The 72,089-nt window shown below is 33.2% G+C and overlaps 1 pseudogene; it reads right to left on the bottom strand.

Moving 5' to 3' along the window:
* Positions 1 to 41,205: 41,205 nt before the first annotated feature.
* On the bottom strand, positions 41,206 to 65,045 carry LOC149564044 (hyperosmolality-gated Ca2+ permeable channel 4.1-like; annotated as a pseudogene).
* Between the last annotated feature and the right edge of the window lie 7,044 nt (positions 65,046 to 72,089).

Raw genomic sequence — 72,089 nt, 5'->3', positions numbered from 1 at the left:
GCACTAAAGAGAAAAATGTAGATATATTCACTAAGCCTCTTCCCAAAGAGACTTTTGATTATTTGTGAGGTATGTTTGGGGTTATGTCCCTTCCTACATTAGAATAAGATGTAAGAATGCACCAGTCTAGGGTAACATAGCACCGTTGTTTTTTTGGATAGCATGTTGATGCTTCCTAAATGGGGGAGTATTTGTGATGGATAGAGTCATCTAGGAAACTTGTTGATGTTGTTTTGAATGGTGTCTTTTGATACTCGAGCTAGTAAGTATTAGTTTTTGTAGAGTTTGATATAATAGAGTTTTTTACCTTTGGCATTGATGTCAATGGGGGAGAACATTGACATGAAAAACATTATGCTAAGGGGAAAAGTTTGGCATAAGCACAGTATGCAGAATGATAGTTTGGTATAGAGTAGATTGAGGTATATCGATGAGGGAGAATGATTGATGAAGATGATTTAAAGATGAAAAGTCTTTTGTTGGTATTCTTGGAACTAGATGTTTTTCATCTATGTTGGAATCAATGCCAAAGGGGAAGATTATTGGAAGATTTGGAAGAATGTTGGAAGATTGGTTGGAAGCATGAATGTTGATTATATTCCTCTATGGGAGTAATACTATGATGATATGTTACATTCATTATTGAGTTTATCATTGATGTCAACATAGAAAGTTTAATGTCAACATAGCAATTTTTCTATTGTATCTAATAGAAGAACATTAGAAAGATCAAGTTGGTACATATGACTAGTTGAGAATCATAACCACTTGAGTTTATGGGAGATACTTATGAGTATCTAGTATATGTAGATAATGTTAGAAGAAGGAAAGATAATATAGAAGAAGTTATGTTAGTTTTGGTGATGTTTATTTTGAGATAGAGTTTATAAAGGCATGTTCTAGTAAACTTGTTATATCTCTTAGTAGAGTTGATATCTTAAGGATCGAGGCTAAGGACATGGAGAAAACATGCTGGTGATGATGCTGCTAAGCTCGCTCATCATAATATTATATGTAAGGAAATCTATTCAAGTTGCAAGGTAGAAGATTAATGGTACCACTAAGTGTAACATGTTCTTAATGTGGTCCTATAATAATTCATTGAGAAGGTCTAAAAGCTAACTTTGGGAATTGTTTTATGGACTCAGTGTAAAGGAAGGACATTTTTATTTATCATGGAATGGGATAATATGACTTTATGATCAATGATAACCAACAAAGAGTGCATAATGTGAAGTTGAGTAGAACAATGCAGAAGTGAAAGAAACTTCATTGCCAAGGTTTTGCTAAGTGATTCAAGGTTTGGTATTTGGATCTAAGGTTTGTGACCTAGTCTACAAGCTCTGAAAATGATTGGTCCAGTTGATAGGATAGAGGAAAGAAAAAAGGAAAGAAGAAGATAATAATAAATTACTTGTTTGAGTAGTGAGCTCTTCTTGTAGTTGAAATTGCATGTTTGGGTAGTGGGTTCTTCTTGCATACATTATACCACAACTCCTAATAGGGTTGGCACAACTACTAATAGGGTTGGAATTTCCTAACAAGGATTCAAAGTCTCCTAATAGGAACTCATTGTACTGAATATTGTTATAGACTCCTAATAGAGTCCATCCTCTAACAAGGAATATTTATATTAGTCAACATATCTGGTGTAATTGTCTATGTGCATCTTATTATGGTTGATGTTTACTTTGGTTGAATAGTTAAGTTTGTTTAATGAAGATAAATGCTTTAATTGTTAGATAACTAATTTACCCCCCCTCTCAGTTATCATGGTGGGATATTATTTCTAACATGTTATTGATAAGGAAAATGCCAATCATGACATACTTAGATCCCAAAGCCTTCTTACCATCATTCTATCATAAGGTGTATGGTAATAGTATACAATTCACACTCTAAACACAAGTGACAAAAACATGGCATCTCATCTCCTTACTCTTTTTAGTTCTAATCATATTTGCATTAATAAGATTTATAATAGGGTAGTAGGGAAGGGGCCTTACATTTGAGTTAAAGACTCTATCGAGTTCAAAGTTCTTACTGAGTTGAAGGTATCTTTTGAGCATTAAAGACTTTGCCAAGTGGAGGACAACTTGTCCCCAAGAGAACTACTTCATGATGCATTTATCATGACTTGAAGATATAAGTTTGTGAAAAGGAGAAACCAAAGGTTATTGTTTCACCATGACTTTCAGAGCAAAGAGAGTGAAGAATATTCTATTGGAATTCTTTAAAATAACTAAGAGGGTGGGGGGGGGGGGAGGGGGGGTGAATTAATTATCCAAGGTCTAGATGTAAAATGAAAAATTTCTATGCTTAATATACCCATGTCCATAAAACCTTATTATGCATGCATACATTAGATCATATAATACTTAAATTTTGTAGGTTACTATCTTAAGTCAAAATAACTTTGAAAAAATCTAAACATGAAACATAATAGATTCAATTACACATTTGACACAAGGATTTTATATGGAAACCCAATTTGGGAAAAACCACCAGTAACATGCTACTAATTCTCATTCTTTTGAAGTGATTCGATGTGAAAGGCCAACCCTATTAAATGTTACAATACACACTATTAAATGTGACCCAATTAAAGGATTTCAATCACCCTATTAGGAGTGAGCTTTGTTAGAGGAATTTAGAGCATTCCATTAGAATGTGACTTGGTTAAATGATTTACAACTGACTCTTAGGTCAACCTTAATCCAAAAGATTTACCCTAGATTGATACAATGATTAGAAAGTAATAGTAAGGCTTGATTTGATAACAAATTACAACTCACTTGTAGATTACAATGTTGGATACAATTGATCAATTATGTGTTGTCTTTGATGTCACACAAATGTCATATCAATCATCAGATAAAGTCTACTAAGCTCAAAAGGTTAGCAAGGCAAAGGATAGTGTCTATCGAGCTTAGAAGGTCAACAAAGAAAAAGATAGTGTATACCAAGCTCAGAAGTTCAGCAAGGCAAAGGATAGAGTCTACCGAGCTTAGATGGTTAGCAAGGCAGAAGGATAGAATCTATCAAGCTCAAGAGGTTAGTAAAGAAAACTTGCAGTATCTACCAAGTAAACAGTTCTTACTGAGATAACTCGGTCATCAAAGGAAATGTGGCAGAAATAGTTCTTACCGAGATCACTGGGTCATCAAAGGAAATGTGGCAGAAATAGTTCTTATCGAGATCACTCAATCATCAAAGGAAATGTGGCAAAAGAAATTCTTACAGAGCTCTCATGAAGGAATTTAGTTCTTATCGAGTAAATTTGGTAGCCAAAGGATTTTATGGATATTGCAATGTTAACCAAGCCAAGAAGGTTAACTTAGAAAATTTTTGGAAGTAGTATTTACCGTGCAGGGTTGGCTAGTAAAGGATTTCATTATTTTATGAAATAACATTAATTTGTTTAGAGTAATATTTGTAGCCAACTGATGTATGGTTTATTGGTAAATGTAACATGTGAATGAGCTGACTTGACAATCTTAATGGTATAATTAAGAGGTCAAGTTGCGAATTCTAAGTGTGAAGTGGAAGTGTGTGTGGAATTAATGTGATATGAAGACTTATTATTTTGGAAGAAAATTTGAAGGATGATCAGAGATCATTGAGGAGTAGCAAAGCTATACTTGATCAAGGAGGATCCAATGATGCTGAAAAGAGACCTATTGTCAGCAAATTCAATTGCATCTTGTTCAGGTCAATTCATTGTTGCTTTCTAACCATTGTAGCAATGATTACAAATCTCTTAACAGAGTTGGTTTAACAACCATTTTGTAAATCCTCTAACAAGGTGATAGTTCTATTGAAATGTTCTAAAGACTTCAAGAAAGGTCACTCCTAATAGGGTCACACCTAACAGTGTGTATTGTAACCTTTAACAGGGTTGGCTCCTAACAGGGTTCATTTCAAAAGAGTGAAAAATTGGTGACTAGTTTCTTGGTGGTTTTTCCCATATTGGGTTTCCATGTTAAATCTAGTGTCTCTTGTGTTTATTTTGTTTTCAATTGCATGCATGTTTTCTTGAAGATAAGTAACAATTTAATTTATCGAGTATCAGTAGTAACTAGATCTTTAAGACATCTAAGGGATCCATGGATTAATTTTCGTAAGTAATCGATTCATGCCCCCTCTCAGTTACTCTACCTTTAATTCCAACAATTGGTATCAGAGCTTTTGGTGCTTATAGGAAAAGATTTCAAGGATCTAAGCTAAAGATCAAGATGTCTTACAAAAGAGAAATTTCAAGACTTAACAGGGACAACTTCTCAGCATGGCAAGGATTGATGAGGCTTTATCTGGCATATATTGGTGATACAGGGCTAAAGTACCTCAATGAAAAATATGAAGAACCTTCTGGTACATTATCTGTCAATGATATTTCTAAAAAGAAGACTCACAACAACATGATGATACATATAGCATCTACTCTAAGTTATGAAGAATTTGATGACATCAAGGATTGAAAAATTTCCTTTGAAATGTGGAACAAGCTAAAAGAGATCTATGGAGGAGATGATAATGTGAGAAGAGCCAAAGAAAAGAGTTTGAGAGGAAAATTTGATCAAATGATCATGAGAGAGGATGAAAACATTGCAAAGTATGTTGAAAGAGTTAAAGCATGTGTTAGTGCAATCAAAGCATCTGGAGGAGATATCAATGATGAGATAGTTATAAGTAAAGTTCTTAGAACTCTACTTCCCATTTATGTAATTAGAATCTTTGCAATTCAAGAAAGAAGATGCGAAGCAAATCATAAAATAAATTTAGAGGCCATAGTTGGAAGATTGACCGCATTTGAGCTAGGCAAATATGACAATTATGTTCCAGCTGTCAAGAGCATTGAATTAACATTTGAAGCCAAGATTTCACTCAAAGAAAAAGGGAAAAAGATGAAGGATCCAAAATCAGATAGTGATGAAGAATCAAAAAAAAGTTTGGATAGTGATCTTGCGGTGGTTGAAGCTCTAATAGCAAGAAAATATTCAAGAGGCAAAGGGAAATACAAAGGTAAGGTTCCTCTAATCTACTTTTCTTGTGAAGAAATTGGACATATTGTAGCTAGGTGCCCAAATAAGTAGAACAAAGATGAGAAGAAAGGTCATAAGTACAATGGCAAGAAAGACTTCAAATTATTCAAGGATAAAGGTAAGAAAACATGTTTCATGGCTAAAGATTCTAATGATTCTGATGACGAAGAAGATGATGAAATTGTCTACAATGTTGTGAAAAATGAATCTAATCATGATGAAGAAATGGTACTCATTTCTCATATGAGAAGAAATGATACATGTATCATAGATAATGGTTGTTCTCATCACATGGTTGGTGATAAAACTAAGTTTGAATACTTTGAAGACTATGTTGGTGGCAAAGTAAGATTTCATAACAATGAACCTTTTTGTATAAGAGGAAAATGAAGAATCTCACTAATCAAGGAACTTGTATGTGATAATGCATATTGGGTAGAAGGACTAAATCATAATCTATTGAGTGTGGCACAACTACTCAATAATGGATTCAAATTAGAATTTATGCATGGAAAAGAATGATTGTTGGATGGAAAAGGAAAGCTGATTGGATTAGGCACTCAAACAAAAGGTAACTTATTTTATCTTGAACTTGGTGAATGTTCATATTTTATTGCTCAAATTGAAGAAAGCTGGTTATGGCATAAAAGGTTATGTCATTTAAACTTTGACAACTTGATAAAGATTATTAAATTAAAGAAAGTAAGAGGTATTCCTAACATAAAGAAACCTGAGGTTGATCTATGCAAGAATTGTCAAATTGGTAAAATGGGAAAGACCAATTTTAAATGACTTGCATTGTTATCCTTCTGTATCTCAACTTGGTTTGAACTATTTGTGACTCGGTTAATGAAAACTCTAGAGTTGAGAATCAAAATCAGAAGTTGAGATACAGAAGGATAACAATGCAAGTCATTTAAAAGGAGCCTGTGTTAGCCAAGTATGTCAGAAAGTATCATGCACCAGATTAGATCATTGGAGATAAATTAGGAAAGAACAATGACAAGAAGTAAGTTGAAAGGCACTTGTTTACTTGTTGATTTTGAACCTAGAAATGTCAAAAACACTCTAGAAAATGAAAGTTGGATTGAAGCTATGAAGAGGTAGAATAGATAGAGAAAAATAAAACATGGACTCTTGTACCTAGACCCAAAGACAAAAATGTGATTGGAACAAAGTGGGTATTTAGAAACAAACTAAATGAAGATGGTAAGGTATCAAGGAAAAAAGCTAGATTGGTATGCAAAGGATACTCTCAAGAAGAAGGTCTAGACTATGGATAAAATTTTTCTCCTGTTACAAGATTGGAAGGTGTTAGAACCTTACTTGCATATGCTACATTCAAAGGATTCAAAGTTTATCAAATGGATGTCAAGTCATCATTTCCCAAAATCATATTGGATGAAGAGGTTTACATTGAATAGCCTGAAGGTTTTGTCGATCCAAAAAAGAAGGACACGGTCTATAAATTACATAAAGCATTATATGGTCTAAAACAAGCCCCTAGAGCATGGTATGAAAGATTGCATAACTATCTTATTCAGATTAGTTTTCAAATAACTAATGAAAACAATAGTTTATACATAAAGGAAGGATAAGATAATAAGATTTTTTTGGCAAAAATATTTTTAGATGATACTTTGTTCACAAGAAATGATGATCTTTGCAAATAATTTTTAGAACAAATGAACAAGGAATTTGAAATGTCAATGTTTGGTGAAATCAAATTCTTTGTTGGTTTTCAAATTCAACAGAATAAGAATGGCATCTACAACACTCAATCTAAATATATCAAGGAGATACTAAAAAAGTTTGGTATGGAAGACTGTAAACTAGTTGGGACTCCTATGTGTACTAGATTAAAACTTACCAAAGATGATGAATCAAAGAAAGTGGATTAGACATTGTATAGATCTATGATTGGAAAGTTGCAATGTGTAGTGCACACAAGACTAGACATTGCCCTTGCAATAGGAATTGTAGCAAGATTCTCAGCAAAACCAAAAGAAAATCACATGATGGAAATCAAAAGGATCATGTGATACTTAAAAGGAACTAAAGAATATGGATTATGGTATAAACTTGGATGAAATTTGGATTTAAAGGTGTTCACTAATGCAGATTGGGTAGGAAATATTGATGATAGAAAGAGCACAAGTGGAGGAGTTTTCTTTCTTGAAAAAAGGTTGGTTTCTTGGACAAGAAAAAAGTAGAATTGTACATCTCAATCCACAAAAAAGGCTAAATATGTTGTAGTAGTAGTAAATTGCTCAAATGTTATGTGGTTTAAACAATTATTGGAAGGTATGAACCAAGAAATCAAAGATTTGGTTGTTATGTTTTTTGATAACACAAGTGCAATTAAAATCTCCAAGAATCTAGTGATGCATTCAAAAACCAAGCATATTGCCATAAAGTATCACTTTGTTAGAGAATTGGTGCAAGAAAAGAAAATAAGATTGGAATATGTCCATACAAAGGAACAAATTGCTGACATATTCACAAAGCCTTTGCCCAAGGATGCATTCTTATATCTAAGAGGTAAGTTAAGGGTCATTCCCCTATCTAAAGCTCACTAAAATATAGTTCTAGTGATGCATCAATAGAAACAAAATTGAAGATCTATTATTTGATGTAGCAAACCAATGAAGACATTACATATGAATCAATACATCAGGTACAATACTATTCACCTATTTTGAGTTGTCTTTGGTATGTGTTCTGAAAGAGGGAGAGCATACTGTCATATCTTTCTGAAATTTGCAAAATAATAAGAGTTTGTGTAAGAGGGAGAGATTATTATAAAAGAGGGAGTTTGCTATAGAAAGTGAATTATTATGTCAGTAAAAGACTTGTTTTCAAATTTCATTCTGCTATGACATGTTGTGTTGCCATCAATGCCAAAGAGGGAAATTGTTGGATACAATTGTTCAATTATGTGTTGTCTTTGATGTCACACAAATGTCATATTAGTCATTAGATAAAGTCTACCAAGCTCAGAAGGTCAGCAAGGAAAAGGATAGTGTCTACCAAGCTTAGAAGGTTAGCAAGGCAAAAGACAATGTCTATCAAGCTCAAAAGATCAGCAAGGTAAAGGATAGAGTCTACCATGCTCAGATGGTCAGTGAGGCAAAAGGACAAAATCTATCAAGCCCAGGAGGTTAGTAAAGAAAACTTGTAGTATCTACCCAGTAAATAGTTCTTACCAAGATAACTTGGTCATCAAAAGAAATAGATCTTATTGAGATAACTCAAGTATATAAGAAACTAGCTCACTCAGTTATTGTAGTGATTCTATCCTACTCGGCATCATCTATGACTTGGCACCTAAATATTACTTGACACTTGTATCATGCTCGGCACTTGATATTCACTTCACACTTAAAGATTTCTTAGCACCTGAAGATCATTCAACACCTGTTGGAATTCTGACTCGGCATACATAGTGTTCTTAGCTTCAATGTAGAAAGTGGTTAAATATGTTGGCACTCAAATGTCAAAACCATTCTGAGACTAACAATCTCCCCCTTTGACATGAGTGTCAAAAACACCTAACTAAGCATTATTTTTCTGACCTTATAGATACATAATTCATTCTGTTTAGCATATGCACAAAATCTCAAAAACTTGTTCAAAAGTTTTGCAAGGAATAATATACCTTAAAATTCTTATAACTCCCCCTAAGCTTATTGTGCCAAAATTCTAATAAATTTGATACTCTTTAGCTATTTCAGTACTCTATACCTTTGTTATATAGTATATCTCCCCCTTTGTTATATCTCCCTCTTTTTGTTTATCTCCCCCTTTTTTGACACAAATGTCAAAGGGCACTAAGTTTTACATTAGTTTTAAATTCCCCTGGAATTTCCTTTCTGACCATTCCATAAATTTTACATTAGTTTCTTGGTCTTCATTTGTCACCTGTCAACAATATCTGATCATTATTCCATTATATGCTTTGTCTCATCTGGTGACTGCAAACTGAAGGCATCCATAAAGATATCCTTAATCTTATGTAATGTTTGCTTTTGTTTATACTCCTTCCTGAGTATCTCCTACCTCTTTCTTCTATTCAATGCTTCCTGTACCTTAGTCATTTGATCAATGCTTATTGTTTTTGAGTCATAACTAGGTATGACTATTTGCTTATCTAATTTAGGGTCTCCATAGTGAAGCACCCTTGCAACTTTTGTAGTACTTGATCTTGGTGCTAACATTTGTAGTGGCATTGCATCATTGCTTGGTTGTTTCAAAGGAGTTACCGAGGTAGGAAAATTTATCAATGTTTGTATTGCCTCTTGATCTTTAGGGGTTTTCTCTTCTTCCTTCTCCTTCTATCTACTACCTTGATCAATTATAGAAATGTGAGGAAGTGCACCTTGTGTTTGTGTTGTAGGATCAGAAGTAACAGTCTGTCCTATTTGTTCTATTTCTTTGTCTCCTATTGCACTCGACTTCTATACTATGGTGTGAAATATTCCTAATGAAACAACTATTTGCATTTGAATTTGACCACTAGTAGCTATAGAGATGATGGAAAGTGGTTCTTGTGGATTCACATTATCTCTAATTGTGTCTTCTACTAACTTTTGTAATTCATCCACACTGACCAATACTGGATCTGTACATAATTTTGCTTGTCGTGTGGATTGGTCAAGGATTCTTTTGAGATCCTTTGTAGTTAAAAGATTGATGTTTTGAGCAGAAGTGTTAGGAAAATCCTTTATAGTTATAGTGTCTGTAGGTTTGATGGGTACATGAGGAGGGCTAGAAGGTGGTAATTGTGTGTCTTGCACAGTCTGGTCTTGTTGTTGCTCTTTCTTAGCTATTGCCATTTCATCTTATTTTTGTGTCTCCTCCTCCTCACCTTTTTCGTTCTCCTCTCCATCTCTCTTTTCTTCTTCCTTATTCTCTTCTTCTCCTTTTTCTGCATTCTTTACTTCTTTCTCCTCTTTCTCACTAGGCTCTTCATGTTTTGTGTTTTGTCCCTCAAGGGGATATTCTTCTCCATCCTTGATAGTAGTCAAACCATATATCAACTTCCATATTTTTTTTGACTTACTGACAACATCTTCAATCTTGTTTTGTAAGATACCAAAGGCTCTATACTTTGGTGTGAAATTACCACTATATTTCTTATTAGCCTTTGTTATTTGACCTCTTGTTAGGTCAGGCATCACCTGTGCTAAGGTAGATTCTCTTATCTCCTTTTCAATTTTTAGACAATAATGCCATTTGTTTTCAATTATCTCATACAATTCTCTAAGCATGGTATTGTCTAGCTCTAGAGGTGTATACTTGAATTCAGCCATCATGGCATATACTAATTCCTCTATTTTGTTTTGCTCTTCTTTACTTAGCTTGTTGAAATAATGCTTTTCAAATCAATAAAATCTACATTCTTAATATTTTCACAAATTTTATCTAAGGCTGATTTGGAGGATGACTTACCACTCTGAATTGGCTGATATCTTCTAACTTTGTTCTCTCCTCATCAGAATCTGGTTGTGCTACATATTTTCTTCTTTTTCTTGGCACTTCACTAGTATATTCAATAGCCTTCTTCTTCTCTTTGATTTGTTTCTTGGCCTCTTGTAAAGATTCCCTTGTGGTAGCCCTTGTGACTGGTATCTATGGCTTGGCTTAAGTTGGCTTAGCACCCTTCTTTGTTTTGGGCTGGGCTGGAGGCTATACTATTGCCTTTCTTTTCTTTGGCTTGGCTTGGCTTGGTGCTTCCTTTGCTTCTTCTTCCTCAACACCTTCCTCCTTATCTTCACCTAGGCCTTTAGTCAATTCCATTTGGCCTTGCCCTTGTTCATCCTCATCATCATCATCATCTTCTTCTTCTTCTTCTTCTACTTCAGCCTCAATTCCTTCACCAAATTTCTTCTGTATTTTCTTCACCAATTTATCTTTCTTCTTCATTATGGAGGTAGTCTTTAACTCTATTACAACTTTAGATTTAACAAAATCATATGTTCCAAAAGGCTTGGTAGACTTGTCTACTTTGTTAGGATAAACCACGAACAGAAATAAAAACTACATGCAAATATAACCAATAACAAAAATAATAGAACACACAGAAATGAACATAAGGCACCAAGATTTAACGTGGTTCACCCAATCCCTGGGCTACGTCCACCAAACAGCAAGTCCGATCTTATTACAATCCATTGATTACAACCTGATTACAATCTGTAATCCCTTACAGCTCAATACCGCCGCAAGAACCAATTTCATATCACCACACACATAAAATACCCAACCCTAAGCCCTTTTTATACAAGTATTAAACTGCTTTAGGGTTATAACATGTCGGCCATATGTCGGCCATAATATGTTGGCTACCATGTCGGCTACCATGTACTAAGAATACAGTACTTTCCTGATCAGTCACCACAATCTAACATACTTCTTCTGCAAGAAATGTAGTGATTGTTGCTGATGCTTCATCCACATCTAGTTCATAACCAAATGGCCTTAGCCATCTCATCCTTGGAATTGCTGCTTGGATATAGGTAAAATCAATATCAACTAAGAATAGTATATCATTGATATGTCTTTCCACTAAGGAAACTGGTATTCTTACCCTTTGCTTCATGGATTTCTTGAAATCCTCAAAATAGCTTGTCATATGGGCTTCAAAATTGTCACCCATCTGATCAATAAACACATTAATTTGTGTAATTATAGTTTTGTTAGGATTCCAATTTACCTTTCCTATAGAAGGAAACTCTTCCATTATATAGAAGAATATACACATAAGAACTGAACTGAATTTGCATTGAGCAACTTTTGTTCTCCTTATTGCTCCTAGGTTTTCATTTATCTATTGCAGCAAAAGTTTTGATAGATCATATCTATGATCTCTCTTTACCAATTTGTAGGCCACATCAATAGCTATGCATGGCTTGCTATTCAATTTGCTCAATTGATAGAATTTTTGGTATATTATTCTTATAACAAAATGTAGAAGAGGATCAGTGATAGTATAAATAGTCATACCCCTCTTATTCCATTTTGCTCCTATATTCTTTTCAATAATCTCTTTACAATCACTACGTAGGGTTTTAGTTTGATCTAGGGTTGGAAAACCTGTAACCCTATATACTATCCTTTTTGTAATCTTTACTAGACCTTTTTCTAGCCACAAGCATCCATCATGAATTCTGCTTAAAACAATTTGTATCCATTCAATTTTGAATCCTATAGGGTAAACTAGGGCATTGGTCAAACCCTTTCTCTCAACTATCTAGAATTCATCCTTCACAATCTTGTTCTCACGTAGTTTGTCATAGGCTTGGAATATTCCAAGATCACCTATGGTGCCAATTTTGCATTTATAACACTTTCGTACATCTTGCACCATGACTACTTTGGATGGAACAATGGATAATGTGCCAGTAGGGTCATTTCTGTAGGCGGCTTCTAGAATTAGCCTAAATTCAAGTTGTTTAACCTCATTACTAACCATCTAAACCTCATGACCTTCTTTTCGCTTGGGGTTCTTAGAACTAGAAGCCATTATTCTGATCTAGGGTTTTAAAGATTAAAAAAGTTTTAACACTACATAGCTCAGCACTCGATAAATACCTTTGATTGACAAATTTTATGTTGAATCACTATTGAAATCCATGCAAATGGCTTTGATGTAGTTCTTTGATCTCTCCTGTGCTCTTCTCATCTTTTCTTTACACTTGAATGGTGAGAAATGATCAAAATTTGACCTTATACCCTTCAAAACATAACATTAAAGGTTTCAACATGACTCGACATCAATTGACATTTCTCAACTTGACATCAACCATCAACTCGATCACTATTAGCAACTCGACATGCTTTGGGGCTTTACTCAGCATCTAAGGATGACTCAATAGTATTTGTATGAACTTCAAATTTTGACTTGGCATCTTTGCTTATGTTGATTTCTTCTTTGCAATTCTTCTTTGTCTTAGGACTGATGTATGATATAACTTTGTATATCAATCCCATACACCTTTCTCATGCTTAGTTTGATGAAGTGTGTTCACTTGACCCATTGGGTGAAGTGATCCCTTCACTTGATGTGCTACACTCATTTTTCTTCTTTAATGTCTTATTCATCTCTTCTCTTATGTGTTCAATTCCTACCTTTTCCTTCCCTTTGTTGAACTCAAAATTTGGTGCCTTGGACCTTGTTGGGAAATTCCTACTAATATGACCAGTCTTCAAGCAACTGTAATATGTGGTTTGACTCAACCATCTACTATAGTTTCCTCTAAAATGTGTCCTTATGCAACTTTTAGGAACATGTCCATATTCTTGACAGTAATGATAGCTATACCTAGTGTTGTAATCCCAATAGTAGTGATTTCCATTGCCTTTTGTATTTGCTGGCTAATTTAATGTCCACATGGGATTTGCTCTACATTCAAAGGCTCTATGTCCATACTTCTTGAAATTGTAGTAGTGACTTTCAAATATTGGTGCCTTGATAATCCTAGTTCTACATTTATGCACTTGATGTCCTTGCTTCTTGCACTTATGATAATAGCTTGCACTCTTAGGGTTATCAAGCTGATGGGCATTATTATTCTTACACACATTAGAAGTGTGTCCTTTCTTACCAAAAAAATGACAACTAGGTTTGGTGTTCTTATCTTTGTTGTTCCTTTCTTCTATAGTCTTGGATGACTCTCGTTCTTCAATGCTGGTATATCCTAATCCTTGAGTGTCATTGCTAGGCCTTGGGGATTTTAGTAACTACTCAAAGTACTTGATGGATTCATTAGTTTTGTTGAAGCTCTCTAAAATTTCCTTTTTTTTTTCTTAAATTATTTTGCAATTGTTCATTGTGCATCTTCAGTGTAGAGATCTCAATGTCTTTCATATTCAGCTCATGATGTGCATTCATCATCTGGCTTAAGGTTTCTAGCTACATGTTTGGGATTCTTTCAAACTCAACTGTCTTCTCCTCTAATCTGTTTGTAAGATTTCTCTTGTCATCTTCTATCATGTTTTTTTGTTCAGTAGCCCTTTTCTTTTGTTCAGTCATTTCACAAAGCATTATGGCTTGTGATTCTTGTTCAATCTTCAAGATTCTAATTTCTTCTACTTGAGATTTATTCATTTCCATTAGTTCTGCTATTGCCACATCAAACTCTTTAGTATCACCATTGGAAAATACTTTTGTGGTATCAATCACCTTGTAGTTTATATCATTTTCATCTATGGCTATATCCTTCCTTCTTTTCAAAGATTTTTGTAATTCTTCTATGGCTTCCTCCAATTTGTGTAGAGCGAGTTGAACATCAATCACTTGATTTTCTATTATCTTCCCAAGTTTGAATACCTCCATCTTTTGACCTTTTTCTCCTAGCTATTAGGCTTTTCCTTGTGACAACTTTAGCTCTGATACCAATTGTTAGAATATTCAAATGGGAAGAATTCTTCTGAGAGTTGGGGGGGGGGGGGGGGGGTGGGGGGGTTGAATTAGAAGTATTACACTTTTTCTATTAAAACTTTTAACTGAAAGTATATTACATTCATGTAAACATATGAAATAAACACATGCATCAACAACACATAACACTAAATTTTGGTAACCCAGAAACCCTCCAGGAATAAGAAGGTAAAACTGGGGTGGGGATGATACCCACAAAATTACTATAGCAATAATTGTTTGGACCACTTTTGATGGTCTGCCCTATGAAAGGCCTGCCACTATCAAGGTGATTCTCTTACCCCCACCACCCTAACCTCAGCCTCTAGCCTTGTTAAAGGCTTTACACCGTATCAATAGTGACTTGGTTAAAGGATTTACAAACACTTTTCATTAAGTGTCACCCTGTTAAAGGATTTAATCACCTCTTCAAAGGATCTACAACCTAGCTATTAAGCTAACCTATCAACATAGGATTTCCTTTATAATACAATTGCTAGATAATATTGGGTATAATAAACCTGATAGCTTACAATCCTTGATTTCTGAATTCAGGCACTTGATCTGCTTTCTCTCATCTTGATTCTCTGAAATTTGATATATGTTCATATTCCTTGCTTTGTTCTGATCAACTGAATATCTAATTGCTTCTCTTTTCCTCTAAGTCTTTTCACTCTTCACTTTGAATTTCACTATAGCTTTCCATATGTTTCTTTCTTCATTACTTACAATGAGATTTTGTCTTCCTTATAAAGACTTTCAAAGACTTAGGGTTAGGTATGGATCTACAATCCATATTAAATCTTTATTTCCCGCTCATTCCTTGCACTTTTATTATTGGTTGCATTCTTTCTTCATTTTTCTTATTGGCTGCATGTAGATTGCATAAGAAATACAAAAGATTCAATCTTATCACTTAGATCCTTTGAGATTCATCATATGTCAGCCATAAAAATGGTTTACATCTGAGTTTGTGCCTTTTCAAACTCATATATGCATTCCATGTTACTCGGCATTTACTAATTCCTAATGCTTAAAAAATATAAGAAACTAGCTCACTCAGCTGCTATAGTGATTCTATTTTGCTCAGCATCATCTATGACTCGACACCTAAATATTACTCGACACTTGTATCATGCTCGACACTTGATCTTCACTCAGAACTTAAAGATTGCTCGAAACCTTTTGGAATTCTGACTCGGCATACATAGTGTACTCAACTTCAATGTAGAAAGTGGTTAAGTGTGTTGGCACTCAAATGTCAAAACCATTTTGAGACTAATAAAGTGACCAAACCATAATTCATAAGGTCTCTTTTTTGTGTCCTTCTTGAATTTCTCTCTATTCATAGTGTAGACTACTATATTCATAGCTTCTATCCAAAATTTCTTCAATACATCATTTTCTATTAACATAATTCTTGCAACTTCTATAACATACTTATTCCTTCTCTCTGCAATGTCATTCTATTCAAGGGTTCTTGGAGCTGATAGCTATATTTTAATTCCATTTTCTTCACAAAACATGTTAAACTCATTAGAAGTAAATTCTCCTTCTCTATTTGATCTTAAACATATAATCTTTATACCGGATTCATTCTCAACTCTATTCTTGAATATTGTTAACTTGTCAAATGCCTTAGATTTCTCTTTAAGAAATGCAACCCACATCATTCTATAAAAATCATCAACTATAATCATAAAATACCTTTTACAATAGAATCATTTAGTCTTTGTAGGACCACCAAAATATGTGTCAACAATCTCCAACTTCACTATAGTTGTAAACTTCTTATTAGGAAAAGAAGTTCTATTATGCTTTGAAGAAACACATTGCTTGCAAATTGTGTTAGTAGGCTTTACAATCTTTGGAAAATCTCTAACAACAAACACTCTACGAGTCCTCACAATACTATCAAAGTTTATATGAAAAAATATCTTATTCCATAACCAACTATCATCTACCTTTGCAACCAAACATGTCATCTCAGTAGGATTCAACTAAAATACATTACTTTTTGATTTGGTTCTTGTTTCAATTATCTTGCCATCCTTATCCTTGATCATGCATGTCTTTTCTATGAACTACAACTAATAACCTTTGTCTACTAGTTGTCCAACACTCCAAAGAATGTGCTTTAAGACATAAACTAAGTATACATCCTTAGTATTAGTTTTACCATCAAGAGTTATAGATCCAATACCTTTTACTTGGCATGCTGCATTGTTTCAAACTTTGAAAATTCCTTCATCCTGACTTTTGAAGTCAAAAACTTGTTCATATCACCAGTCATATGATTTGAACAACCACTATCAATTATCTAATTAGATTTCTTCTCATCTTGTGATACCAAACCTACCTTCTCTAAATATTCTTCTTTAATTGCCACAAATCCAATTTTTTCATCACTGGCACTCAATGCTTGTTCATCAGAATCATATTTTTGATTTACATACAAACATTCTCTATCTTTCCAAGATTATACCTTCCCTTATACTTTTTCTCCCTTTTAGGAAACTTAGATGCATAATGACCATATTCATCACAAGTCCAACATTTAAAGATTTTCTTACCTCCTTTTTTTCTTCTTACCAGAAGGGCTACTCCTTCTTCAATCTTTTTATCTTCTTTAGATCTATTACTACTAGAAAAGTCTCATCTAGCACTTGTGCTTCTAAATAAGTTAGGTCAAATATTCAAGGCATTGAAAGCTATCTCTATTCTGGTCAATTCTCTAGACTATCTAAGTTCATTCTCGACTACTTCAAGTCTTCCAAGCAATGTCTACTTCATGAAATCTTTGGTATATGATATCAACAACTGTATCGTTTGAACTACTAACTTTAATGGTGGTGTTAAGGTCTTCAATATCTTCCATATAAACTCATCATCTTCTTTGGTTCCTCCTTGAGCTTTAATACTTGCAGTAATTTTTGATATTCTACCTATACATGTTCTTACAAATTCATCTTCCATTATTTTAGTATCTTGAAATGTGCAAATCCAACTTTTTAGCCTCAACTTCTTAGAATGTGCATCACCTTCAAAACTATTTTCCAAAGCTTTCCAAATCAAATGTGAAGTAGCAAGTGATTTTACTTAATTATACTCAATTTTAGGAAGTGTAGTCAATAATGCTTCTCTAGCTCTCATGTCACACATGAAAAGATCTCTTTCTACCTCAGTGGAAATTTCCAAATCATTCTCCTCAATGGTTTTCTTCAGTAATTTTGTCAAGATCCAATATCCTAGATCCATACACAACAAATGTGTCTTCATCTTTTCTTTCCAATTGTCATAATTTGTTCCATCAAACTTGAGACTATCTTTCTTGAATATGTTCAACATGGATCTCCCAAAGATATTAAAATTTTTCTTTAAGAACCTAAGGCTCTAATACAAATTGTTAGAAACAATATTCCACCAAGATAATTGAGAGGGGGGGGGCTAAATAAGTTATCCAACAATTAAAACACTTATCTTCATTAAAAAAACTTAACCATTCAAATAAAGTAAACAACAACCATAATAAGATGCACATATATAATTACATTAGATATGCTAACTAGGGAAACCCTTGATCAAAGGGAAAATCCTATTGGGAATGATTCCCACAAGATGATGTACTAATATAGATATTCCTTGTTAGATGATGGACCCTATTAGGAGTCTCTTACAACATTTAGTAAAATGAGTCCCTGTTAGGAGACTTTGAATCCCTATTTAGAGATTCCAACCCTATTAAGAATTTTCCCAACCATGTTAGGAGTTGTGGAATAATGTATTTAAGAAGAGGCCACCACCAAAACATGCAATTTCAACTAGAAGAAGAGCTCATTACTCAAACAAGTAATTTACTGTAATCTTCTTCTTTCCTTTGTTCTTTCCTCCACCCTATCAACTATACTAATCAATGTTAGACCTTTTATACTAGGTTAGAAACCTCATATCCAAATACCAAACCTTGGATCACTCAATAAAACCCTAGCAATAAAGTTTTCCTCACTTCTACATTGCTCTACTCAACTTCACATTTAGCACTCTCTGCTGCTTATCATCAATTCACATTACATTCCTTTGATCACATCTTCTCATACCATGATAAAGGAAAATTTTATTCCTTTATATTGAGGTCATAAAAAAATTCCTTGACTCAGCTATTAGACCTTCTCAATTAATTATTATAGGACCACATTACAAACATGTTAAACTTAGCAATAATCTTAATCTTCCACCTTGCAACTTGAATAACTTTTTATGCATGCAATATTATGATGCAAAAGTTTATCCATGTCATCCTCAACATATCTTCTTCATGCCCTCAACCTCAATCTTTAAGATATCAACTCTGCTAAGAGATATAAGAAGTTTACCAGAACATGGTTCTGTAAACTCTATCTCAGAACAAACATCACCAAAACTTACATGACTTCTTCTAGGCTTGTCCTTTCTACTTCTGATGTTAACTACATATACTAGATACTTAGGAGTGTATCCCATAATCTTAAGTGGTTATAATACTCAACTAGCCATTCATACCAACTTGATCCTTCTATTATTCTTATGTTAGATACCACAAAAAACTTGCTATGTAGACATCAAACATGTTATGTTTACATCAATGAAAAACTCAGTCATGAATGTAACATATCATTATAGTAGCACTCCCTAATGTAAATATCATCCTCATATATTATTATTGTATTGTTCCTTTTAGATATCTCATTATTCTCATAACAACCACCAAATGATTCTCCTTAGGATTTATAGAGAACCTTGCAACAATCCCAATAGATAATGCAATGCTAGGTCTACTATGTACTACATATTGCAATATGCTAATCATATGCCTATACAATGTTTGACTCACATCAACTAAATCATCATTCTTTGACAACTTATGTCATGTCACCATAGGTGTGCTAACTAGTTTGGAATCTTTCATTCGAAAAAAATTTAATCTTTCCTCCACATACTTAGACTGAGTGGTGTATATACCATATTTCATTTGATATACTTGCAAACCAACAAATAACTTGATCTCTCCAAACATAGACATCTCAAATTCTTTCTTCATTTCATTTTCAAATGTTTTACATAATGTATCTTATCTTCCAAATATGATATCATCCACAAAAAATTTAGTTAGTAAATTTGTTTTAACTCTTTCTATCTTCAAAGTATAGATTGTTGTTATCACTAGTCTTCTAAAAAAAAATCTCCACAAGATAATCATGAAGCATTTCATACCATGCTATTGGGGCTTGCTTTAAACCATATAAATCTTTGTGTAGTTTTCATAGTATGTTCTTTTTGTTAGCATCAACAAATCCTTTTGGTTGCTCTATGTAAACCTTTTCTTCAAATATTCTATTCAGAAATGCTGACTTCACATCCATTTGATAAACTTTGAAACCTTTGTATGCAGAGTAAGCAAGAAGAGTTCTTACTCCTTCCAATCTTCCAATAGGGAAAAATGTTTCTCCATAGTCTATTCCTTCTTCTTGTGCATACCCCTTGCAAACTAATCTTGCCTTATTCCTTGTGACTTCACCATTTTCATCTAACTTGTTTCTTTAAACCCCCTTCATTCCAATGACATTCTTGTCCTCAGGTCTAAAAATTGGAGTCCATGTCTTGTTCTTCTCAATCTACTCAATCTTTTCTTTCATGGCTTTACTCTAGTCCTCATTTTCTAAGGCATCTTTCACTATCATTGAACTTACCTCTAAGACTTTCAAAATTGGATCTTAAAACATTTATGTCTCTTTAATAAATAGTGTGAAGAGCATCCCACATATTCTTTGCATTATCATAACCCTTGACGTCATTGAACACAAAATAACTTAGGCTAGAGGAAAGCTCCACCATTGCTTGATTATGTTCCTTTTTCTTTTTTAGATGATCTGTAGTTAGGGCTCCAATAGGGATAACATGCTTAGTGGTGATGGTAGATTGTGCATGGTCTCCAAAAAATCTTAGGTGTAGCATCATCAAACTTTTCCATATAGGGAAATTCTCCTTATTAATCTTGGGTACCTTTCTTTTAGACATCTTGATCTTTTGCTTCTAGTATCTTCAAACTAATCTTCTTAAGCACTTGACTAGGCTCTAATACCAATTGTTGGAATTCTTGAAAATAACTAAGGTGGTGGGGGGTGGGGGGCGGCGGGGAAGAGTGGGCTTTAAATCACTTATCTAAGGTATAGATTTATAAATAAAACTTTTCAATTCTTAATAGACCCATATCCATAAAAGCTTATTATGCATGCATCCATTAGATCATACAATACTAAAACTTTGCAGGTTACTATCCTAGGTCAAAAGAAATTTGCAAAAATTTAAACATGAAACATAACAAATTCAATAACACATTTGACACAAGGATTTTACATGGAAACACAATTTGGAAAAAACCACTAGTAACATGCTACTAATTCTCACTCTTCTAAAATGATGTCCCATTAAATGTTACAATACACACTATTAAATGTGACACAGTTAAAAGATTTCAATCACCCTATTAGGAGTGATCCTTGTTAGAGGACTTTAGACCATTCCATTAAAAATATCACTCGGTTAAATGATTTACAAATGACTTTTAGGTAAACCTTAATCCAAAGGACTTACCCTAGACTGATAAAATGATTAGAAAGTAATGGTAAGGCTTGATTTGATAGAAAATTACCACTCACTTGTATATTATAGATCTCTATTTTAGTCCTCCAATCTTCTTGGCATTCACACAATTTAGCTCTGATGGCTTGTTCACCCTTCAAGCATTCACATTCTTAAGCCTTCTTGTTTTGCATGCCAATTGTAGTCACTTTTGTTTAACCACTGAATGAAGCAATACCCAAGACTCCTTGTCTTCCTTTGTTCTCACACATGGAAACATTTGCTTCTGACTAGGTCTCTTTATTAATAAATTATTAAGATCTTTTTTTTCTTAACAAATATTTTTCATTTTAGGGTTAGGTAGGATATAATGAATCTACTCACTTTTCCATTTAGTTCCTTTAGAAACTTCTTCTACAATCTTCCTTGAAATTTACTAAAAATTTTTTACCTTTAATTCTATTCCATTAGCTCATCATTGTTATCTTCCATAGAGTTCACACAATTCAAGAAAGAAAGATAGTCAACTCAAATTTGCTAAGTCATCAATTTAACATATTTATTGGCATTGGGTATCAATATGTTTTCACTTAGCTTCTATATTGTTCTTCCACTTTGCCAACACTAGTTTACTTGACAAACACTAAAGTTTATTGATGCTTGACATCAACTAAACTTTACTTAACATATACTAACAATAACTTGGCTTGCACTATTTTTCATCTTTGCTTGGCTTCTCTTATTTTTTACTTGACTTCCACTAATTTCTGCTTGGCTTACACTGACTACTCTATAAAGCTTGGAAAACACTTTTAATACTTGATCTTCTTCCAATCTTAACTTGAGTAATCTTTCATTTTAGACTTTAAGTAGATAAGAAATACACTATAGTATCAATGTCTTACTTGGTCTTAGGGCTTCTTTTACATACCAGATAACTTAACCTTTCTCTAGGTGCTATTGTTATCTCCTCTTCTCAAATCCTCTTCATAATAAACTAAATGATAGCCTTTAAACCAAAAATAAATGATCTCACTAGCTGGTAGTAGCTTTGACATTAGTAACAAATTAATGATTGTTGCATTACATGTTCTTCACTTCAAAATAATCTTATATCAACAATGTCCCTCTTTGGCATTGATGGAAGACCAATTCCAACAACAATACCCAAAAGAAAATAAATCTTTGAAATTTATCCCTCTATCAATGTAGTATATGTCCTACCTATTTTTAGGGTAATGTGAGAATTATCAAGTTCCTTTACTATTTAATGTATCTTCTCCCTCTAACTTAAATCTCCCTTAGTACTTTCTCCCTCTTACTAGGTAGCTGTATATTTATTTTAGTCATTTCTCCCTCAATAGGCAATTTCTCCCTCAATAGGTCATTTATCCCTCTTTGAAAACAACACTAAAGACTTGAAATCTCTATATATAGATATAATCAATTCCATATTCTCCCTTTTTCACCTTTCTTGTGGTTGTAAATCTACTAATTTAATCCCTTCATTACTTTAGGTAGCTGATAAAGTAATATCCACTACATCATTGTAAGATACAACATTTAGCTTAGTTAATGCAAGGCACTATTCATGCTTCTTAAGTAGCTTTGGATAGGGGTATCACCACTATTTTACCTCTTAGATAGTCATGAGCATCCTTAGGTAAAACTTTTGTGAAGATATCAGCTATCTACTCTTTTGTACTCGCATATTCCATCCTCACTTCTTTGTTTTGAAATAACTCTCTCAAGTAATTATACTTGATTTCAATGTGCTTAGTATTTGTGTGCATCATAGGGTTCTTTGATATATTTATAGAACTTTTATTATCGCAATAAAGTATCACAAGTTTAGTGATTTCCTCCTTCATACTTTAAGTAGTTGTTTGATCCATACAATGTTTGTACAATTTACTACAATAGCCACATATTCAGCTTTAAGATTAGATTGAGATATGCAATTTTGTTTCTTGCTGATCTAGGTGACCAACCTCTTTCCTAAGAAAAATTATCCTCCACTTGTGCTCTTTTTTTCATCAATGTTTCTAGCCCAATTAGAATTAGTGTAGGCTTTGTAGAGTATCTTGCAACAATCCTAATAGATAATGTAATTTCAAGTCTGTTGTGCACTATATATTGCAATTTTCCAATCATATACCTTTACAATGCTTGATTCACAACAACTAAATCATCATTCTTTGACAACTTGTGTCTTATTAGCATAGGTGTGCTAACTAGTTTGGAATCTTCCAATCCAAAAGTTTTCAATATTTCCTTCACATACTTAGACTGAGTGATGTATATACCATATTTCATCTTATATACTTGCAAAACAACAAAGAACTTGATCTCTCCAAAGATAGACATCTTAAATTATTTCTTCATTTCATTTCCAAATGCTTTACATAATGTATCTTGACCTGCAAATATGATATCATCCACAAAAAACCTAGCTAGTAAAATACCTTTACCTCCTTCTATCTTCAAGTAGACATCATTTTTGTCACCATTCTTTTCAAAAAAAATCTTCATGAGATAATTGTGAAGCCTTTCATACCATTCTCTTGGGGATTTCTTTAAAGCATATAAATCTTTGTGTAGTCTACATAACATGTTCTTGTTGTTAGCATCAAAAAATCTTTCTGGCTATTCTATGTAAACCTTTTCTTCTAAAATTCCATTACAAAATGTTGACTTCACATCCATTTAATAAACTTTGAAACCTTTGTATGTAGAGTAAGCAAGTAGAGTGCTTACTCCTTCCAATTTTGCAACAATGGAAAATATTTCTCCATAGTTTGTTCCTTCTTCTTGTGCATACCCCTTACAAAATAATCTTGCATCATTCCTTGTGACTTGCCCAATTTGAATTAACTTGTTTCAATACACCCACTTGGTTCCAATCACATTCTTGTCCTCTAGTTTGGGAACTAGAGCCCATGTCTTATTCCTCATAATCTTCTCAATCTCTTCTTTCATGGATTTACTCTAGTCCTCATTTTCTAAGGCATCTTTCACTATCATCAAACTTACCTCTAAGACTTTCATATTTGTCTCTCAATACATTTGTGTCTCCTCCATAAAAAGCATGTAGAGTATCTCACATCTTTGTTGCAGTATCACAAATCTTGATGTCATCAAACTTATAATAAATTAGGGTAGAGGCAATATCCAAAATTGTTTGATTGTGTTCTTTCTTCTTTTTTAGATCATCAACAGTTAGGGCACGAATAGATTTAACATGCTAAGTGATGATGGTAAATTTTGCATGCTCTCCAAGACCTCCTAGGTGTAGCTTCATCAAACATTTCCATGTAGGGAAGTTATCCTTATTAAGCTTGGGTGCCTCTCTTTTAGATATCTTGATATTTTTCTTCTAGTATCGTCAAAATAGCCCTCTTAAATACTTGACCAGGTTCTAATACCATTTTTTTAAATTCTTTAGAATAACTGGGGGGGTGAATGAGTTATTCATAGTCTAGATGTAAAAATTAAAAAAATCAATGCTTAGTAGACCCATATCTATAAAACCTTATTATGCATGCATCCATTAGATCATACAATACTTATACTCTATAGTTTACTATCTTAGGTTAAAACCACTTTAAAAAAATGTAAACATGAAACAAAAAAAATTCAATGACACATTTGACACAAGGATTTTACATGGAAACCCAATTTGGGAATAACCATAAGTAACATGCTACTAATTCTCACTCTTCTGAATTGATTCCCTATGAAAGACCAACCCTATTAAAGCTTACAATACACATTATTAAATGTGACCCATTTAAAGGAATTCAATAACCCTATTAGGAGTGAGAATTGTTAGAGGACTTTGGACTATTTCATTAGAATGTCACCCAATTAAAGGATTTACAAATGAATATTAGCTCAACCTTAATCGAAAGGATTTACCCTAGACTAATATACTGATTAGAAATTAATAGTAAGTCTTGATCTAATAAAAAATTGCAACTCACTTGCAAATTATAGATCTCTATTTTACTCTCCATTCTTCTTGGCATTCACACACTTTAGCTTTGATGGCTTGTTCACCCTTTAAGAATTCATACTCTTAATCCTTCTTACTTTGTACACCAACTATAGTCACTTCTATTGGGCTACTGAATGAAGAAATATGCAAGAGTCCTTCTAATCTTTAGGTTCTCACACATGACAACCTTTTCTTCTAACCAACTCTCTTTATAAATAGATAATTATGATCTTTTCTCTCTTAACCACAATCATCCATTTTAGGGTTAGGTAGGATACAATGAAACTATCCACTTTTCCATTTGGTTCCTCTAGAAACTTCTTCTACAATCTTCCCTGAATTTGCCTCAAAATGGTTTACCTTGAATTATATGCCACTAGCTCATCATTGTTATCTTCCACATGCTTCACACAATTCAAGAAAAAAAAAATTGGCTCAAACTTATGAAATCTTTGACTTAACATATTTACTAGCACTCATCATCAATATGTTATCACTTAGCTTCTATATGGTTCTTCCACTTGGCCAATACTACTTTACTTAGTGAACAATAAAGTTTACTAATGCTCGGTAACAACTAACCTTTACTTGGCATATACTAACAATCACTCATCTTGCACTATTATTCTTCTTTGCTTGATACCTCTTGGTTTTTACTTGGCTTCCACTAATTTCTATTTAGTTTGCACTAAATACTTAGCATGACTTGGGAGACACTTTTCATACTTGATCTTCTAGTATCAACTTGAGTAACCTTTCATTTCAAATTTTAAGTAGATAATCAATACACTATAGTATTAATATCTTACTTGGTCTTAGGGCTTGTTTTACATATGAAATAACTCAACCTTTCTCTAGGTTCTATTTTTATCTCCTCTTCTAAAATCCTCTTCATCAATCAATTAACTGATAGTTTTTAGACCAAACACAAATTGTCTCATTAGTAGGTAGCATGTTTGACTTAATTGATAAAATAATGATTGTTCTATTATAGTTTCTTTACTTCAAAATAATATTATATCAACATATTCTAAGCCCCCAAGTGATTCAAAGCAATCTTTTCATAGTTCTTTCCAACATTTTAAGTTTTACCAAGCACTATGGCATCCTCTATTAGCAAAGTAAAGAAATGTTTGGAGATTTTAGTTTGAGGATTCATTTGTAAAGCCCTAACATTCAAACTGAGTCTGGTGATTGTTGAAGAACTTGACCTAAGGGGAGCATAATTGCAGATTCCTCCCAAGGTACTTATACACAATATTTAGTCATATTATCACTATTCAATTCAAGACATAGGAACCCTAGAAATGAACTAGGTGTTCAATGAGTTGTGTGTTGATAAGAGCTTGAAACCTAAGCATAAGCATCTAGAAACAAAAGGTCTAACATGTATCTTACATATGTTGAGAGATCTCTAAGGGAAATGGATTAGGTTTATCTTAAACTAAGTCCATGACATAAATTCATGGTTCAACCACCCCATTTAGATTAGAAAGAAGATGATATACAGAATAATAGGGTTGCCAATGTTGAACAAGGAAAAGACCACAAAAACCCTAGGTCGGGTTGAACTAACAAAGAAGAATCTTGCCAAGTTGAATGGTAGAGGCATGAAACTGAATGGAGTTACTAACATGGATATAAAGTTTGGAATTCATGTTATATTCCACAAGATGTATAGCTCAAGAAATCTGAACAACATTCCCTATGAAGCTGTTGACCTAGTATAAAAGGTGGTGAAGAATAAACCATCTTTTGACCTTGTTGAGTTGCTATTGAACCAATTCAACAAAAATATGGACAACATCAAAGTTTCAAAGAAAAATCAATGTAAATTTATATTTCTATTGACTTTTTTATTCTTTTATATGTAAAAGTTTTTTTCTTTCAAAGGAAGTATGGTGTGGAAGAAGGATACACCAATTTTGTTTAAGATTAATTAATTTATAGTAGAGATGGGTGATAATTTTGAAAGTATAATGGATGTATACTTTGAAAAATTCAAAGATAAAATTTAAAGAAGATATATAATCCCTAAGAAATTGGTGGAAGATTGTGAGTGGGATATTTGTTTCTTGTGGATTGTGATGAAGTGCATATCCAGGCAAAAAGGACAAGAGTGGCATGGGTTAAGCCTCTAGGATATGAGGATAATAAAGATGATAGAAAGGATACAATTAAAACTCTCATTAACAAGCCAATGGACCCCAAAGAACAATATTTTGGAATGTATAAGGAAGAAAAGGCTAGAATTACATCAAAAATCAAACTACCTTAAGCCTTGAAAAGAGAAAGAAAGAAAGTGGAGAAAATACTTAAGGAAAAAAAATCATCCAGTTCTCCTCTTATGCTAATTGAAGGAAATGGAGATGAACTTGATGAAGAAGAAGGAGAGGAAGAAAATGTAGAGGAATAAGAACTTGAAGAAGAGGATCCTCCCAAGAAAAAAGGGAAGGTCATAATCACTAAACCTACAAAATCCTCCCCTGTTATGTTCACCAAAAGAACATCAAAATCAAGGAAGAAATTGAAGTTAGGTGATGATAATGAAGAAGATGAAGCAAATAAAATCATATTTTAGAAGACTACCCCTACCTTTGCAAAAAGATTGAAAGTATGAGAAGAAGGAGAGGTATGACATCTTTCCAATCTCTTAAGTATGACACTAGGAGTGTAGAGGAGAAGAAACAAATAGAAGATTCCCTAGTAGAAAAAATGGCAAAGTGGAAATACTCTCAGATGAACTTTTCAAGTAAGTTCCCAACAATATTCTAAAGGTAGTTACACCTATATGGGAGAATTCACTTTATGTTACAAAAGACACTAGAGAATAGACTTTGAGGCAACTTATTCCTAATCTGTTAGATAGGGAAGTAAAGGAGTCATTGAAGAAAAATGAGTAGAATCTTACACCAAAATTCAATGCGTTATTGATCCTATCAAAAGACATATAATCTATTGTGAAATCTAACACTACAACATGGAAGAACATCTATGGGCTGCACAAGCCTAGTGAACAAGTTGTGCAAATTGATGATGAAGAAGGTGTTGAAAAAGATGATGAAGAAATAAATGATGATGAAATTGATGATATTTACAATTTAATAGGAGATGATGTAGAGGATCAAGAGGATCAAGAAGCAATAGGAGGTGATCTTCTTGAAATTCAGAGTATTGAAGACTCAAATCTTAAAAACATAGTAGTAGAGGTAATGTGTTGGAATTATTTAGAATAAATGAGAGGGGAGGGGTGAGTTAGTTATACAAGGCCCAAATGTACAAATAAAGTTTTTCATAGCTTACTAAACCCATATCCATAAAAAATTATCATGCATGCATCCATTAGATCATAAAATCACTTATAATTCTAGATTGTTGTCTCAGGTCAAAACAACTTTGTAGAAATGTAAACATGAAACATAATAGATTCAATAAAATATTTGACACAAATATTTTACATGGAAACCCAATTTGTTAAAATCCACCAATAACATGCTACTCATTCTCACTCTTCTGAAGTGATGCCCTATGAAAGGCCAACCCTATTAAAGGTTACAATACACATTGTAAAATGTGACCTAGTTAGAGGATTTCAATCACCTTGTTAGAAGTGAGCCTCATTAGAGGAATTTAGGTCATTCACTTGGAATTTCACCCATTTAAAAGATTTACAAATGACTATTAGGTCAACCTTAATCTAAAGGATTTACCCTAGACTGGTATAATGATTAGAAAGTAATAGTAAGGCTTGATCTAATAATAAATTACAACTCACTTGTAGCTTATAGATCTATATTTCAGTCCTTTATTATTCTTGGCTTTTACAAAATTGAACTCTATTAGCTTGTTCACCCTTCAAACATTTATACTCTTAATCCTTCTTTCTTTTCTTGCCAATTGTAGTCTCTTTTGTTCAATCACTAAATGAAGCAATACCTTAGACCTCTTTTCTAACTTAGGTTCTAGAACATGACTAACCTTTCTTTTGACCAGTCATATCTATAAATAGAAAATTAAGATCTTTTTTCATTCAACCTCTATCATTCATTTTAGGGTTAGGTAGGATTAGGTAGGATTTAATGAATCTGCCCATCTTTTCATTTGAGCCCCTTCTAGAAAATTCTTCTTCAATCCTCTTTCAATTCACTTCAAAATGGTTTACCATGAATTATGTGCCCCCAACTCACCATAGTTATCTTCCACACACTTCACAAAATTTAAGAAAATAAAATAGTCAGCTCAAATTTGTCAAATCTATGATAAACATGAATACTAGCACTTGACATCAATATGTTTTCACTCAACTTCCAAATTATTCTTCCACTCATCTTCAACTAGATCAGTCAGTAAACACTAAAGTTTACCGGTACTCAACATCAACTAAGCTTTACTTGGGTTACACTGTATCACGCGGCATACACTAAACTTTCAGTTTGCTTGGCTCCAACTGATTTTCTGCTTGGCTTACACTAACTTTTCTTAGAACCTACTTTCCACTTAGTCAAGATTGTGAGACTTAATTCTTCTTACTTGTTCTTCTACACTTAGTCAGTGTATCCAACCTTTGTAGCCTTAAGTAGATAATCAATGCACTATAAAATCAATGTCTTAATAGATATATGTACTCCTTTTTCTTACCATAACTCAACCTTTCCTCTTGGTTCTTTATTTTTCTCATTTGATCAAAACCTCCTCATCAGTCAAACAAATGATAGTATTCAAATCAACTAGACAGTTTGACATTAGTGACAAAACAATGATTGAAATACATTCTCATTCTTATATTAATATATTTTAAACAATCTCCCTCTTTGGTATTGATGGAAAACTAGTACCAACAGCAACACCAGAAAGAAAATAATTCCTTGTATTGAAATATCTTCCTCTATCAAAATATTTCATCTTCTGTATAGGATACAAAACTTTGTTCTAATCAACAGATAATCAACTCATCTTTATGACTCCTTGTTGATCACTCCCTCTTTCTTATATTTAGGTATCTATCTCTATCTATTCTATTCTTATATCTCCCTCAACACTATCTCCCTCTTACTAGTTATATGTATTTCTTCTAGTCATTTCTCCCTCTATAGTAATCATTAGGTACACTATCTGCCTCTAAGTAGATCTTCCATGTTTCTCCATTGTTCTCACTATGTTTGGTATTTTATATTTCTCCCTCTTTTTATTTCCCCCTCTTTGATAATAATGCCAAAGACTTTTCATCTCCACATTTAGATATGAACATTGTCAAATTCTCCCTCTATCACCTTACTTGTGACTAATCAATTGTTCTAGCTCTTTGATTACTTTAGGCAACTCATAAAGTAAGATCCGCTACATCAATGTCTAATCTATGTCAATCATCTTAGTTGATGTAGGACACTACTCATGCTTATTAAATAGCCTTGGATAGGGATATCACCCTTAGTTTACCTCTTAGATACTAATGAGCATTCTTAGGTAATGTTTTTTTAAAGATATCAACTATTTTCTCTTTTGTATTCACATATTTCATCTTCACCTCTTTGTCTTGAACTAACTCTCTCAAGTAATGATACTTGATTGAAATGTGCTTAGTCTTTGTATGCATCATATGTTTCTTTGATATATTTATAATACTTTTATTATCATAATAAAGTATCATAGGTTTAGTGATTTCCTCCTTCATACCTTTGAGTAGTTGTTTGATCCACCCAATGTTTGTACAATTTACTATAGCAACAACATATTCAGCTTCAATAGTATATTGAGATATGCAATTTTATTTCTTGCTAGTCCATGTAACCAACCTTTTTCCTAAGAAAAATTCTCCTCCATTAGTGCTCTTTTTATCATCAATGTTTCTAGCCCAATCAGCGTTAGTGTAGGCTCTCAACTCAAACTTCTCATTTTTCTTATAGTATAGATCATAGTCTTCTATTCTTTTTAGATATCTCATTATTTTGTTAACAACCATAAAATTATTCTCCCTAGGATTAGTAGAAAATTTTCAACTATTCCAATAGATAATGCAATATTAGGTCTTCTATGCTCTACATATTTCAATTTTCCAATCATAGACCTATACAATGTTTGACTCACCTCAGTTGAATCATCATTCTTTGCCAACTTGTGTCCTATCACCATAGGTGTGCTTACTAGCTTGGAATCTTCCAATCCAAAATCTTTTAGTATCTTGTTTACATATTTATACTGAGTGATGTTTATACCATATTTCATTTGATGTACTTGAAAACCCATAAAGAAATTGATCTCTCCAAACATAAACATCTCAAATTCTTTCTCCATTTCATTTGCGAAGGCTATACATAAAGTATCTTGACTTCCAAATATGATATCATTAACAAAAATTTTAGATAGTAAAATACCTTTTCCTTTTTTGTCTTCAAGTACAAATTGTTGTTATCATCAGTCCTTTCAAATCCAATCTTCACAAGATAATTGTGAAGCCTTTCATACCATGCTCTTGGTGTTTTCTTTAAACTATATAAAGCTTTGTATAGAGTACATACCATTTTTTTGTTGCTAGCATCAAAAATTTCTTTTGGCTATTCTATATAGATATCTTCTTCCAATATGTCATTAAAAAATGCTGATTTAACATTGTCAGATTTGAAGTTAGCCAAATTAGATAGCTCAAAAGTAGTAAGCCTACTTACTAGACCTTCAAGAGTTAGATTAAAACCTAGTATAAATCTTAGTTCTTGTATTATAGAAACTCTAATAACATATATGGATAGAAGTGTTCTCAAAAATTTTCTTGATATAGTATCAACATCTATCTTACCAGTGGCTCCTCTTATAGTATTAATAAAAATATTTATTCTAGAGCAATATTAAGCAACATTCTCACCTTCTTGCATCCTCATATCATCAAACTTACCTGTAAAACTTTTATATTTGGCTCTCAAAACATTTGGATCACCTCCATAGATGGTGTGAAGAGCATCCCACATCTTCTTTGCACTATCACAACCCTTGATGTAATAAAACTTGGTATAAATTAGGGCAAAGGCAATCTCCAACATTGTCTAATTGTGTTCTTTCTTATTTTTTAGATCTTCAGAAGTTAGGGCTCCAATAGGATCAACATGCTCAATGGTGATGGTAGATTATGCATGGTCTCCAAGACCTCCTAGGTGTAGCTTCATTAGACTCTCCCATGTAGGGAAGTTTTCCTTGTTAAGCTTAGGTACCTTTCTTTTTGACATCTTGATCTTTTGCTTCTAGTACCTTCAAACTAGTCCTCTTAAGCATATGTCTCTAATACCAATTGTTAGAATTCTTTAAAATAACTTGGGGGGGGGGGGGGGGGGGGTGTGAATCAGTTATCCAAGGTACAAATGTACAAATAAAACATTTCATAGCTTAGTGAACCCATATCCATAAAATATATTCATGCATCCATCCATTAGATCATACAATCACTTAAACTTGTATATTACTATTCTAGGTCAAAACAAATTTGTAAAAATGTAAACATGAAACATAACACATTTGACAATAGGATTTTATGTGGAAATCCAATTTGGAAAAACTCACCAGTAATATGCTAATGATTCTCACTCTTCTGACGTGATGCCCTATGAAAAGCCAACCCTATTAAAGGTTACAATACACACTATTAAATGTGACTTGGTTATAGAAATTTAGTCACTCTATTAGAACTGGGCCTTATTAGATGACTTTAGATCATTCACTTGGAATGTCATCTAGTTAAAGGATATACAAATAGCTGTTAGGTCAACCCTAATCCAAAGGATTTACCCTAGACTTATACAATGATTAGAAAGTAACAATAAGGCTTGATCTGATAAAAAATTACAACTCACTTACATATTACAGATCTCTATTTCAATCCTCCATTTTTCTTGTCTTTCACACACTTTAGCTCTAATACCTTGTTCACCCTTCAAGCATTCATACTCTTAAGCTTTCTTTCTTTTCTTTTCAATAGTAGTCTCTTTTTTTTGGTCATTGAATGTAGCAATACCTTAGACCTCTTGCCTAACTTAGGTTCTCAAACATGACCGACCTTGCTTCTAACTAGCCATCTCTATAAATAGAAAATTAAGATCTTTTATCGTTCAACCTCTATCATCCCATTTTAGGGTTAGCTAGGATTCTATGAATCTACCCATATTTTCATTTGAGTCCCTTCTAGAAACTTCTTCAATCCTCTTTGAAAATTTCTCAAAATGGTTTACCATGAATTTTGTGCCACCAACTCATGATAATTATCTTCCACACACCTCACAAAATTTTGGGAAAAAAAGGTCAGCTTAAATTTGTCAAATCTATGATTTAAATTGAATTTTGGCACTTGACATCAATATGTTGTCACTCAACTTCCAAATTGTTCTTCCACTCATCTACAACTAGATCACTTAGAAAGCACTAAATTTTACTCAAATTACACTATATCACTCAACATACACTAAAAATTCACTTTTCTCAACTCTAACTTATTTTTTCTCAACTTGTAGTAACTTTTCTTGGCACCTATTTTTCGCTTGTTCAAGTGAGATATACTTGATTCTTCTTACTTGTTCTTCTAGACATAGTCAATGTATCCAACCTTTACATCCTTAAGTAGATAATCAATACACTATGACATAATTGTCTTAACTAATCTCTATACTCCTTTTTCTTACCAAAACTCAACCTTTCCTCTAGGTGATTTTGTTATCTCATTTGATCATAACCTCCTCATCAATGAAACAAATGATAGTACTCAAATCAACTAGGTAGTTATCTTACTAGCAAGTAGCAGGTTTGACATCAGTGAAAAACAATGATTGAAACACTTCTCATACTTATGGAAATATATTTTCAACATAATGGCCTCCCTCCCTCTCTCTCCAAGAAATTCCTTAGTGTAATCCAACTCATAGAAGGCTGCTACTAGGTTACTTGAGGTAAAAGCTATTTTACCAAGCACCCAACTAGCCAGTGGATAAATAATACCAAGTGTAATGATGAGTGAAGTTTCCATTACTTCATATATCAAGAAATAGTCTCAAATCATCTTAGAATTATTTTCATAGCCAGCATCAATAATTTTTCCTATCATATCTAATGCTGATACTATTTCTACTATGGTCACTTGATGCTAGCTATAGTTCTACACATTTTGTAAAAATAAGATATCTGATAGATCTTTAGGCAGAACTGTTGAGGGAAGAAGCCAAGATAAGGGCCACACTAGTAGAAATAGAAGGCATGATCCTTCCCAACATGGATCCAATCAAAAAAAATATTGCACATGCAAAAAAATTGATCCATGACAAAAATTTCTCTATAGAAGATCACATGATGGAATTATCAGTAGAGGTGTAGATAGCTTTGCACATATCAAAAGTTTTCCAAGAGAATTGGGAAAAATCAATGTCCATAGTTTTGAAGGTACAAAATGATTTACTTTCACATTTTCGTGTTACCTTTTAGTTATGCATATTTTTGGCATTTGTGTCAAGAAAGGGGCAATGTAGAACATATGTCATATGTGAGGGAAAAATTGTATATACAAAGGATGAATACATGTACAGTATGAATGATGTATATACATAGTAAAAAATATGTTTACAATCCAATTTTGAAAAATAAAAAAAATAGAGTCAGAGGTTACTAAGAAGCAACATTAGCAGACAAAAGTCAAAACTAAGTTATAGACCTAGACATGTTGATAGGGGGAGTTTTGACATGTATTTTGAGTATTCAATATTTTGGTATGATAAGTGTTTTTTTCACTAATTCCAAAGGGGGATATTTTTGAACTAATGTTCAAATCATATATCTATTAGTAAGTTAACACTTAGTCAATTGGATATATTTCTATTGAGCTCTATAGTTGCTACAGAGCTTATCATACTACTAGTAGTGCAAACCAAGTGTTTCAATTTTTACAAATCCAATTAGTCTTATTGTAGTTTATGCCAAGCTTCAAGATGTCTATTGAGAATTTGAGATAGGGTATAGTGTTAACCAAGCTTTTTAGTGTCTACTAATATGCTAGAGTTAATGAAGTGAACAAAGGTAGTGTTGACTGATCCATTCAGTGTCAACTGAGTGTACTAAGTTCTTCAATGTTCATCGATTCATCCAATGTTGACTGAGTTCCTATTATCCCAAGTGATTAGTATGGACTGGGCATCTACTTCAACCAAGTTCTAGAGTTTTTTGAGTGTTGAAAAGTGTTGTCAAGTGTTAGAACATCATCTGAGTGGTCTTTAGAACCTAAGTTAGAGTAGTAAGCTAACTATGTGAAGATTGTTTGAATTTGGTATTGTAGTAAACTCTAGAAGGTAATTTATTGGATTGGTATATATATAATATATCTTTTCATATCCAATGTAATCATATTGAATAAGTAAGAATTAGATGAGTGCAAATTAAGAAGGCTACAAGTAATATAAGGAAAAGAAGAGACTTATCTACCATATTTAGGTGATCATTGTAATTCAAAGGAATCTCATTCAACAAACCAAGTTGTAGATCAGAGATCCACCAAAGATTCATCCTAATAGGTGCATCAGTAAAATCCTTTAACAAGGTGGACTTAATAGCCTCATTCCAAATATTCTAATAGAGTGCATACCTTATTGTATGTTGTAAATCCTTTCACAAGATGTACCTAATGGTACTTATTTCTCCTAACAAGGTAGATCACTACAAGTGATCAATTATAAGCTTTAATAGGCTAACTTTATAGTGCAATAATAAAATCTTGTGGATATCATCCCCACCCAAGTTTTACTTTCTATTTGGAACATTTCTGGGTTACCAAATATTGCATCATGTGTTATGAATGTTTTATTTCTTTCATTATTTTATGCATGTAATTAGATCAGATTATATGGTGGTGGTTTAATTGGTGAATTAAAGTATATGTTTTATTGGTTCCTAATTCACCTCCCCTCTTAGTCACCCAGTCTATACTAAATTTCCAAAAAGGTGATCATGTCATCTCAAACTAAGCAAGAGAGGTATGTATGGAACTATATATTTAATTGATACATCATACATAGATTCCTAACATGAAATGTGCCAAAGTTCATATTTGCATATGTAAAGATGCATAAGAATATATTTTTGAAAATAAATGGTACAAAAGAATCATTTATATAGTCAATATTGAACATTAGAAAAAATCGTCTACATTGACCAAGCATTGCAACATGGATTGATTACTTTAGAAGTAAAATGGTGTATAGGCAATGTTAGATGGAAGAAACCAAGTTATATAGTAAAGACCTAGTTTGAAGGCACCAATGGTGAATGAGATAGTTGGCTTCCACCAACCTAAGTACACAACATTAATGGAGACCCTTAATTGACCAAAAGGAGGTATATATCAAGTTTTGAAGACATTATTTCACACCTTGCATATAGGTTTTAGGAGCATAGATAAATTTGGAGATTAGAGTGACTAGCAAAATATTTTAAGGTGATTTGGAGAAAATATGAGATATGAAGATTGATCAAGTGAAGATTTGAAGTTGTGTCAAGTAATTTAGAAGAAAGAAAAGTTTTTGAACCCTAACAAAGAGATAATGATAAATTCATGCACCATTGGAATGAGCCAAGAGGTTAGTAACATTCAATTGGTGAACAGTGATGCTTTTCCTCCACCAAAGTTTCATGCTATTCTAGAAATTACAATGAAAGGAGATTCAATGGATGTGCTATCCTTGATACCCCCCAAGGTTTTTATGATTCATGATGTAAGGAGCTATTATATGTATGAGATTAGAGAAGTAGGAGATTATGAAATAAGAGAAGTATATGAGAAATTATGTAATGAATGAATCTTGAAGGATGAATTCAAATTTATTGAAAGGAAAGGGTTAACATGTGCCCTAGGGATCCCAAGAAATTTCAAGATTGAATGGATCAAAATTATTCTAAGAAAGATTCATTTCATGAAGATTTGGTTATAGAATGAACCTATAGAGGTCATGAAGAAAATAATTCACAAAGTTTTAGGCTATTCAATCCTAGACATGAAGAAAAGCATGTGATTCCTAAGTCAAGAAGAAGTTGAAGAGAATATAGGTGTCAAGTGGAATGGATGAGGTTTGTCCATTACAAAAATTTTTGATCCATTAGTCAAATTTTTAGTGTGGGTTATAGCTCACAAATTTTGCCACCCAAGCTGACTAAACTGTGTGCCATGTATGGAAGTGAATCAAGCATGGAAAGTAGTGATGAAAGATAATGAATATGATATTTCTAAAACTCAAAGATCAATTCACAAAAAATCTAACATTCATTAGAAAATAAAAGAATTCAATGTGTAAGTTTGGATATTCCTCATTAGGTGTATTTTATTTTGTATACAAAAACATTTTCTTGGTATTAGTGATTTTTTTGGGAACAAAACAAACCCATGACAAGAAAAATAAGTGAATACATTACACAATTAGGAGAAAACTTTGAGAATGTCATGGATACGTATTTTGAGGAATTCAAGAAAAGAATGAAGATGAGAATGAGAATACTTGAAGAATTGGTAAATAGGTATTACAATGATATATGTTTTCTAGTAGATACAAATAATACATGTGTACAAAAATTAAAGCCAAGGAAGGCTTGGTTACAAGGTTTTTATTATAAAATTGATAGTAACTTGGTGAATGCAAACATTGTTGCATTATTGAAAGAAGAAATAGACACATAGACTAAATCTTTTGGAAAATATGAGGAAGCTAAGGCCATAATAACTATGAATATTAAGATAGTTTCAAAGGACAAGAAAAAGAAGAGAACAATTGAAGACCTAGAGGCAAAACTAGGCACCCTAGGTAAAGGCTAGGAACTGTTGCAAATCATACAAGGTCTTGGAGAAGATGACAAAAAGGGTAGTGGTGATGAGGAAGAGGAAGAAGAAGAAGGAGATAAGGGTAAAGCCCTAGTTATTGCTAGTCCACCTAGAAAGAAGGCTAAAAGGATTGAAAAGAATCCAATGGTGACACACCTCTCTACTCCACGACCAACTAAGCCAAGGACAAGGGCAACTATAAGTGTTGAGAAGATTGAAAAACAAAGAATAGTAGAGAATACTAAGACCAATGAATCTAAAGCAAAAAGAAGGAGATTGGTCAAAGGACCACCTACAAGAAAGACATAATCCATTGATGAGGTATGTGTAAATCTTAGAAGATCTTCAGGATTTTCCAAATTTAGATTTGTGAAATATGATAGATTAGATAATATTGATAGAAGCAAAGTTGAGGAGGCCATGATAGATGTGATTTCTAATCATAAGTTATCTCCAATAAAATTAAGAATAAGATACCTACAAATTTGTATGACAGACTTGAAAGAAGGTAGTAATAGGTAGAAGTGGAAGAGAAAAAGATAAGAACTAACACTCTAGACAAGGTTATGCTAGTTCTATCACAAGATCAGATGGAAACATTTTTGGAGAATTACATGATTTTTTTTTTCCTAAGTATATAATGTTTTTAATATTAAAAAATAAAATTGAAGTTGTAGGATTGCAAGATGAATTGCTTTGGAAAATCATTTTTGGGTTATCCACCAAGGTAGTAGATATAGAGAAAGGAATATAGATAATGACCATTGAAGATGATCACAATAGTGGAGAAAGTTTAGGTGTGATGAGTCTATAAGGAATCATGTCATCACTACTACATTCTAACACCCCTAACATTCTAGTCTCATGAAGATAGTTAAATAGTCATATACAAAGATGAAGGAAACAAGTGTAGAAAGTCAAATTGTGTATATTTGGTAGTATATAGTATATGAACGCAACTATTATTATCTCAAGTACTGATGCACCAATATGACCAAGTGGTGAAACCCCTCACAAACTCTCAAAGTAGTTCCAAGCAACAACACTCACTACTACAAAAAACACAATATATTACTAAATAAACTACTAAAAAATGTAGATATGTGACTAATTTTGATCACGTGAGCAATGGTAGTTGATTGCTAGACATTTATCTCCCAACCAAATTTATGACTACAATTTTTTAATCATTGATTAGGTCATTGATTTAGTCATTTATTGTTGTTACTTGGTAGTTTATATGGTAGTTTATTTGGTAGTTTTTTGGGTAGTATATATGGTAGTTGATTTGGTATTATATTTGGTAGTTTTTTGTGAATTATATATGGTAGTATATTTAGTAGTATATATGGTAGTATATTTGGTAGTCTATTTGGTAGTTTATTTGGTAGTTTATTTAATCATTAATTTAGTCATATTAGGGCACAATGGAATTGAACCACCATCCTCCTACTTATAAAGCAGGTGCTCTTCCATTGAGTTAGTGCCCTATAAAGAATAATGCGAAAAATTGACAGAGTTGTCTTCCCAACATTAGATCTACCATAATAATGGTCATTGTAACATGATATACTCTTCTCAAAGAACAAAAATTTTAGTTATTATGAAAAAAAATAATCTAAATTTTTATTAATAACAATTCAACAATTTTAAATTCTTTTGTTCAAGCATTTTAAAATTATATTTCATTTCAATTACACTTCTGTAAATTATTGTAGCGATAGACTCTTATAAAATATAATTTGGACCACTTTGGCCACACACAAGTATTGTTTCTTGTGCTAACATCTCAGAAAAATATACAAATGATTATGTAATTTATGTCAAGAAAATAGACCTTTGCATTAAATAAAAGCATCCAACCCCATTAAAAAACCACATCTATTTAAAACTATGAAACACTATCAATTGAAATACTCACTTTTTAACATATGGAGGTACCAATGGATCAAATCTTTCCTCTTCCTTATGCTCAAGTGGGTGCTAAAAATGTTCATTACACCTAATGTTGACATTTATTGAACCTTAGTTTACAAACAACATAAAAATAGGAATTTGATAAAAATAAGACACATGAAAAGAAAATTTTTATCAATGATCTATAATTAAGTTATTCCTAGTAATAGGGAAAGTTTTGTCAATTCATAAATGTAACAAAGCACTAATTAATATTGTCAATTTTTTCTTAATTCAACTATTTTTTTAATATATTATTTTACTAGCTAACTCCTAGCCACACCCATAATCAAGAAATAGGCTGACCATTGGCACCATTGGCACACACCTGTCTATCTAACATCAAATCTCCAAGAAACAAAATAAAACATTGCTAAATGATGTAAAATAGGTTTGGAATAGAAAATAGCATTATTGGTAACCCAACCAGGTCTCCCTACCCAAAGAAGTCCTTAATATTCACTAAACTATATTATTAATTTATTTCTCAGGGCTGATTTCTTACTCCTCAGTTTCAAGTTTGTAACTAAGATTGTTAAAATGAGATGCATATTATAATTATAATATGGATTATTGGATCAATAGTTAGTCGTAAAAAATTTAGCAAAAAACTTTAGCTTATGTTAATTTTGTTAATATTTTCTTAATTCAACTAGTGATTTTATATAATATTTTGGTAGCTAGCCCCCTACCACACCCATGATCCAGAAATATACTGGCCATTCTCACACACCCCATCCATCTATCCTCCAAAATCCAAGAAACACAATAAAGCATTGCTAAAATGTCAAGAAATAGCTTTGAGATGGAAAACAACATTGTTAAAAAAAATTCCTTCATAAAGATCTCTAGAGAAAAATCATTTCAGCCATCTAACATGAAGATAGAAAACTATATAAAATAAGAAGATTTTATTTGAAGAAAAAAAATCTACCATTCCAGATGCCCATATTTACCATTTCCATGTTTAATAGCTTTCTAAAATTAAGCTATTGCATATTATGGCTAGGTCCTAAGGGTTCAACTAGGATGCGTCATGTTTGGTGTGACTCTTTTTAGTAATAAAGATTGGCCACTTTTGAAGAGGGAGAGGTGGGTTGGGGGTATGTCTAGGATTTGGGAAGATAAAATGTTTGAAAATGGAATTAATTAATATAATTTATGTAATTTGACCCAAATAGAAAAAAATAGTTATCCTACATCTGTTTCATACATTTGATATTACAACCACACTTCCAAGTGTTTGACCTAATAAAAGTCTGATTAGATTAAAATTGAAAATTCCAAATAATTTGGAGAGAAATACATTTATTCAGTATCAATCAAAATGGATCCTCAATGAAAAAAATTAAATAGAAGAAACATCCCAATCATACTTTGGATGTGTATGCACCTCATATTTAGTAGGTCCATCAACAATACTATCAATGGTCTATACACCCTCCAATATATCCGATGGAAAATCTTTTTTTTTAATAGGATATTAGTTTATCTACACCACATTTAAAACAATAAACTATGATCATCACAAAAGTACACATAAATTATGGCTTCCCAAAATCTCCTCAGACTGAGAAGAAGAATAGCATAGATAGCAGGAATAGAATCACACACATATGCATTATTCTTAGAACAATTGTCATGAGCTTTTGATCATTGCTTGTAGGTAGTCCATGAAAATGATACACAAAGAAAAAATTGTATTTATCCACCACATATCGGTATCCAAAGTAACCTACACCTATAGGTAGCACGAAAGGTGTGAAGGCATAATAAATTAGGGTCAATGCAAAGATTGTAAGATTAAATGCATCATATTGTGCAAAATCAAAAGTTTGAACCATCTGATGGAAATCTTTTCTGCTAATTGGATAGACTGATAAATCTCCTCCTTGCAGATCAAGCCCATTTACACTCTCCCTTTGTCTTGAGTCATCTCCATCATCAAAACTGAAGTATCTTTCTAATAACAGAGATGCTTCCAAATTGTCCTTTTGACTCTCAGTGACAAACACCTCAATTTGTTCATGTTCTTCATGTGATGACTATAGCAAGCCATTTTTACCAAACTTTTATATTTTTTCTTTATGCACGGAATTGGAGCTAACAAATCAAAAGATATGCCTAGAAAAGTTCTTGTTATCATGAAAGAGAGAGGATAGAAAGGACCTAGTAAAAAAAGATGCACTCATATACTCAATTTTCTTGCAATCATTCCCATACTCGAGAGAACCTTCCAATGATGACTGTAATAATACTCATAGAAAAATCAAATTAACAAGTTGGAAAAATAAAAATGTTTTAAAGAAGTACAGCTTAATGCTCTCCTAAGATAGTCAAATGGCTTTCAATCTTGGAAAGTGATGATAGAGCTATGGGAATAATTATGTACATGCTTACAAAAATTAGCATATTTGGTAAGAACTGGAAGAATAGAGCTATAGCCTAGCTTGAGATTTGTACCCAAGCCAACCATGACACTGCATTGTCTATACCCTCTACATAAATAATTCATCTAGCACTTTGTAATGCAATTATTATTGCAAGTGGTGAGCTGAAAAATAATAGTAATACAAGAAGGCTAGCATTCAGAATCAGCCTATGAATTTTCCATGAAAATTTAGTTGTGCCCAAATGATGCCAATGTATGTTAGTAGCTGGTGGTGTTCTCTCTACCTTCCAACAACTCTTTTCAAGCTGCAACTCCATTATAGAAACAAACTTTCCAATTCGTGGTCTCTTTTTCTCAATTCTAGCATCTTGAAGAGCCTTGTTTACAGTGTAGATATCTTTGAAGATGACAAATGTTACCCCAGTACCCTAAGCTCACCCATCTTTAAAAATTGCTAGCCTACCTTCAAGTTCTTCATGGTGAGCTTCAAGTCTCCTTAATCTATCTTCACCAGTTAAAGCCAAATGGAATGTAGCCCACTCCTTGAACCTTTATAATTTTAACAAATTGCTTCCATTCATTATTCAAATTGGCATAGTATGAACCATGACGTCTCTCTTCAATAGAAAGATCATTTTGGGCCATTGTATCTTGCTTGTATACATATAAAAAATGTCATGCTCCTCAAAGATTTTCCTACCATCAGTGTGGGCCTGCAACCATGCGATATCATCCCTAATTTTTTTAGAAGATATTTATATTTAAAGTTTAAAATTAGCATTAACTTAAGTGAAAAGGAGAGAGCCAATAACCCATTAAGTTATTATAATGGCATAAATTATTGATAACACAAAATTTCAATTCATATATTTATATTGATGAAAGATTGAAACTTGAAACTAAAATTTGCAAAGACAGGTTAATAAGTACAACTATTATCTCCAATGGACAAACATCAAAATGGAAAAATAGGCATGGCATGAAAAGATATGCATAGTTGGTTTTAGTTTTAGCATAAATATCAAAAATTGGAGTTATTTTCCATTGGATATCTAGAAAACTCAAGCTCGTCATTTGAACTATTGGAATGAATTGTATCTGGAGTCTACAATGTGAGCTCAACCAATCTTGACTAGACATCATGCTCTACATCAAAATATTGTGGCTCCTTGGTCTCTACATCCCACTTTGTTTTTGTAGTTTATGAATACTTAGGTGCTTTTTGATTCATGAGATGTGAAATGATATATATAACAAGTTTCTTTTTCTTTCATAGAGGTAAATCTATTCCTATTAAGAAACAAGATAAATCTTCATGGAGACCAGTTCATCTTAGTAGGAGAGGAATTTGAAACCTATGAGAGAAGATAAATGGCAAGTGTGCACAATAATTATGGAGCTACATATAGTTTCCATTGACCAACTTATCTTTTGGCAAAGTATATCTATCAATCCATGCTAAATCATTGAAATCATTGAGCTCAATAAACCTTGTAGTTATACAATCAGTTCTGATAAGTGAAGCTTCCTTTAGGCTACATTTTCTTAAGGGCCTTCACAAGATCCTGTCTAGTATTTTTTGATGATACTCTAGTTTTTAGTACATAATTAGCATCTAATTTAGAGAATCTAAATGCTAGGCTTGACATTTTGGTCAAATAGAAGTTGTATGCTGAAATCTGTAAGTACAGATTCTAAATCATCATGGTCATGTCATTTTGAAGGGATGCATGCTGACCCTTCCGAATTAACTTAGCAACTTAGTAATTTCTTGGGCTTGGCAAGTTTTAATCAAAGGTTTTTGAATTTTTTGTCCACCATTTCCCCCTTCTTTTACATACCAAACTGAAAGGGATGTTTTTAATTGGTTCTTAGAGGTGCAAAATGATTTTGAGGAGCTCAATAGAAATTTTATGATTTCTTGGGTGGTAGCTTGTCCTAATGAATTGAACTTGTCCACCATAAAATTTAATAAAACTTGGTGTGGAGTTCTTTCTAGATGTTACCCCATTGCCTTGAAATGTTAGTAGTTTAATGATTAAAAAGGCACATTTTTCCATATAGGTACAACCTACAACCACCCTTTATGTGGTTGAAAAATGGTCTCTATTTCTATTGGGGATCAAATACTTGCATTGAATTGATCATTTCTCATAGAAGAGAAGAAAATGAATTGATTGTTTGTAGGATTATGAGTTTGAGATCATTTAAAAGAAGAAGAAACAGAATGTTCTAACCCATACAATATAATGCCTATACAAGTTACTTTTTGTTTCATACCTTTTCCATTAGCTGAACTATTATCCCATGGATTTTTTTGAGAACTATGTAAGTGACCCTATGACTATAGATTTCAGAGGAGACTATGGAAGGAAAATGAATGGTTAGTCTATAGCTTACTTCTTTCACACAAAAAGCAGTTGAGTATGGACATAGTTCCCCACCTTCAGATCATGTTGGTTAAATGTTTCATTTTATAACACAAGTTATAGTAATTCACACTTCATCATATTTATTATTTATAATACCAACTGCTAAGCCATCATACTTATTGATTTATGCACATTTATTTATATTTATGTATTATCATACTATTACTATTATCATAATAGTTCTCATTAAATCATGAATGTGTACAATTTTCATCTATTTTAGTGTGGTGATATAGTTTTTCTAATTCAAAAGAAGACAATCCCCATCATGTTGCATTAACATAATGACATAATCGGCCCTATCCATTCACATGATTTTCCTTTATTGCAGCATCTTTGAATACTTACATGAAATGATAGGTACCAACTATTCACAACTTCAACTCAATTTCTAAATCTAAGCTTTCTTAGCTAGTCCTACAAAGTCACTTGGTGTTTAGTCATGTCAATCTTGTATGCTAATATAACTCTTAAAGAAGACTTTACCTTTTCTTGTCAATTTGTACACCAGTTTATGGTAGCAACCATGTAAGGATTGACAAGATATAGCTTTTAGAGCTCAAAATTTGTAAAAATTTGGCATAGAAGAAATTCTAATAATTTAAACAATACAGGTCAGCAACTCTATTTAAAAAGTATCAATTAAGTTTTGAAGCTATGATAATGGATCCTCCAAACCTTGCAGAAGCTCATCTGATAGTGAGTGTTCTATCACCCATCTTCAAACCATTAAGAGAAACACAAGTAATATCAATCACTGCTGGATCTTGACATATTCCTAGAGGAAAATTGAAGCCCATATTCCTTGAAATTATATGCATAATTGCCCCACTATGTACACTGGTAGGAGTCATTATGGTAAGATTCTAATCTAGTAGATAGAGAAGCCATAACCTTTGGAGTTTCCCATCTCATGATCCTTTATAAGACAAAATGCACCCAATGGTCTAAAATTATATAGAATGAAGATGAAATTACTTGGTTTAGATACAATATTTTTTGAAGTATCACAACAACTACTATCTAAGAAATCCATTCACATACCCAAATGATGAAATAAGTTCAATAGTATGTTCTTCTATTAGATAGTATGGCAAACCTCCAAAAATTATATGATTAGGTCCATCTACAATACTTGATGATCTACAAAGCACATGAATTTAGTAGCTAGTCATAAGTCCAAACTCTCAAGAAGATAGTTACTAATAATTAATTTTTTAGTTTTTATTAATAGTCTAGGAAAGATAAGATCAAGAACTTTTAATGAGTGTAGACTAATAGCATACCCGAGAACCAATCCTACAGAAGCCAAGTTGATATTAGAACTTGGTTGACTTGGTCCAAGTGGAGCAGTCGGCAAAGGATTATAATCACTTGATCTCTTCACATGAATAGGTACACTCTGATATAAGATAAACATTTCAAATTTTAATTGCTGAAATTCTACAAAAAAATCAGGAACTATATTTGCTACAAAAAAAAGTTTTGTTATCAGGAATTAAAAATATCTCTTCAATGCACAAAGTTTCCTCCATGGTAAAGCCCACTTTGCTTGCAACCCCATTCACAAAATCTTCAACAAGTGTTGTGCCTTATGGACCATTTATTATAAAGTCTCTTAATCTCATCAACTGATAAGTAGAAGATATTTTCCACAAGTAAACTTACGACATTTCTATTGTTGTTTAATTGTGTAATTTTAGAGTCAAATTCACTTACCCATGTTTCACTTATCCATGTTTCATGAAACTATTTGTGCTTGATTATGTTAATGATTCACTTCCATGAAGTTGCTTCTTTATATTTTTTTGTTTTAGTTTTTTTCTTCAACTAGTATTCATCATAAGTTAAGGGTTTCTTAAATGAATATTTGCCACCAAACTAAGGTCATTGACTTATCTATTTGATCGCTAATTGCATTTCTACACTCCTCCAAACACTTAGCACTCATTAGATCTAGCTGGTGCTCATAGAGGTGAAGCATTGAGACTTCTTAGATATAATAAGTGCTTAGTGTTCCATCTATTCTTATGAGGGATGGATTTATCCAAATCAGTACTCGTGAAATATGGATCAATGAGTTTGATTCAATAAATACACAGTTAAATCTTGATAGCAATATCATATTTTGACTTGCTGTTGAAAAGTATCCCCTAATTATATTTGAATTTGGTATGAACTAACTTTTATTTTAGTTTATTCAAAACATCCCTTAATAGCATATCCTAAATAAAGCCCTAATTTAGTTAATTTTTCTATGTTATAACAAAGAGTTTTCTGATATGAAATGGAGTTGGGGTATGAGATACCTAGGGGAAACACATTATATGCAATATATTGTACTTTTATATGGTTATGTATGTAAAATCTAGAAGCATAGACAAAGAACATTAGGTAAAATTTGGAAGCCTATACTGAAATCTACATAAAATCTCAAGCTAGCTCCTACTTTTTCCTTTGTTTCTTTTTAAATTTGAATGAAGACTAAAATGAAATACCAAAAAAAACCAAATAAGAAAAAAACATCAATAAAAACCTCAGATGAAAAATTCTACTAGTCCTTTGTTACAATGGGACATTTTAGGCTAGGGTTGTACCTAGAATTCTATCAAGTGAGACCCTACTACCATTGTGTGGATTAGCTCTTCTATCTAAATCTAAAGTTTCTTTTCACTAACTTTTCAGATCTTTGCATGGCTAGAGACATGCTGAGAGAAGATAAACAACCCCTATTACATAGAAAAATACAAATGTAGAAATCTCAACCACCAAATACTCAACATTTATTGTTTTACCATAAGCGATCAGTGACCTAGCATGACAATAAACATTTTCATCTTTACCTACTTTAACATTGTGTGATGTCTGGGATAGATCAAATTTTTGTGGATGTTTCCAACTTGGTTTCTGTGACCCATTTTCTAGATGAGATTTGATGGAATTTGCACAAAAGGCCACCACAACGATAGCTAACTCCATAATTTTGTATTTTTTTCAAAAAAATATTTAAATGTTCCTTAAAACTAATTTTTTTAAAAATGAAGTTATTGAAAATTAAAATTATTTATTAGTTATAATATTGTGTTACTAAATTGAAAATTTTTATTTTCATTTTATGGTTCAATTTATGAATTAAAAATGTTTCATCTCAATAGAATTTACTTCTAGGAACCAAATTTTTTTTTTAAAAAATATTTTAGAGTTTTCTTTTAAAATCTTTTATTTCTTAGAAAATTATCTATAAAACAAATTAATAGACAAATATTTTTGGCTTTGTGTAGTATTTAACTCCTCTCAATTTTTTGCAAAAAGAAATAACCCTATTACTTGAGGAATTTTTTTTTTACTCAATAACTACATAGTTGAATATTTATAGAAATATAATAATTTGACTTTTTGTAGGAAATATCTTTACAAAAATTCAACTAATTTTAGTAGTTTTGCATGCTTAGTTTCCCCCAAATATGATTATAATTTAGATTGTTATAATGCAAGACTTAAAACTTTATAATGCATTTGATATAATATCTTTAAAGAAATGGAGTACTGAGTTTTTCCTTGGTAGCTCTTGAAACAAGTGCTTCAAAACACTCGAATGTGCAAGAATATAAACCTTGGGGAAAGAAACAAAAACTATTATCCCAAATATGAAATCAAAAACCACCTAATCTATCACACATAATACCATCTTAAACTTAATAAAACTTCATAAATAAATAAAATAAGAATAAGTATATTTTTAATATATGTATTCAAGAGTGTAATTTTATCCAATGATCAAATTGGTCATTTATTTAGTCAATTATACTTGTGAATAGAAAAAAAAATGGTAAAATTTGATTAGTCTTAGTCATGTGACTAAACATTTTAGTCACATGACTACATATGTTAGTCACATAGTCATTTATTTGCCAAATGTTTATTAGTGATTCCTTCATTGAGTAAAGGTAAATCAATAAAAGACACCTCGCTAGATATTGAAGTTAGTCTATATGAAGTAATTGAAATGTCACAATTAGATTTGGAAAATCTTACATTGGGCCAAACAACTTTTTTACAATAAAATTTGGTGAAGAAGAAGAAGTAAGAAGAACTAAGGAGAGAGTATAAACAAAAGAAGGTAATATATGATATTAAAAACATTTTTGTTGACATTTTAAATTTTGTATGGCAAAGCCTCGAGAATAACCCAACTTTTAAATATTGTTGAAAAATTAAATATTAGTGATAAAGAATCCAATGAGAAGCTAATGGATTGGCCAACAAGAATATTTGAGAATAAGGTTGTGGATAAAATTTATACAATGATTGCCAAGAAAAAAGCTCATTTACAAGATCATGTACATAACATGACATAACTTATATAGAGGGTACATCATTTCTACAACATCTTGTCAGATGGGCCAAGATATAGAAATGACATTCAGGAATAAATTCAATAGAATTCAAGTTGAGATGAAGAGATCCAACAACATTATTTCATAGTTAGTAGAATCTAGTATTGAACACTACAATAAGTTATTGAATGCTTAAGGAAAATTGGTCGAGCTTTAGACAATTGACAATAGCATGAGATTCATATTGATCTCTATTCAAGCTATGTTAATACCTCATTTGGTGCTCATGCAAAGGAAAATTCATCTAGCACAAGATCTTATAAAAAAAATCACAATATTTTAATGGCTAATGGCTTAATTGACATAGCAACAAAGTTACAGTTGTAGAATCACATTTTTGAGGCAGCAAGAACCACTTAGGATCATGTAATTTCCATGATCACCAAAGTTCATCAAACATTCATTAAATAATATGATTTTATTCAACCAATTCAATCCCAATAGCTAAGACATAAGTGCAAAAATCAAGGGGGAATAGTTTTCATGTTACAAAGAGAGTATGTGTATAAGTATTCATTTATACATTATTTATTCATTATTCATTTGACTTAAGTCATAAGAATTGGGGGGTAATCATATCATATTGTATTTGTAACAATGTAATAATGACAAAGTGGTTTTTCCACTAATGTTAAAGGGGGATATTGTTGGTATCTCTAGCTATTGTTGACTATTAGTGTTGAACACTTAGTCATTTATTAGATAGAGTTAGATCTTAGTCATTTATTAGATAGAGTTAGATGGTCATCACTATGTATGAGCTACTCTATATAGTCCAAGTCATGTATATAAACTTGTATATAGTGATCTTTATAAGAGATGGTCAATTATGTGGTTGCCAAGTATTTTTTATACATTCTGAGTTCAACACCTACCAAGCAGTTCAAGCATATAAGTGTCCAGTTACATAGTAAGTGCTGAGTATAGTATAGACCAAGCATCAACAATATGCCTAGTATTAGAGATAGTAATGTTGGAAATCACAATGGGAAAGTAAGTTTTGATATGGGAGGGAATCACACTTAAAAATTTTGCCTCTTAAAGCACATCACCAATATCCTATTGTAAAAAAATGATTAGTTGTGTATTGTCTTTGATGTTACACAAAATGTCATATCATTTCTAATCAATGTATGCCAAGCTCACTTGGGCATTGAAAAAAATTTCTTGAGTTTATTGAGCATTCTAGAGTATGCCTAGTTTAGAAGATAGTGTCTACTGAGTTCACTCAGGTGATAGAGGAAAGTTTGTAGAAATTGAGTTTTAATCGAGATTACTCAATTAATGAACTAAATGTTGGATGATACCAATGTTAACTGAGCTCACTCAGTTACCAAAGGAACTTTGTGAATATGAAATATTAACTAAGTTTACTTGGTTAACACAAGAAAATTTTTTTAATTTAGTATCTACTGAGTAGGGTCAGCTAACGAAGGATTTTCTTGTTTTGGCATATTGAGTTCAATTGAATTGTTTTTTGGTTCTAGATGAAAAAGAATATGAATATTAATTATTCTAAGTTGTATTCAAGCCAACTTGACAATATGTAAGATATAAGTATAAGGTCAACTTGAGGATTGAATGCATGGAACATAATTGAAGATTTGATGATTGTTAGAGGATGTGAATTAAAAGGATAAGAAGAATATCCTTGTTGAGATGCAAAGATACATTTGATCAAGAAGGATTAAGTATATAAGCCAAAATTGAGATTTATAATCAAAAATTTAGTTGCATCATGAATCAAGTCATCTCATTATTACTCTCTAACCATTGTAGTAGTGATCTAAATCTCTTAACAAAGTTTTCTTAATAGCTATTTGTAAATCCTCTAACAAGGTGGCATTTCTATTGAATTTTTTAAAGACTTCTAATAAGGCCACTCCTAATAGGGTGATGAAATCCTCTAATAGGGCCAAATCTAATAGTGTGTTTTGTAACCTTTAATAGTGTTGTCTCCTAATAGGGCTCACTTCAGAAGTGTAAAAATTAGTAACTAGTTGTAATTGATGAGTTTTTACCAAATTGGGTTTCCACTTTAAATCCTAGTATCAATTGTGTTCATGTTATTTATTTTATGTGTATGCAACTAAGTTAAAGTAAGATCAATTACAAATAATATATTAAGATTTTCATGTTAAGCATTTGTCGAGCTATTTCAGTGTTTTCTATGTTACAAAATTTTTCTTGTATGTTTACCAAGAATTTATATTGACATCTAAGAGATCTAGGATTTATTTTTGTGGTAATTGATTCACCCCTCCTCTCTTAGTTACTCTTATATTTCCAACACATCCATCTCATAACTTAACATGTAAACTAAAATAACATAACATGTATCACATCCATAGCATAAATTAAATAACACATAACATAGTAAATTGGTTACCCAAAAACCCTCCAATGAGAAGGTAAAAATGGGGTGGGGATGACACCCACAAATCTTCACTACTGCAATTGTAGAGTGTGGCCTATTATCACTATAATGTGTTTGATCATAATCTATGATCTACCATGTGAAAATTCTACCCTATTAAAGGCTTATAAAGACTATTAGGTCTCACCTTTTTAGAGGATTTAAACTTACAATAAAGAAAGAAATTAGTTAATAAATTTAAAATAGCCTATTAGGACTACTCGATTAAGATATTTTCTCTATATCACCTTTTAGAATGATTCAACACCGTGATCCTTTGGTTAGCACCTTTCTACTTGATGTTAGATCTTCTCCTTATTGATTAAACCTTGATCCTCTTGATTAGACATGTCTCCTCTACCCTTTGACTTCTATAATATATTCTTCTCAAACTAATCCTATAATGCATAGCTTTTTCATAGCCATCTAAACAACCATGAATGCTCTCTCAACTCTTAGCATTAATCTCCTCACTCACACATACAAACTCTCTAGGGTTTTCTTTGTTAAATAAGAATTGGTGGGGATGGATTATGTAAGAATTAATAATTTTGGTTGATCCATATTGCAGCTTTAAGGTTCCCTTTTTCTTACTAGTTACATGTACACCACAAGGATTCACAATATATCTCCATACTTGTCTTTCATAATCATATTATATGATTCTGTTAGCCCAAAAATCATTTACATAGAAGTTTTTTCCATTAAAAACATCTATGTCATAACCTATTCACTCAACATTTGAAGACTCTTATGCTTGGCCTTCATTGTGTTCCTAATGCTATAACTTGGCTTTTGAATAGCTCGACACTCTCTATTTACTTGGCACTTGAATCACTCAACATGTATAGACTACTTGACACTTAAGTTACTCGACACTAACTATCCCTATTTCTTGACATGTATTAGCTGGCAACTTATGCTCAACATGCTTTGATCCCTTGGCTTGCATTGATTGCTCAAATTTCTCTGACCACTTGACATGCACTATATACTTAGCATGCACTACAATTCTGCTAGATTATGACTATGTGTTTTTTGACTTCCTTGTAAAAACCAATCTAAGATTAACAATCTTCTTCTTTGACATGAGTGGAACAAACACTTTTTCATGGCATATACATCCTTACTTTATGCATAAGTCAAACTATATATTCTTTGTTACTCAACTCATATAAAAAAATTGAAAAAATTGAAATTTTACAAATTTGTTGTTTCTCCCATATTTTATTTCTCCCCCTGAGTAAATGCTTCATTTTCATTTCTTCTATAATACTCCTACTAAGTAGATATCTACCTTGACAAACATTTTCCTTCAAAATTTCATAATCCCCCTTTTTTGACACTTGTGTCATTTGGGTTGCATACTAATTGTGTGTTTTTCCAAAAATGGCTTGTGAAGCTCCATGATTATCTTTAATGTTACATCCTAGTTGTTGCATGCTAACTCTAGAGATTGAAATTGTATGTCTAGCTAGGTGGCAAGGTCAACTAAGCCATAATGTGTTGAAAGATGAGAATATTTCTTCATCAAAGTTCTACATAGGCTAGTTCCTTATTCAACACTTTCATGTGAGGAGTTAGAATTGATTGGATACTAATCAAAATAGATCTGATATTAGTATCTTATGCTTGCAACTTGGAAAGCTTGCTTCAAGTCATCAGTAATCTCTAGAAATATATTTGACTTTGACTTGGAGATAGCTTTAAAGTATTACCAATGAGTTGTAGATCTCCCTACAGTTAGTCAATAGCACTTTGCATCTCCCTATGTGAATAATTCAACATTGAAAAACTTAGTGTATAGAGAGAAGATGTTCTCTAATACTGACTTTACTCTATCCATCTTGGTTGCTAGATCAGCCTATTTGAGTACCATAGCACTAGATATCTTTTCTAGTACCTTGGTATAAAAATTTCTTTCTGACCATTCTAATAATTTGACATTAGAATCTAGGCCTTCATCCTTTATCTTGTCCATAATAGTGACAAGTTACTTTATGATAGGCTTATTTTTGTTTGGTTCTAGGAGGTTAAAAGAATCAAAGAATATGTCTTTAATGTCATGCAAGACATGCTTTTTCTTGTATTCCCTCTTCAATATTTCTTGCCTCTTTTTTCTTTGTAGAACTTCCTATAGTATACTCATTTCTTCAATAGTGATTGTGTTTAAGTAAAAGTTTGGGAGCTCAATCACTTCATCTAAACTTATGATGCAGGAGCATCTTGCATTAAAAAAAGAAGAAAAAAAAGTTTTAAAACTGTGGAGGAGAGAGAAAGTGACAAAAATTAGAAGAAAAATAATAAATAAATAAATAAAATTGGAGAAAAGAGGGAAAAGGAACTTAATAGGTGGCATCATTAAAAGTAACTTGTAGCTAGAGGATTTATTTAATTTAACTTGCTAAGCCAACTTGTGGCTTGAGGGTTTATTTAATGTAACTTGCTAGTGGCCAACTTGTGGCCTAGTTTGGTATAAATAGAGGGATTTGTCTTGTCATTATTGATTCATTTAGAGGAGTGAGTGTGGAGAGTAGTTGAGGAGCAAGTTTTTCTTGATTTTGTGGATAGAGCACCTAATGTGAGGAAGTTGACAACAAGATTGGGATTATCATCCAACTTGGAGAAGAGCATGGAAGATGGAGTAGTTGAGTGAGAGAATATTTTCAGAGTGTGTGGATAGATTACCAAATGTGAGGTAGTTTAAACTTATATCTTGGATAAAGTTTGAGAAGGGCTAGTAGCTGGGGCTTGGGAAATAAGGAGATTGCTTGGTGGTCTTGCAAGCACAAGTTTAGATCTTCCTTGGAGGTTTCTACTAGAGCTTGGATCTCAACTAACTAGTGTTTGGATTGGAACTTAAGGGATCTTGCAAAATTACTATTGTAATTGCTTATGTATTTGGTAGTAACCCAAAAGGGCTTATAGCTGGGCATGTTGGATGTAAATATTATGATTATATTATGAGAATTTGCATTATTTTGGCTCTAATTAGCTATGTTATTATTTATTCTTCCACTATGTGGTTATTTACTGGGAGCTAGGACATCTCCTTTGGGGATTCTCTTGCCTTGCACAACATCAAGTGGTATCAGAACAAAGGTTGTTCTTGACCATGTAGATAGATAATTGAAGTTGAAGCAATTTGCAGTAGGACCTTGGGAGGACATGCAGATTGATCTATGGTTGTGAAGATGGAAGATTGATATTGTTTGAGAAGATTGATTTGTTCATGTTTTATTGTATAGGGTTTGTGAAGATCTTAGAAGATGGCTCTGAGAGGATTGGACCTAGGGATGATTGCAACTCTCTATGATATAGTGGAGAGGAGCATTAATGAGACAATAGCTTAGGTGGATGCTATTATGGATGTTTCTTTTTCTAGAATAGCTGAGAAATAGAAGAAAGAAGTTGTGTGCTATTAGAATTGGAGTCTATCGATCTAATAGCGAGTTTTCTGGTTGGTCAAAAGACTTATTTGAGAGAGATGGCATATCAAGGTTAAGGTGGAAGAGTTTGGTTTTTTTGATCAATTTGTGGAGCCTAATATAGAACCTATAGAGAAATTGGAGGTTATTTCTAAGGATATTCCTAATCTTGTTGATGATGGGATGGAGATTGGTTTTCATGATTAGTTGGTTCAGTTTGACATGGATATTATAGAGAACTTACTCGTGGATGATCCAATTGCTGTTGGTGGTGACTTGTATGTTCTAGAGCATCTTGTTGAGAGAAATTAGATTTCTTATGTTGTGAGTTTGGAATGTGTTCATGGAGATTTGCATATTTCTACTTATATGGAGTTTTTTGTTGTTGGTGTTGATTCACTAGTTGCTGATGTGGATGATCCTTACTCGTGGATGATCTAATTGTTGTTGGTGGTGACTTGTATTTTCTAGAGCATCTTGTTGAGAGCAATTAGATTTCTTATGTTGTGAGTTTGGAATGTGTTCATGGAGATTTGCATATTTCTACTTATATGGAGTTTTTTGTTGTTGGTGTTGATTCACTAGTTGCTGATGTGGATGAGGGTTTTTTGATGAAGTATTATGTTTAGTTTGTTCCTGGGAATGAGCATGTTGATTGGGTTTTGAGATTCTAGTGTTTGATAGAGTGATGTGGATGTGGATGATTTGTATATTATTTTTTTTGCCTTTGTTAGAGTGGAAGCCTTTGGTGAATATGAAGATGGTTGTCAATCTTTCTTTTGGCATCAAAGTGTGGGACACACTTTTCTATCTACCTAGGGAGTCTGATGCAAGAGAATCTTGCATTAAAAAAAGAAAAAAAAATTGTGGAGGAGAGAGAAAGTGAAAACAATTAGAAGAAAATTAATTAATTAATTAATTAAATTCCAAAAAATAGGGAAAAGGAATTTAATAGGTGGCATTATTAAATGTAACTTGTGGCTAGAGGGTTTATTTAATTTAACTTGCTAAGCTAACTTGTGGCTTAAGGGTTTATTTAATGTAACTTTCTAGTGGCCAACTATTGGATACAATTGATTAATTGTGTGATGTCTTTGATGTTACAAAAATGTCATATCAGTTGATAGTCAATGCATGCCAAGCTTACTTGGTCAATGAAGACAGTTTTCCTAGTCTACTGAGCATTCCTAAGTTTACTCTGTGTAGAAGGTAGTTTCTACTGAGCTCACTCGGCATCAAAGGAAGTTAAGCAAAAAAGAGTGTTAACCAAGCTCACTTCATTAACAAAGGGAAAGTTGAACAGAGTTAATGTTAACCAAGTTGAATCAATTACCATAGGTATTTTGTAAGTTCATAGTGTTAACCAAGCTTCTATTTGTTAACATAGGAAATCACTTCAAAATCAGTTTCTACCTAGCTAGGTTGGCTACCAAAGGATTTTCTTATTTTAGCATGTAAAGATTAATTATTTTACCTATTGATTCTAGCTAACTGAGGTTATTCTAATTTATATTCAAGCCAACTTGACAATCTAAAAGGTATAAATAAAAGGTCAAGTTTTGATTTCAAAGTGTGTGAGATGCAAATTGAATAAGTTGAAAAAGATACGAAGAGAGGAAGCAAACTTGAAGGATAAGCAAATATCCTTGTGGAGTAGAAAAGTATTATTTGATCAAGAAGGATCAAGTATGAACTAGAGAAGAGACCTATAATCAGCAATTTAGTTGCATCACAATCAATTCATTTCATTGTTACTATCTAACAATTGTAATAGTGAACTAAAATCTCTTAATAGAGTTGGTTTGACAGCCATTTGTAAATCCTCTAACAAGGTGGCAATTCCATTGAATTGTTTTAAGACGTTTTTCAAGGCCACTCCTAACTAGATGATTAAATCTTTTAATAGTTTCACACCTAATAGTGTGTTTTGTAACCTTTAATAAGGTTGGCTCCTAATATGGCTCATTTTATAAGAGTGAAAAATAGTAACTAGTTACATTGTTGATTTTTCCCAAATTGGGTTTCCACATTAAATCCTAGTGTCTCATGTGTTCATGTTATTTATTTAATGCTTAAAAGTAATTATTAATAACATCTTAATATTTACTAAATTAATTTACATGCTACATTTACTAAGTTACGACAATTTTTGTGTGTTTACTCAGTATCAATAGTAATCAATTTTATCAATCTAAAGTTTATAGTTGACATCTAAGGGATTTGGGATTTATTTTAGTGGTAACTGATTCACCACCCCCCCCCCCCCCCCACCCCCCACTAGTTACTCCTCTTATATTTCCAACAATTGGTATCAGAGCTTTTGGTGCTTGTGGAGAAGGTTTCAAGGACATAAGCTAAAGATCAGGATGTCTTACAAGAGAGAGATTCCAAAGCTAAACAAAGACAACTTTGTAGCATGGCAAGGACTTATGAGGCTTCACCTAGCTACCATCATTGATTAAGGATGCAAATATCTTGATGAAGAATATAAAAATCCCACTAGAACAATATCAGTTGATGATATTACCAAGAAGAAACCATAACATCATGATGATTGACATTGCATCTGCTCTTAGTTATGCTGAATTTGATGAGGTCAAAGATTGTAAAATTGCTTTTGATATGTGGAACAAACTAAAAGAAATCTATGGAGGAGATGAAAATGTAAGAAGAGTCAAAGAAGAAAGCCTTAGAGGAAAATTTGATCAAATGAGAATTAGAGAAGATGAAAATGTTGCAAAATATGTGGAAAGAGTCAAGGCTAGTGCTAGTGCAATCAGAGCATCTAGAAGAGAAATCAAAGAAGAAACTATTGTAAGTAAAGTTCTCAGAACTTTTCTTCCCATCAATGCAATTAGAGCATCTTCTATTCAAGAAAAGAGATGTGATCCAAATAAGAAGATAGGTTTGGATGACCTAGTAGGAAGATTGATAGCTTTTGAACTAGACAACTTTGACAACTATGTTCTTGCTTCCAAGAATATTGAGTTTGCATTTGAAGATAAAATCTCACTCAAAGAAAAAAGTAACAAAATAAAAGATAATAAATTAGAAAGTGAGGAAGAAACTAAAGAAAGTTCAGATAGTGACCTTGAAATTGTTGAAGCTCTACTTGCAAAGAAATATTCCAGGAGCAGAGCAAAGTACAAAGGTAAAATCCCTCTAATATGTTTTTCTTGTGAATAAATTGGTCATATTGCTACTAGGTGTCCAAAAAAAGAAGACAAGGAAGGAAAGAAAAGACACAAGTACAAAGGCAAGAAGGAATTCAAAGGTCACAAATCCTACAAAGATAAAGGTAAGAAAACTTGTTTTATGGCTAGAGATTATGATAATAGTGAAGATGAAATAGTCTATATTTTTGTAAAAGATAAATCTAATGACAAAGAAGATAAGATGGAACTTGTCTCTCATGTTAGAAAAAATGACACATGGATCATAGATAGTGGATGGTCTCACCATATGACTGGAGAGAAAACTAAGTTTGAACATTTTGAACACTATGATGGAGGTAGTGTAAGATTTTGGAACAATGAACCTTGTGGCATAAAAGGGAAAGGTAGAATCTTATTAACCAATGAACTTGTATGTGATAATGCCTATTGGTTTGAAAAGCTAAAACATAATTTACTAAGTGTGGCATAGCTAAACAACATTGGAATCAAGGTAGAATTCATGAATGACAATGCTATACTACTAGATAATCAAGGAAATATAATTGAATTAGGTAGGCAAACAAAAGGTAACCTATTTTATCTTGATCTTGGTGAGTGTTCATGTTTTATTGCTCAAGTAGAAGAAATTTGTCTATGGAATAGAAGATTATGTCATGTAAACTTTAATAATATGGTCAAGATTAGAAAACTCAGAAGAGTAAGAGGTCTTCCTAGTTTTAAGAAACCTGATGTTGGATTATGAAAGAATTGCCAAATTGGTAAAATGGGAAAGACTAGTTTTAAAAGAAAAAACTATTAGTCAGAAGATGTCTTGGAAATTGTACATACTAATTTATGTGGACCCATTGGAATAGAAACTTATAGTGGAGAAAAGTTTTTCATTCTTTTTGTTGATGTTTATTCTAGAATGATGATTGTTATGTATCTCAAAGAAAAATTAGAAGCTTTTGATAAATTCAAATTATATCTGGATAGAGTAGAAAAAGAGATTGGAAAAAGATTGAAATGTTTATGATCAGATAGAAGTGGTGAATTCATCTCAAATGAATTCAACGATTTATGTATTGAAAGAGGAATCAAAAGACAAGTACACTAATGTATCAGCCCCTGGTACTCCTGAGCAGAATGGAATAGCTAAAAGAAGAAACAAATACATCATGGATTATGCAAGGACACTAATGATTGAAAATAATGTTGCTATCAAATACTAGAAGGAAGCTATCAGCACTACAATTTATACTTTGAACCAAGTTTAGTTGAAGAAGGACTCAAGAAAAACTCCCTATGAACTATGGTATGGCTTCAAACCCAATGTAAGTTACTTGAAAGTATTTGGTAGAAAATGTTATATCTTGAAGGAATCTAGAAAAGGAAAATTTGATGTAAAAGGTGATGAAGGTATATTTCTAGGATATTCCTACAAAAGTAAAGCTTACAAATGTCTAAATTTGTCTACTCACAAAATCATAGAAAGTGCACATGTGAGAATTGATGAATTTGTCGAAAAGACTAAAGAAGAAAGCTAAAAGGAACTAGAAGATAATAGAAGATTTGTCTACTATGAACCTGATACATTGCCAAACATATTTGACAAAAATGAGACTTCATCTCCCGAGCTCTCCAAATTTCCATTAGTTTATGATTTGCAAGAAATGCAAACTAAGTCACAGGGACTCGAGTCACATTCAGAAGCTACTGATTTAGTGCACACTGAGTCTAAAGAACCCAAGCCACAGATAGAATGACCCGAGCTAGAAGTTGAAATTCAAAATGAGGATAGTGCAGTTCATTCAAAAGTCAATGAACCTATATTGGCTAAATATATTAGGAGGCATCATGCACCTAATTAGATTATTGGAGACAAATTAGATGAAATAGTGACAAGAAGCAAACTAAAAGGTACATGTTTACTTGATGCATTTGAACATAGAAGTGTTAATGATGCATTGGAAAATGAAATTTGGATTGAGGCTATGAACGAAGAAATAGAACAAATAGAAAAAAATAAAACTTGGACTCTTGTACCTAGGCCCAAAGATAAAAATGTAATTGGTACAAAATTGATATTCTGAAATAAGCTGAATGAAGATGGAAAAGTATCAAGAAACAAAGCAAGGTTGGTGTGTAAAGGCTATTCTCAAGAAGGCATTGATTATGGTGAAACTTTTGACCCTATTGCAAGATTAGAAGGTGTTAGGAATGGAACTCTTGATGAGAAAGTCTACATTGAACAACTAGAAGGTTTTGTTGATCCAAAAAAAAGGGACATGGTCTATAAACTACACAAAGCCATATATGGTCTCAAACAAGCTCCTAGATCCTGGTATGAAAGACTAGATAACTATTTGATATAGAATGGTTTTCAAAGAACACATGATAACAATAGCCTATACATCAAGGAAGGACTAGATAAGAAGATTGTATTGGTAGAAATTGTGTTGCATAAAAATGTAACTAAGGAATAACACTAAGAAACTAATGCACATTCCTACATTGTCATGCAAAACCTCAAAATATGAAAGAATACATGTAAATGAACAACAAAGTAACACTATGCAAACCTCAAGAAACTATCAAGTGATTGATGATTTCACATTGTTGTGGGATGTGGTTGCTCACAAGTCGAGCAGCATAACAATAAGGTAGATAGTGCTTCCTGAAAATGAGGAGAGGGCTCTCCTTTTATAGGAAAAAGGATGCAATGGATGGCTAAGATTGAATGAAAGATGGAGGGCTAAGATCTCTTAGGATCAATGAGGTGTCAATGAGGTGGAGGCCAAGTAGACTCCATGTGGATTAGGGTTTTGACCACTCAAAGGGGGCAATATGCTCACACATGTATGAGCAACCTTTGATGGTGACATGTCAATGACAGGTGTAAGAGGTGTGTAAGATCATGTTTCCTCACACATGTGTGAGACACCTTTGAAAGTGATGGGTCAATGACATGTGTAAGAGGGTTGGAGGCTCAAGGTTTCTCACACATGTGTGAGACACCTTGGTTCACATGTGAAGGGGGACAAGGTTGTAAGAGGCATGCAAGATATGAGGGATAAGGAAAGTGTGAACATCTCTCACACATGTGTGAGGATTCCTCACACATGTGTGAGAACACACTTAGGATCAAGAGGTGATTAGCTAGGATGATTAGGAAAAGAAAGCATGATTAGGAAGTGGGTAAGTTTAGCAAGATGGGTTAGGTAGGCTAGTGAGGTTAGGTGAGGGTTAAATGTAGGAGCCATGTGCTCAAATAGAATTAAATTTAATATTTAATTCCAAGAGGGATTAGGCAAGGATTAATTAAGTAAACAAAGTACTTAATTAAAGGGGATGGGTTAGGATTTAAATAAACCTTAGTTTGTTTAAATCAAGAAAATGTGAACATAATTAAATAAATGTAAAATTTATTTAAATAAAGGTAAGGGAATTAAATATTTATTTTATTGGTCAAGACACGCGATTTGGACAATTTTAGGTGTCTACATTTTTCCCCTCTTTGATATAGCATTAGTAATGTTATATCAAAGAAGAATAAAATATAGTGGCTGTGAGGATAAGACTAGTAGCATGATGTCCCAGTCATGAAAGGATGAGGAATGATGATGAGGATGGAAAGGTATGCCCCCTTGAGAGGACATGCAGGTTAGGAGAACATGGATGTTCTCTCAAAATGCAAGGAAGATGGAAGGGAGTTATGCTGCAATGGTGTGAACAACCTAAGTTTGATATTGTGTTTAACACTATGCACCAAGGTATGAGGAACCAAGATGACAATGTGTCAAGTATGTGAAAAAGGTGTCTAATACAACCATATGCCTTATGAAACCATGATATGGAAGACCATGATTCATGGGACAATAGGATGCAAAGACCATGATACATGCAAAAAATGCTAATGCATACAAGTAATCAAGCAATCATGCACAAAAAACCCAAAAGCAAATGAACATTTTGCCCCTAGTCAAGGTAAAAACCCATGAATGGACTGAGTGATGATGATTGATTAAGGATGGAAAAGCTAATGCTAAGCATAATGCACATCCAAGCATTGGGAAGGATTCATTCGATGATAATGATTGAATATGGTTAATGGATGATCAGCTGATTGGGTCAAATTGATGAATTAATTAAGGATTGATGTTCAAGATTGCAAGATTAGATTGATTGAATTAGTATTGATTGCACAGTGATTGAGATTTTTTTGATTTTTTGATTTTTTGATTTTATGGTGGATAGAAGAATGAACGTGGATGAGATTGGAAGAATAGATATTGATAGGATGAAAAATGATTAGAGTAGAATCGATATGATGTGAAATAATTAGAAGAATGGAAAATTGATTGAATTAGAGGATGAATGAATTGGATTGAATTGAGGATGGAAGAATGAGATTGAATGAATGTGAGATAGAATGGAACCAATGACAAGGGAGGGTCAAGGTATGGTAAATGGAGGAAAAGCAACATGATGTTGGTGGATGCAAGGAATAGTGAAAGGATATGAGGGGCCAAATGATATTGTGGTGAAAAAAATGCAGGGCCAAGGATCATGTTTCGAAGGTGTCCAAATGTCCCATACCAAGGATAGGAATATGGTGGGAAATATGGTGGGAAAGGATGCATGAAAATGGAAGGATATATGGTGGGGAGGCATGAAAAGGGTAAAATGGTGCGAAGGCTTAGCGTATGGAGGAAGAGAAGGCATGTCTTCTACCAAAGCATGTATGAACATTTATGGTATTGCGCCTCTAAGGGTGATCATGAGCATGGGGATGAAAGAGGAATGGATAAGGAAAATGTGAGGGAGGGAGTTTATGAAAAAGCGATGGGTAATGACATGAAGGATATGGATGAAGTGTCCAATATGAAGGGGATGAGATGGAAGGGATAACCAAGATCAAGGACATATGAAAGAAGGATGGACGCATGTAGGAGTATGGATGGGAAAAATGGATGACATGAGAAGGACTTTGGAATGCAAGATAGGGATAGCATGTCAAGATCAAATATATGAAAGTGGATGGAAAGATGTAGGAAAATGTGTGGATAAGGAGAAAGGGTCATGGAAAGCACATCAGAGAACTTACTGCTGAAAATTTTTAATGCACTTCTCCTGCTGTATTGAATCTCTTCTTTTCAAATTCTCAAGGTTTGTCTTGAATCTGATCCAAGACAGTCCCCAGCAGAGTCGCCATTTTGTTGGTGTTTGAAAACGTTACCCATTTCCAATTACCCTAATGAGAACAAGATGCATCTAGGGGCAGCTAACTCCCATTATCAACACATCCATTCAGACACCAGGCCAACTATAAGGCATGACCCTTCTTCTTCTTCAGGCTCTGCAAAACCTAGGCGGGTAGACCTATAGATTCTTTATATGGTACCAGCTATCAAAGCATACACTGAATCTATTATGAAGCAGATAAAAAACCCCTAAATCTTCTACACTCAACCAGGAATCACAAACATGAAATAGCTAAGAACATAACTCATGAAACTGGCAAGCTAAGTGCAGGTTAACATTGAACAGCTTTCAACATAAAAGGGAAAATTGATTTAATATGTTGATATCAGCAAGACCCAAGTATGAGCAACAGAACTTAATGATCCTATCTTTGACCAGTGCCTTATCTATTGGGCAATTAAATGAGTCATAACCATACATCTCCTGGAATCCTTAGACATATCTCTACATCAAGATCCCTGATCTATCTTTCACCTTGTGAATAGACATCTGCTACAGAATGAATCTCATACTCAGAAAATCCTATCATGAAATCTGCAAACCCTGTGACAAATATCAAGCAATTACATGGTTCTTTGTTCCATAAGCAAGACATTTTAACCACATACATTTCAAAATGTAATGCAACCTAATTCGTGCTCTTTGATCACAAATTAGAAGAAATAACAGAGCCATAATCAGGAGACAAGATTCAAACTGAACTTCAAACTTTTGCTGCACTTTATTTGTTTTCCTTGAAATCAAATACATGAAATGTACAGAAAATAACTCATAGATCACCTAACAGAAAAGAAACTATCTGTATAAAACTTAAAATGTTGTTCAATACAAGAAGAAATGCTGAAGAATGGTTTCTCAGTGCAAAAACTGGAACCCTTACAAAGTATCAGAGAAAGAAAGATATAGACAAGAAAGAAATCCCGGATCTGATCTTTACTTGACAAGTGTCCACTTGAAAATCAATCTTCTAGCAACTGAAAACTTCTTCCTTCCTTCTCCCATCTTGATCTGATTTTGTTTCATCATTTTTTGCAACTGATTTGCAAATGTCTATTTCTGAATGATGAAATTTGCTGAGTCACCAAAATATCTGATTTACCCACTGAAATGCTGGTGAAATTTTTTTTTTTACTGAATGAATTCGCTCAAATTCCAACCCAAACTACATTTCAACTATCTTTTTACTGATATTCAGGTCATTACCTTGACAAAAAATCAAACTGAACTTCTTGGTCTGAATATAGTTGCAATTCAAGTACCTGATAGAAAACCTAATGTAACTCAAACTAACTGATACCTGTGCAAAAGCCGACTCCAGAATCGGAAAGTTCATCTTCTCCTGATTCCGGCGATATATAACACTTCATACTTTGGTTACCGGAAGCGCCTGAAATTGCCATTTGAAAATGTCTCCTATGGCTAAAAGTTCATGCTTGCAACTATGAATTTAAATTTCGCAAAATTTAAATATTTCATAAAGTTTAAAACTTTACAAAATGAAACTCCTTTTATTTAAGATGTAAAATTGCATGCTTGAGAAAATGATAATAAAATATTTAATTTTTTATTACTCTTCACATTTTCCTTGCTCCTTAAAACTGTGGTCAAACCTCTTTTGACCGATGCCACGTCATCATCTGCCAGACTTGCTGCCACGTCAGCCTCGCTATCTCGCTATAGTTAATTAGCGAGCATCTTCCCATGGCGAGGTAACGATGGCCCTCCGATCAGGACACTTGTCATCAATCTAAGCGCATTTGAAACTGGGCGCCGCATCATCACCCATGCGTGCTCTATCAAAATTTGGCTCTGCCTTATTGATGACGTCGCTGTGGGACCCCCAAGCCTACGTGAGCTTCTAAAAAGCCGTGTCTTTAGACAACATAATGAATGAGTGCATTGTTATTTGAACATTAGTAAAGATGTAAACAGCATGAATGTGGGATAATACATTCCTTCTCTGTCTCTCTCTGTTGAATATAGGGGTTGTTCTTTACATCCGTGGGTGAATTTTCTTTTACGCATGGTCTTCTTCCAACTTGCATGAACTGCCTCCTCTGTTCTTTGAGTAAGGCTCCTGCAAGGCATCTTTATTTTCTACTGGAGTTTCTATGCTTGCTGGGCGGTTCATTTACGCCCTGTGTTTTCCTTAGTTTCTCTGCGGCTTTGCTTAGTTGCATAGGTAACTTTGGCAATGAAATGTAACGTCTCTACCTTGAAAATGTGGGTGGTCTCCTTGCTGAAGATGCTGCCTCCCCTATTTTAAAATGTGAGACTCCTCATTTATGTTGCTGCAAACTGTGGACACTTCCCTCTTTGTGTGAAGCTCCACCTTCAGGCTGCGTCTCTTTTCCACATTCTTTCGCTTGGAATCCCTTTTGCGGGCGTGGATTGCAGTTGGTGAAGCACACTTTTTATCATGAGGCTCCTCCCCTGATATTGTCAGAGCTACCACATTGAATAGAGAGTCTGCAAAGATAACTAGCAGCTGGCTGGTGAGTTTCTCCTCTTAACGCATGAGTGATGCCTTTTATTGGCTCTTTGTTACTTTTGCATGAGCCGTGGGCATTTTGCTGGCTGCGGCCCTTCTTCTTTGGAGTAGCCCCTCTGGTGCATTTTCCTCCTCCCATGCGTCTATTTTGCACACACCTTCCCTTACAATTTATAATGTTCTTTGTCTGCGTGTGGTTTGGCTCCCAACACACGTGGCTTGCTTTCTCTGTCAAATCATTTCCCTCATGTGTAAAACATGAAAGGGATTCAATATTTATCAACACATGAGTTAGCTGCAGTCATTCTGTAAGACACAACCCAATTCAAATTGGACCTTATTATAGGCATGTCAAATGGGTTATCCTTTCGTTTCCAGATTATTGAAGGGCAAACTTGAGGTTTCATATGAATAGGATAAGGCGCAATTATATAATGTTGATTCTCAGAGAAGTCCTTGATTGATTTTAATTGAAAAATAATTGACTCCACATTTAATTTTCCCTCAACTTTTAAAGTTTAGTACTATCATTTAAAACTCATTTGATCACTTTCGCACCATTGTGAAATCTCTGTCAGGAGGCCTGTTACCCAATTTTTTTTTAAAAAATGACATAAGTACCTGACCAAGATCCGAAACTCAGGATCTCTGTTCTCTCTGACATGTTTAACAGGCATGCCAGATCTCGTTGCATGATGACATCATGGTCAAAACAAAATGACTTTCAAATTTGCCAACTTAAATTAACCTGCAGATAAACATGTTAGAAAACTGGAAAGTGCGTTTGGAAATGGCCTAGAAAAATGGACATTTGGGCACTTGGGGATCTAGAAAGTGGGGCACTGGTTCTCTGTCATGAGGAAATTATGGATCTATGATTTAGGCTCATGAAAAAAAATTGGGTGCATTTGGCAAGCGTCTAAAATTGGCTACCTGGATTTGCAGGACAGGAAACGATGACAACATAACAATTTTTACAAACGGAATGACCCTGGAAAAGTGTGCAAATGGATTCGTCGAGATTTGAAAACTGACACACTTGGAGTATTTTTAGAGGACAACACAGGGGTATAATCCATTCGATCTCACCGATCACAGATCAGGAGTTATGATGTCACGAACAGGGGTTCCAATCAATCTGCAAATGCTGACACCAGTAAAAGTTAGAAATTCCATTTGGAATCGCGTTTGAAAACTGATCAAACGGATTTGTCAAGGGCTGAAACTTGAAACATGACAAGTCTCTGACATCTACAATGCAACGCAAAAGGAATTTCAACATTTGGGTCAACTGGTCAAAAGTTACAACATGTCAAATAGGGCTTCCCAAAATTATGTGTAAAGTGCATCAGCATGAAAATAGTAACTGACCAACTTTGAGGGATTCAAAACCTAGTCAAACAGACTCGAAACGACTTGCAATCTGAAACATAGGTTTTTAGATATGGATATTAGGTACTCTCAAAGTGGCTAGTTATGATAAAATTTTGGACAAAAGATATTCGGGTTCAAACACAGCCTCCTGTCGCTGTTTGACACTCGGGCAGAATTGCAAATTTGACAAATGCTTGAAACAGGACTTCGTCAAATGACTCAAAAACTCAATTTAACTTCATGAAACACTCAGGCAGGCTGAATATAGGGTGTTAGAAACATTAAACACCTTAGGGGTCTCAGATGGATAGCCGGGTACAACCAGGCACATGCATTTTAAAAGCGATTAAGGGCTTGATTTTTTCAATAGTGCTCAAAATTGACCATGCAATTTTTAGCGCCAACAGTGGCTCTTTCTGGGGATGCATGTCCCTTGCGGGCATGGCAAGGATTCAGATCTCTAGAGGAAGCAGACCATTCCCAAAAACTTTGAAACTCTTCTCGAACAGCTTATTGAAAGCAAGGAAATAACTACAACTACCAAGACTATGTACACATGATGGCCCCGGGCCACCGAACTTCAGCAAAATTGTTTACCTCTGTCATAAACATGGTTCTCATCTGAACTTTCATGAGGTAAACTGAATTTTCTTCTCCTATTAGTTTCACCAATCATATTATCATCATATAACAAATCTCTTGGCAAAACAAAATCAACACTCTTACTTCCATAATGCATATAAAAACTATATTCATCTTCAACCGTTAGCTCATTATGAAAGTTCTGATCAGCATGCTCAAAAATATCAGACTGAAACTAAAAACCTTCTCTAACAAATGACTCATGCATGCTATCATTTTTGAATATGAAGGCTTCATATTCAACTTTGGGAAAAGGATCACTCATACCTTGAAAATGTGTTTCCTTATACATAACTGGATGATATTCAAATGAACATTCTGACTTGTACTCACATATATCACCAATGTCAAAATCTGAGACTAATCTATAATATTCCATTGGTTCTTCACAATCAGCAAACAGATTAGTCTTCGCATTAAAATATTCATCATAAAACTTAGTACAAGATGCATGTTGACTTTCAATAATAACTTTGTCAAACATCTTGTCATCTATCTCATTAGATGTAGCATCATAATCATTTTCTCTGTCAAACTCAGAAGAAGAACATTCTGATCTCTTACAGCAGTAACATAAAGTATCATCATCAAACTTATTCTCTGCTAAAACTGAAACTTCCATGTGTTCTTCAAAAAGAGGATTGATAACTCCATGCAAAGCGCCTTTGTAGACATTAGGACAAGTAATGTGCTGATCAACATCAAAGTCCTCACCATATAATGGATTAGTGAAAACTTTAAAATCATTTCTAACATCACTGTCATGGACACTTTCAGCATATGAAGAAGAAAAATCAGAATCATATGAAGACTCAACATCCACTCCGTCAACGAAGCATGTAGAATATAGATCAAAGTTACTTTCATTGTCTCCATATAGGTGATTCAAATGTCTTGCAAGAAAATCATCATTTATCTTACCAATAGGTGCTGATGCATTAATCTCAGAGTCAATCACGTACTGATCATCATTACACTCATCCTCAAAGCACTCTTCTACACAATTAGGTAATACGTCTTTATGGATAACCTCTTTGTCTTCATATTGTGTAGACACATTTTCTTCATAACTTTCAATCTCAAATTGATTTACACAATTTTGAACTAGACACTCACTTTCAGATTTAAGAAAAGAATTCATACCTTTACTAGCAAAAGAACACTCGCTTCCATCATTGCTTTCTTCTTCCCAATCAGCATCTGATTCACATGAAGACGGACACATACTAGCACTATCCTCTTCTTGACTTGAGTAATAACTCTCATCATCAGCTTCATATGACACCTCTTGATAATATATTGGATCAGCAACATCATTATCACTTGGACGACAACTCTCCGCTTTATCATACTCACATTGATATGATTGTCTTTCAACTTCAGATTTAATAATGTTCTCAACATGATGCAATCTCTTAACGAGATAATTCATTTCTTGCCTATCCCATTGGTCAAGAGAATGCATCTCTACCACTGAAACATTATCCACATATGATCTTAGTTCTTCTGACTGTGACTGAGATATATATGATTTACATTCTTTATATTGTGTCATCTTGCCATGACATGTTGGATCAGCAATTTCACCTTTATCTCTTGATAGATAACTTCTGGTTTCTTCCTCCTCATACTGAGATGAATACCTTTCCTCTTCCTGATTTATTATGTTTTCAACATAATGCAAATTATCAAAGGGAAAATGAATGGCCGGATTTATACCTTGCATGGAAGACTCATCAAGTGAATAAAATCTATCAGTTGCTGTTGTAATACCATAAACATGCGCATTCACTTCATCATGAATGGAATCATTTCTTTTTTTTAACAGAGAAATTTCATGTTCACATGTTTTTATTTTTGAGGCTTCAACAAAACTATTTACAACAGCAGGAGTGCTTATTTGTTGATCTAAAATCGAACACTCCTTATGACATTGACTTGTGCTTTGCACCTCATATTTCCAGCCAATATTTCTAGAGAAGTGACTCCAGGTTAAGCCATATTTTATGTTATTCTCAATCTCTATAGCTATCATGAATGCATGATGTAAAGTTCTAGGTTCCTTATCTCTCAACAGATAGTTCATCTTTTTATCAAAAGCACCGAGATAAACCACTAAACAAATTTGATCATCCGGCTTGTAACTTTCAGGAAATTCACTCAAAATCTTTGCAAATCTGATATTAAATTCAGGAACTAGCTCACCATTCTTGATTTCAATTTTCAAAAACTTATCAAAATAATCAGAGATGCTTACTCTTTCCCCGAACTGCATCATGAAGGCTGCCAGTAATTCATCCCAGGATGAAATTGAACATGCTGGTAAAAATGAAAACCAGTCCCTAGCATCATCCTCTAAAGTCTGAACAAACAATTTCATATGAATGTCTTCATGAGCAATTTCAAAATCACCAACCAAGTCACTAAACAACTGAACATGATGACTGGCTGAAACTTCATGGTTCCCACCAAACTTAGGCAAATACGTTCTGAGGTTACAAGGCATAGTATTCGGGAAACCATGAATACCATTAAAATTTAATGGCATATACCTCCTGGTAGAAATAGATATAAAACTTTCACTAATAGGCCGCATATTAGATGAGATGAAACTCGACATTCTTCGAATTCAAGACTCATTCATCATTGAATACTTTCAGAATTCATAACTTGCAGCAGATCTTCATGACCTTCTACCAGATGAACGCTTCAAATACACTTCACAACTTCAAAACAACAATTGAAACTTGTTCTAATGAAGTGCATAAAACTTATCAAATCATTCTCCTCTTCTTAGTGCTAAAACTTCACTTGATGGAGAACACATATATGGAACTCACTTTCATTGAAAATAAATCATATGAAAGCATAAAATACCTCAAGTGTTGCTGCATGAAACCATTGATCTGCTGATTGGCCTGGTGCTAATCTAAATTATTTACACCACTGATCAAACCTTACAGAGTTGCCATCTCCTTGAGGAGAATTAAATGACATCACTTCTGTGATTCATCTCTATCATTACAAATTCTTATAACAGAAAATCAAACAACACTTACTAGTCAGAAACTTATAATAGATCTCTCTTCTTGCTTGCAAATTCACCTAATTTTCAGATCTGCTTGATTCCACTAAAAACTCTTCAAAACAATTTATACATCACTGATCTACAATGATTTAGAGATCCTTTAAGTAGAGTCGCCACTCACTATTGTGAGAAAGATTTGAAACAATGATTTATAACATGGCAGATCTGAACTGACAATTCAACTTGAAAATTTTGAAAGTCACCAAACACCTTGAAGAGAGACACACTTTTGATCACAATTCTGACTTTGAAATTACAACAGCACTTTGAAAACAAGATCCGGTTGAATTGATTGAAAATAAAACTTGAGGAGAGCACAATCTGAACTCAACCAATAAGTCACTGTTGCAAGTGGATAAAACATACTGGGGTGCATGATTTGGAGTAAGAAAACTGGAAAGAACATCAGAGAACTTACTGCTGAAAATTTTTAATGCACTTCTCCTGCTGTATTGAATCTCTTCTTTTCAAATTCTCAAGGTTTGTCTTGAATCTGACCCAATACAGTCCCCAGCAGAGTCGCCATTTTGTTGGTGTTTGAAAACGTTACCCATTTCCAATTACCCTAATGAGAACAAGATGCATCTAGGGGCAGCTAACTCCCATTATCAACACATCCATTCAGACACCAGGCCAACTATAAGGCATGACCCTTCTTCTTCTTTAGGCTCTGCAAAACCTAGGCGGGTAGACCTATAGATTCTTTATATGGTACCAGCTGTCAAAGCATACACTGAATCTATTATGAAGCAGATAAAAAACCCCTAAATCTTCTACACTCAACCAGGAATCACAAACATGAAATAGCTAAGAACATAACTCATGAAACTGGCAAGCTAAGTGCGAGTTAACATTGAACAGCTTTCAACATAAAAGGGAAAATTGATTTAATATGTTGATATCAGCAAGACCCAAGTATGAGCAACAGAACTTAATGATCCTATCTTTGACCAGTGCCTTATCTATTGGGCAATTAAATGAGTCATAACCATATATCTCCTGGAATCCTTAGACATATCTCTATATCAAGATCCCTGATCTATCTTTCACCTTGTGAATAGACATTTGCTACAGAATGAATCTCATACTCAGAAAATCCTATCATGAAATCTGCAAACCCTGTGACAAATATCAAGCAATTACATGGTTCTT

The sequence above is a fragment of the Cupressus sempervirens genome, chromosome 4 (genome assembly GCF_028749045.1).
Source record: "Cupressus sempervirens isolate cs-2001-9-10 chromosome 4, ASM2874904v1, whole genome shotgun sequence".
Lineage (NCBI taxonomy): Eukaryota > Viridiplantae > Streptophyta > Pinopsida > Cupressales > Cupressaceae > Cupressus > Cupressus sempervirens.
Note: the sequence above shows the minus strand (reverse complement) of the source record. Positions and strands in the feature narration are given on the sequence as shown.